The sequence below is a fragment of the Heteronotia binoei genome, chromosome 21 (assembly GCF_032191835.1).
Source record: "Heteronotia binoei isolate CCM8104 ecotype False Entrance Well chromosome 21, APGP_CSIRO_Hbin_v1, whole genome shotgun sequence".
In the NCBI taxonomy this organism is placed as follows: Eukaryota; Metazoa; Chordata; class Lepidosauria; order Squamata; family Gekkonidae; genus Heteronotia; species Heteronotia binoei.
The window spans coordinates 89,514,827-89,586,915 of record NC_083243.1 but is presented as its reverse complement, the minus strand read 5'-3'; positions in this window follow the sequence as shown (position 1 = coordinate 89,586,915).

Sequence of the window (72,089 nt, the reverse complement as noted above, 5' to 3'; positions counted from 1 at the left end):
TTGGTGATCCAAGTGCCCCACTGCCTCCCTGGCTGGTTTCCAGCTTAATATATTTGAAGAAATTTTTATTGTTGGTCTTTATGTTTTTTGCAATATGCTCCTCATAATCCCTTTTTGCTTGCCTGATCACAGTCTTGCATTTGATTTGCAACTGCCTGTGTTCCCTTTTATTAATCTCACTTGGACTAACTTTCCACTGCTTAAAGGAGTTCTTCTTACCTTTTACAGGTTCCATTACTTTGTTTGTTAACCATGCAGGCCTTTTCTTATACCTTTTTGGGCCTTTCCTAACTTGTGGTATATATTTTATCTGAGCTTCTAGGATTGTAGTTTTAAATAGCCTCCAAGCTTCCCCAAGAGTATTTACCTTTCCTTTCAGTTTCCTCTTCACATGCCTCCTCATCTCAGAGAATTTACCCCTTTTAAAGTTAAACGTGTTTGTGCTGGTCTTTTGGGGGAACTCTCTATTTATACAAATGGTGAAATCAATAACGTTATGGTCACTGATCCCAAGCGGTGTGATCACTTTTACATCTCTCACCAAGTCTTGGGCATTACTTAGGACCAAATCCAGGATCGCCCCACCCCTGGTAGTTTCCGTGACCATCTGCTCCATAGCACAGTCATTGAGAGCATCTAGAAACTCAATCTCTTTCTCTCGACCAGAACACATATTGACCCAATCAATCTGCGGGTAGTTAAAATCACCTATTACAACATAGTTTTTACATTTAGCCACTATCTTTAATCCTTCCATCATATTATAATTGTCCTCTATCTTTTGATTTGGTGGGCGATAACAAACTCCCATAGTTAAATTTCCTTTTGGGCCCTCTATTTCGACCCAAAGCATTTCTAGAAGGGAATCTAATTCTCTGACCTCAGTCTTACTGGACTGTATACCCTCTCTGACATACAAAGCCACCCCACCTCCAACCCTTCCCTCCCTATCCTTTCGATATAACTTATATCCAGGAATCACCGTGTCCCACTGATTCTCCTCATTCCATCAAGTTTCTGAAATCCCCACAATGTCTATATTTTCTCCCAACACTAAACATTCCAGCTCACCAATCGAACACTTCTAGCATTTGTATACAAACATCTATAATTTTCCAGGCAAGCCAAACGTGCAACCTTTCTCCTGCTGCCTCGAGACTTTGGCAGACACTCCATACTGTTTGCCAGCATCTCAGTGGACAACTCTGATCCATTACCCGGTAGAAAAGTAACAGCTAACCCTTCATCTCTTTGAGATGAGTCCTCCCGAACCAGAGACATTTCATCTCCTGTCGGCTTTCCCCCAAGATTTAGTTTAAAAACTGCTCTGCCACCTTTTTGATTTTAAGCGCCAGCAGCCTGGTTCCATCTGGCAACAAGTGGAGACCGTCTCTTTTGTACAAGGCCGAAGACCTTGAGGTGTTGGTAGTACCATAAGCCGGCAAAAGGGAGCTGGTGGGAACTACCTGGGGCCACTGGACACTGAACACCGCACAGCCAGGCAGAGTAAGGGTCTCAGACTGACCAACCCTGTGTGACTGGGAGTCACGAGAGGGTTCACCCCCCCTCGGGACTGCCAGGTTGCACCGGATGCATTGTTAGAGACCTCTGGACCCTGATATGTATCATCTTATGCTTGGATGTGGGACTGCTGCTCCACATACTACAACCGCCGCGTTTTTGAAGCAACCGGGCTCTGCACTGTACGCACTTTATATCTTTACCCAACCAACACTTTACTTACCCAGCGCTTATCCCGTACTATGCTCAAACCAGAAGACCTTGCATGGACCAGCACATTAGCACTTCCTTGTAACCTCCTATATCCATTTTTAGGCTCTACTAAATTTAGTGTAAATTTTAATCAATTAACTCGTTGGATTAGCTGTTTGTATTAATGGGATCTGATTTGTTTTGTGGTAAATTAATTGGGAGTATTATTGGGGGGGGGATTATATTCAATTTTACCATTAGATTAGATTATATATATATATTACCAATTGATATAAGGAAATTATGGAGTGGGCTTAATTGGGTTGATTGAGAACGGGGATCGATGGGGCAGAGTGAATTAGGGGGCTAATTAAAGACAGTGTTTTAGATACTAGTGGTGGCAGCTACGTTAACATCTATCACCATCAGCGGGAAATGACTGGTCTAGGGATTCCAGTGCTCCTGGGGAGGGGGAGGTATGGCGGTGGGAACAGACAACAATATAAGGGAAGGGGGTGGAGACCTGTTAGTGCTCGGCCTCCTTCCAGTCTGTGTCCCATCCCGAGGGTGACAGGTAGTAGGGTCAGGTCAGACCCGCCTCCGTCATTGGTGTTATGCAACGCCAGGTCCATTAATAATAAGACCTCTGACCTTCGAGAGTTTTTACTCGAACAGGACATGGACCTGGCTTGCGTGACTGACACTAGGACTCTCTCAATTTGTAACATCCCCCATGCACCAGGCCAGGCACATGTTAGACTTGATCTTTGCGGCCGGGATTGTGGTGGACGATATAACTATAGAAGCTGTGCCATGGTCGGACCACTGCACTCTTAAGGCTCGTATGAACCCCAAACCTGCTTAGGCGGCGAGCCTATTTTGGCTCGCCCGCGGAGCCAAATGGACCCGGAATGGTTCCAAATGGGTCTTCGGGATCCTTGGCCCTCTGGTGATTCCTTTGAGGCCCTGGCCGAGGTCTGGCATAGCCGACTCTCCAGGGCTATTGAAGAGATCGCACCTCGACGCCCTCTGCGACCCCGGACTAGGCTGGCGCGTGGTATACCCCAGAACTACATCAGCTGAAACAAGGCCTCAGACGGCTAGAGAGGCAATGGCGGCATACTCAAGACGAAGCGATTAGAGCATCTTATAGGGAATTTATGAGATCCTATGAGATGGCAGTCAAGGCCACAAAGAAAACGTACTTTGTGGCTAAGATTGCGTCTGCAAATTCGCACCCGGCACAATTATTTAGGATAATTCGAATGCTCACTACATTGCCACAGGGCAAACCAAATGTTAAGGAATTAGAGATAGGCTGTGAGGCTTTTGCGAAATATTTTGCAGACAAAGTCCAATCGCTTCGCCGCGACTGCCCTGCCATATTGGATTCAATATGTAAACTCAAGGCTCCGTGCCTGCCTTCCAGTTTGATCCTGGATCATTTTGACCCGCTCAGCTTGGAGGAAGTTGACAGAGTCCTCTCTGCTGCACATGCAACAACTTGTGATCTTGACCCGTGTTCCTCCTGGCTAATTAAAGCTTGCCTGGAGGAGCTAAGATGTCCTATACGGGACATCATAAATAGATCTCTTTCAGAGGGCCATTTTCCTGCCCCTCTGAAGGAGGCAGTGGTCCGCCCTCTCTTAAAAAAGGCTACATCAGACCCAACCGAATTGGCACACTACCGGCCGGTCTCAAATTTGCCCTTTTTGGGCAAAGTTATTGAGAGGGCTGTTGCGTTGCAGCTGCAGAGGTTTCTGGAGGACGCTTCCACCTTAGATCCATTCCAGTCCGGCTTCCGCCCGGGACACGAGATGGAGACAGTCTTGGTCGCTCTCATGGATGATCTCCAGAGACATCTGGACCGAGGCGGCGTGGCGGTTTTGCTGCTGTTAGACCTATCGGCTGCGTTTGATATGGTCGATCACCGGCTGCTGGCCCACCGCCTCGCCGACGCAGGGATTCAGGGGTCAGCCTTACAGTGGCTTTTCTCTTTCCTTGAGGGTCAGGGACAAAGGGTGGCAATTGGGGGAGAGCTGTCCCAGAGACACTCACTTAATTGTGGGGTTCCACAGGGAGCAGTTCTCTCTCCGATGCTATTTAACATCTTTATGCGCCCCCTTGCCCAGATTGCCCAGAGATATGGGCTGGGTTGTCATCAGTACGCTGATGACACCCAGCTCTATCTATTGATGGGTGACCAGACTGGCAATGCCTCGGAAAATCTGAACCGGGCGTTGCAAGCCATGGCAGACTGGATTAAGCTGAGTGGGTTGAAACTGAATCCAGAGAAGACAGAGGTCTTTTGCCTGGGTCGCGACGGTGTAGGGAATGAGGTCTCTCTCCCAGTTTTTGACGGGGCGCAACTGGTAGCAGTGCGCAGAGTTAAGAGCTTGGGAGTTCTACTGGAGCCTTCCTTGACAATGGAGGCCCAGATAGCAGCTACTGCCAAGTCCGCCTTTTTTCACCTTAGACGGACGAGGCAGTTGGCCCCCTTCCTGGAGTGCGGCGATCAAGCTCAAAAAATCTTCTCGAAATCCCTGGGTCAAAAGAAACCAAATTAAAAACTACCAGAGAACAGGCGTTCTCTACAAAGGCCCCCCAATGGTGGAATCAACTGCTGGAAGAGGTGCGGGCCCTACGGGATCTTAACCAGTTCCGTAGGGCCTGCAAAACTGCCCGCTTCCAGCTAGCTTTTTAAGACGGAACTCCTGATAATATCAATAACACCGAGCCATCTTATACATAATTTGATTGTACCATAATGTCATACTGTTTTATTGGTTTTATTGTTAAATTATTAATTACATTATATACTGTTTTATTGGATCATGGTTTTACCATGTTTTGTTAGCCACCCTGAGCCTGCCTAGGCAGGGAGGGCGGGGTATAAATAAAAGTTTATTATTATTTATTATTATTATTACAGTTCCTGCTTGTTCCAAAAAGCACCCCAGTGCCTAACAAACCCTTCCTCCTTACACCATTGTCTCATCCATACATTGAGACTTCTAATTTGTGCCTGTCTCTCCAGCCCTGCACGTGGAACAGGTAACACTTCTGAGATGGCTACCTTGGAGGTCCTGGCCTTACGTCTCCTGCCTAGCAGCCTAAATTTTTCCTCCAGGACCTCACGACTGCATTTCCCTACATTGTTGGTGCCAACATGCACCACCACCACTGGCTCCTCCCCAGCACTGTCTATCAGCCTATCTACTACACGCCTATCTACTACACGCGTAATGTCTGCTACCTTCGCACCAGGCAGGCAAGTCACCATACGGTCAGTACACGGTTTTGCCACCCAGCTGTCTACTTGTCTAAGGATCAAATCACCAACTACCAAGACCCCCCCACACACACACTCTCTCCCTGCCCAGGGATAGTTCCTTGGCGCGAAAGGATACCCGCTCACCAACTGAAGAAGAGGTCCCTTCCCCTTATCTTCATCACGGTGCCCTGTTCCCTCTCGACCCTCGTGCTCCCTGGCAGCAACGGGGCTGCCACGTTCAGAGCGGGGTTCATCTAATACATCCCCGAGAGTCTTCTCCGAGTGCCTAACTGACTGTCTCTGCTTCTCCAGGTCAGTCACCTCAGCCTCAAGGGTACGAACTTGTTCCCTGAGGACCAGGAGCTCCTTGCATCGAGAACACACCCAAGACTTCTGTCCTGTGGGCACATTCTTGAAGATTATCTTTGAACATTAAAAAAAAAATTGACCTGCCAATGTCTCTCCTACTAACCCTTGCATTCATGTGTTGGTCTAACAATCTTTCTTCTTAAAGAGCTGCAAGCATACAGGAAGGATGCATGTGGAGGTAGCCTGTGAAATCCTACAGTTGCTTCCATCAGGCATAGAAAGAGGCAACAGGGAACACAGCCACCTTCCTAAATTAAACAGCAGGCATTCCACTTCAGCCATTACCAAGCACTCATGATTTCTTCTACCTTACAGCATCACAGTCTGACCACATGAAGATGTACAAACTTAAAATCCAGGAAGAGTTCCATGACAACTCCTGCAGGGAATGGGTGAATATAATCTCAGTGTCATCTCCAGCAGGTCAATCTCAAAATGGGGGCATCGTCTGCATGATATGAAAGAAGAGAGGGATAATAAGAATAGCTAATACTGAGTAGTGGTTAGACTAAGATCTGGGAGCCCAGGTTCAAATCTCCATTCTGCCATGGAAGCTTGACTTTGGCCAGTCACACATTCTTATTTGTTTGTTTGTTTGTTTCAATTTATATCCCGCCCTACCCCACCGAAACGGGCTCAGGGTGGCTCACAATGTAAAAATTCTAACAATAAAATTAAGAATTAAAATACATTAATAATTTACACAATAAAATAAATGCAATTCATCAGTGTGCTGTCCCACAGTCTTCCTTAAAATATTTAGATGCCCGTCAGTTGTATGCCAACTGGAAGAGGACTGTCTTACAGGCCCTGTGGAATTGCCCAAGGTTCCACAGGGCCCTCACCTCTTCCAGCAGCTGGTTTCACCAGCAAGGGGCTGTGATCGAAAAAGCCCTGTCCCTAGTTGACTTCAAACGGGCCTCCTTTGGCCCGGGGATTGTAAGGAGATTTTGAGAACCCAATCTCAGTACTCTCTGGGGAACATATGGGGAGAGACGGTCCCTAAGGTAGGCAGGTCCTAGGCCATATAGGGCTTTAAAGGTAATAACCAGCACCTTGTACCGAACTCGGTATATTATTGGCAGCCAGTGCAGTCCCCGAAGCCCCGGCTGAATGTGCTCCCATCTAGGGAGCCCTAATAACAGCCGAGCGGCGGCGTTCTGCACTAGCTGCAACTTCCGGGTTCGGCACAGGGGCAGCCCCATGTAGAGGGCATTACAGTAATCCAACCCTGAGGTGACCGTTGCATGGATCACTGTTGCCAGATCGTCATGTTCCAGGAAAGGGGCCAACTGCCTTGCCCGCCTGAGATGAAAAAATACGGACTTGGCAGTGGCTACTATTTGGGCCTCCATGGTTAGGGCAGGCTCCAATAGTACCCCCAAGCTCCTGACACTGTGTGCCGCTGTCAGGGGCATACCGTCAAAGGCTGGTAAGGGAATTTCTCTCCCGGACCACGCCAACCCAAGCAAAGGACCTCTGTCTTCGCTGGATTTAGTTTCAATCTACTCAGCCTGAGCCATCTAGCCATGGCTTGTAATGCCAGGTCCAGATTTTCTGGGACACAGCCAGGCCGGCCGTCCATGAGTAGATAGAGCTGGGTGTCATCAGCGTGCTGGTGGCAACCCAGCCCATACCTCTGGGCTATCTGGGGAAGGGGGCGCATGTAAATGTTGAACAACATCGGGGAGAGCACTGCCCCTTGAGGCACCCCGCAATCAAGCGTGCGCCTCCGGGACAATTCACCCCCAATCGCCACCCTTTGTCCCCGACCATCAAGGAAAGAGGAAAGCCAGTTTAATGCACTGCACAGGGTTGTTGTGAAGATAAAATGGAGAAGAGCACAACATAAAGAGCTGGGGGGATAGGTGGAGTACAACTGAAGTAAATTAATAAAAGTAATAAGCCACAAACAGAGGCAATCAATCTAATAAACATGGGAGAGGCATGGCTGAGTAGGAGGGGCTGGAAAATGATGGGCAACCTGAGGCAGGCTATTAGCTGCTTGATTTGAGCAGTCCATCCTCATTGACTGATTGGCGCACTGGTGTCCTCTCAACTCTCTGTGATGGAAAGCTGTCTGAAGTTTGAATCTGGGATCTCAGTCATATTATACCTATACTCCTTTCTCTATAGACTTTTCAGTCCTGGTGCATATGGTGGTGTCATCCTCAGGACCAGTGGGGATTTCCAAATGCCCTGTGGTATGTCCTTTTTTGTGTTTGCTCAGAAGGCTGTTTGGTTACAATTACTCCTACTCATGGCTACACATAAATAACAGTTCCCCAGGACCATTTCAAGCAGGAAAAAGTGCAGGGGAGAGGCTTGAACCCCCTTTCCCCACACATCATAGTCCTAATTCAAATTGGGTTGAAACAAGCCTAGGAATTAAGTTACCAGCAGAAGACTCCCAGAGCACATCTGCCAACAGGCCATATGTCTTGCCACGTGAACTTTGTAATGTGTGAAAACAGCCGTTAAGACAGCCTTGCTGTCCTTCTCTATGTGTTTTCCTATTGGAAGGGCAGATGCCTGTAGTCTGTGTGGCAATGCAGGAAAGGCAATTTGCACTCTCACTTGCTGGGACACATAGAGGATCATGGGAGGACATTTCTTCACACGGCTGAATGTGCTAAGTCATGTCTTCCAGGTCCTATTTGCCATCATGTGTGATATCATGGAGGAGGGGTATGTCATCACCATGTGTGGACTGGCTTCATCCATGCTTGCCTAATACTGGCCTTCTGTTCCATGGCTGATGAATATCAGCAGTGTTGCCATGCACTCCAGCAGTGTTACTCTGCTTTTGGTTCTTTAAGAAGATATTATGTGGGTTTTAAATTTCTCTGCTGGGAGAGAGCATAGAATGTCAACTAAGCTATGCCAGTGTTAGTGAGGGCTTTCAGAGTATCTCTTGGTGACTGGATTATAAAAGACATGCAGAAAATTAAGCAAAACATCCAAATGCAAGCAGTGCTGTTTACAGATTCTGAATGAAGTTAGTTTTGGAACTTGCCACTGCCTTTATTTGTGCCATATAGTCTGGATGAAGGCACCACTTTTTAGAAAGAGGAGAATAGTCATCATTTTCCTGTTATATATGTCCAACCTCTCCCCCATCCTAGACATTCTCCTCCTCTGAAAATCAGAATGACTTTCTAACTTTAGGAAACACTTGCTAGGCAAAACAAGCTATTTTTATGTCTCTTTTTTAATAATTGGAGTCTTTCTACTGATGCAGACAGCCTTTAGTTATGTAGAAACTCTGAGGACGGCTGCTGTCACTCACAAGCCCTCTGGAGTACCCTGTTGGTTCACACACACACCCCCTCAATGTCCTATAAATCACTGCTCATTTTAGATTAGTCATAACACTGAAATGTGAAATAATCTTCATTTCAAAGTCCACTGTGCTCCCCTCTTGCCTTCCACTGTGGGGGGCTCATGCCAAGTTGGTAATGAGCACTTCATTCCTTTTCATCACTGAGGTCTGAAAATATGTAGCCTTCTTCATTAGGCAGGTGCCACATAAACCTGTGCAGTGGAAGAGAGCAGTGTGATTGGCCTGCAAGTTTCTAAGATCAAATGCATCAAGAAATGAATTCAGGCATGGAACAACTCTGGTTCAAAGTCTGGATATGCTTTGGATGGTATCCATGAGTGTCTGTCTGCATTTGGCAACATGATCCAACAGAATGTGACCCAACATATAGTACAGGAAAGTGGAAACTCACAAGGAACTTGCAGGATCCAAGGGGCAGAGGTGGCCACAGTGGTGGTGGGAGGGAGCCATGCCAGGCTGAAGTTGGAGGGCAGTGATGGGGGCAGGGAGCCCAGCAGCAATGATGGGGAACAGAGAGCCTGGGAGCAATTTTGGAGGAGAGACTGTCGGGAAAAGCAGCACTGGAGACAGGAGTGAAGAGAAGTCTTTGCATGCACTTGCCCATCTTCAGTGCAGCTTCTCCCTTAGAAGCTGATGGGGAAGTATACTGAGGGTTCCTGAGGCAATAGCTATGGAAGTGTGCAGGTGGGCAAAGAAGCTCCTTTTCACCCCCACCCTTAGCTTCCCTCTTTAAACTTTCTCATCAGCTTGTAACTGTTGGGACTGCAGGGGAAAGAAGTGCTGGAGAGAGACAAGTGGGTATGAAGAATCCCCACCCCCGTTCCAGTGCTGCTCCCCACTCCCTGCAGTCTACCAGTTAAAAGCTGATGGAATAATTGAAAGATGGAGGGTGAAGCAAGGAGCCATGGCAGGCCTAGCAGTGATGGCAACAATTGGCCTTCCCACAACACTGCCGTGACATATCTTTGCGGGCAGCAACTCTCCCAACTGCCCAACCCACCTCAGCAGCAGCTGCAACAGCAGTTCACCCAGCTCACCCTGTCTTCCTCATTTGTAAGTGCCCTCCAATATCTCTCCTCTTCCTGCCATCCTCATCCACCTGCAGAGAACAGTTATCTGAGCTTGTGCCGTCAACTGTTCTCTGTTTGGGGTATTTTTGTAACTCCTTCCTTTTTTAAAAAGGTTTTATTATTATTATTTTTCTACAAACCTAGGAAGGTTTGTGGAACCCTCTGTTTTATGTCAGTGTGGCCCTGTCTTCAGATTTAAGTCTCCACATATTGGGCTACACTTGACTATTACAACATGTGGAGCCAAACATAGAATGCTGAACTGTGCATAGGTTTACCGTGCATTCTGAAAGAGAAGATCTGTTCAAAATGGAGAGGGTAGACTCTCTGGAGCATGTTCCTGTGTGACTGCTGTCTTATGGGCATGATGCCTATATGTGAAAATAATGTACATGTGTCAGTGTTGTCCCCACAATTCGGAATGTTCAAAAAGTAGTGTTCCCTCTTGTATGAAGGGGACCCATTGATACCTCTCTTCCTCTTCTCTCAAACACCTCCAGGGTTGCGGTCACACGTCACATTAAAAGCGGGTGTGTAGCGCTCAAATTTGAACCGCTAAATATTGATTCGATGCAGGGCCATTCAGACGAGCATCCAAGAATGCGACTCATTCTATTGTTGAGCGGTCAGACATCCAATACTATCATGCTCTTTTCTTGGAGCGTGCGTGATCAGATGGTGATTTCTGGGAGGGGGGGTCCATTGAACATGCGCCCAACTGTTTGGAGGTGGGAAATCAAACGTTGATTCAGAGGTGGGGGGAAAGGGGGAAAAGTTTCCAGAATTAACGTTTCCGATTCAAATCAGGGAACTGCCAGGAATTACTTTCCTAGAAATTGGCAGTGACAATGATATCTGGAAATCCTCCACTTTGAAAAAAAAAGATTTTTTTTCCTGTTCTGAATAGTGGGATAATGTTTCCCCCCCCCCCCCTCCGATCCTGTGTTGTTTGGAGAAGCAGAAGCGTCACCTCAGATTCCCCGATGATCTGGCAATGCGCATGTCTGCTGGGGCTTTTTTTTAAAAAAAGGTGGGAGGGGTGGTAAACATTCCAAGGGGCAGTATCGCACGTGAGCTGTCCAAACAGGAAAAAGCCGATCTTGTGCCGCTTTTTTGAAAAAAGGCCGGACTTTCTGCACTGTCAAATTAATGTGGCATTGAGGCGCAGCAAGCTGGGATGACCCTGAATGACGCTCGATTGCCAGATGTGGATGTCTGAACGAACACATTTAATCCGTCAGCGAGACGGAGCTGTGTCACCACTAATGGTACGTCTGACTGCACCCCAGGTCAACCAGTATCTTGGACAATGGCCTGACTGGAGGTTAGGGCAATGGAGCACTCATCCCTTCTTGAGTCCTAGGAGTAGGGAGAGTATACATATTTCAATAAATTATTTTCCTTTTTAAAAAATGAATAAATAAATCCCAGCCAGTAGCAATATGGAATACTTTCTGGTTCAGCTCAGACTTTGATACCTAGTGTTGCAAGGTGTATTTTATCCAATAATATGACTAATGGGGTGGGGGGGGAGTTTTCAATTCAGTAAGAAGGAAGAATGTTCAGTCAGCCCTCAGGTCTTAAAAAGGGTGTGGAAAAAATAGGAGATTTCAGTTCGCTCCCCCCATGGGAGAATACAGATTCATGCTGTAGTCATGCCTTCATCAGCACTTTCCACAAATTTGCATAAGCAGGAAGCTTTCACAGTCTGTGTCTTGCAGAAAACATACACACACAAACTATCTTCCTCTGCAGACTGGCTAGTGCTGGAGTGAGATTGCTCTGAGTTGGTTATTCTTGCAGTTCAGGCTTGCTTCGCAGTAATTATCCTTAAACTAGCTAGAGTGTGCTTGCTTTCAGTGAGACATGCTGAGTTTGATGGTAAGTCCTGGCTCCCAGTTCCTCCTATATATGTGTGAATTGATGGCCCTGGTCACTTCACAGTGTGAGAGAGGCACAATGTAGATGCTCGGGCCCACTATCATCTTGTTTATGACTTGGTATTTCTGGGCCATAAGAGGAGACCTGGTGTTCAAAATAGCTGAGCCTTTGCTTAAAAGAAAGACAGAAAAATTGTTCCTTATAAACAAAATGCAAAAATCCCATAATTTTCATATGGAATTCATATGATAATGGGGAAGGGCTGTTGTGTACAACTCCACACAAGAGCAGGGAAAAGAGAACCACATCTCAAGTCAATTCAGTTCAGACAAAAGCATATGTTTGTACAGTTGGCAACAGACAGATTTTTGTTCTCTATCAGCCTTTGACCTCAGGGTTTATATAACAGAGAAGACTTTTGTGTGCATGGGTGACACCGAGAGCATTGTATGCTGCATCTGTGCATGAAAAAAAAAGCTTCTGTGTTGCTCCTGGGAACACATGTCTTACATTTGATATCTGAAATCTAGGCCTACCTGAAGTTCACTCAGACCAGGAAGGGATATGAAGGGGGAGGGAGAAGCTGTTATGCAACAAGACTGTTTTTGCTTCTCCAACTATGCCTACCCACTAGTCCTGGAACATGCTGACAGCAGCTCCATGGGTTTAACCAGGGGTTATTGAGATGTACATATCTGCAGTTAAATGACAGTGGCAGGAACTGGTTTAAGACTGGCACAGAACTTTCTGTAGGGTTGGTTCCATTTGTCCTGTCTTCAGGTTGACATCTACTGTAAAGCAAGTACCATTACTTTAAATTTCAACTTGATGGCTTACTTTATCTTAATTGTACATAGTTCCTTATTGTTTGCTGTTACATTCAAATTGTCACACAATGCAGGAGCTGGGGGAGGTTTTCAAAAGACTGTTGAAGTAAAAGGCTGTGCCCCATAGCCAGCTCTCAGGGCCAGACTATCTACAACCCAGATTTTTTTTTCTGGGGGAATGCAGCAGAATGGAGTTCTAGAACTTCTTAATGGAAACAAAATTCTCAAAAAAATTTTTTAACGTTCATGAGGGACACTCACGTTTCTCCTTAATTTCCCTTTTGAGAGTCCCAGCACCTCTTTTTCTAGAACCCCCTTACTGCCCCCCCCCCCCCACTACCAGTTAATTATTGCTTGCTTTGGGGGGAAAGTGTAAGGTGATTTTCCTCCAGAGAGATTTAAAGAGTGAATTCAATATTCCTTTGTGGTATGGTATTTTGAATGTTGATGCAGTTGTTGACGTAATTGCATTTCTGTTTTATGACTGCTTTACTTTATTAAAGAAAATGTAAATGCTCTAAACTTAAAGAAGAAAAGCTAAAAAGAGTGCATAGTCTGAGGGGGCTGAATAATTTATGATGATGAATGTGCTTTTGAGCAACAAAGAGGACACCTATTTGTGTCTTATTCTGGATTTGAGCCAAGTATATTCGCTGTATTTTGCATAATAATGATATTAGGCATATGATTAATAAAGAAAGAAGACTGTGAATTAGGCAACATGTGTGTTTAAGTTTATATTTAAACGGTTAGTTCGTATATGGATTAGGTGAGGCCCCCTGTGTGGGAAGGATCAATTAATACTATATTTCCTTGCACTTCCCTCTGTCCATTTGTATATCTCTCTGCCTGAGCCTCCTCTGTCAGTTGGAGAGGATATGAAGGGAGGCCTGTGGCGGCTGCACCCTCACCTCCAGCACATGGAAAAACAAGCATGGCCATTCTTCTGTTTGTTGTTTTAGAGCAGGGTGCTCCTTCCATAACAAACCCATTTCCCTACAGGCAGCAGGCTAAGACATGTTTGCTTATTCTGTCAAGGAAAAGGAGGCTTCACAAGGGGCAGAATCTTCCAGCCTTTATATCCTGTTGATAAACAGAAAAAGAAGAAAAGGAGGATCCTTTCCAAGAGTGGCCTACCTTTTGTTAGTTTGTGATGGCTTTTTGAACTCCTACACATTCAATATTTCTGGGGGGTTTTTCTGGCATATAAAGTTCTTTTCAGAGGACTGTGTGGACATGGCAACAAGAGTTTACAAATAATGAGTTTACTCATCTCAAATAATGCATTTTTAACAGTGCAGCTAACTCATGGATGAAGACAGGTATTCTTGGTCACCCATTTAAAGCTGTAGGGGTGTTGAACTCATTTGTTATGAGGGGTGGATCTGACGTAAATGAGACTTTGTTAGGCCAGGCTATGTTGGGCTGGGCCATATGTGTACCTATTTAAGATTAGGTAGCAGAGATATAAGCTTTATAAAGGACACAGACAAACACAAAGATTTTTTTTACTTAAAACATTAGCACTCATTGGTCTTAAAGGTGCATTCTTTGTATTTCTCCCATGGGATCCAGGAAACTAGACAAAGGAAGCTCTGGCTCTTTCCTTCCTTTCCCAGGGGACCAGGAGGGAGGGAGCCTCAACTAATAGAAGGAAGAGAGGCTTGGCTCAGTAGCTATGCTGTGTGATTAAGAGAGCCTAGCAAAGCAAGCTCTGCCTTCCCCCCCGCTTTCTCCCGAAGGGAGGAGCCTTGGCCAATGGACAAAATAGAGGCTTTGATCTATAGTTCCTGTGCAACTAAGCAAGCCTGGCAAAGCAAGCTGTGATGCAGATGGAAGCAAGAGAGAGGGAGAAGGAAGCAGATGACAGCCAGTTGCTTGGGGGCCTGATAGGAGCCCTCCGGGGGCCTCATTTGGCCCCTGGGCCAGGTGTTTAACACCCCTGGTCTAACACATACTTAAAATACAACACACATGTTTTTGTACTTAGGTGAGAGTTTTATTTGAGACAAATATCACTAGTGCTGAGCCAAAAATTTACTTTAAGACAAGAGGCCGGAATACCAAAAGTGGAACTGAAAATCTGGATGGTTTCGATTTACGATTTCCACTTGAAGGCCACAGGATTGATCTCCTTGTTTTTAGCATCTACCACTTATCCTGATTGGTCTATTAGAAAAATGGACAAACTGAGATCGATTGGATTATGCCTAGTTAATCTTTTGGAAATAGGCTGGTGAAAAGCTAAATCTCTGGTACACCAACTCTTGACTAACACTGAGGTTCAAACTGAAGAAGCACTCTTTCCCAGCATATATAGCAATTTGAAATCTTGGTCTGGACTTGCAGCAGCCCCATATTTATCCAACATCACATATGAAAAGTATAAATGGGCCTTTTCTAGGGTGTGTTCTGACGCCCTCCCATCTAATGTATTGCAAGAAAGTTTTCTTCGCTGGCCTATCCACCAAAGATGCTGTCAATGCCCTGATAAGGAAGTTGAAACAGTCACTCATATTCTTTTACATTGTAAGCTTTATTCTGGAGAGAGACATCAGTTAATATTTTCATTACTTTCTAAATTTAAACCTTTGGATAATTATCTGAATTTTTTTTTCTGTTTAAAGATTTTTATTTTTTCAAATGAAAAAGGGAAAGGGGAAGTGGATATAGAAAAGTAATAAAGCATCTGTTCAAAAAGTATAGAAAACATTCTGCATATCACTGTATCACCAAATATACAAAAAGTTCCATCATATCATTATTATTACACATTTAGCCTCTTATCACATTAGTATAGAGTTCTATTGTAAGTTCCCATTTAGATTATCAATTTAGTTCATATTTTGGTTTATATTCCAATCAAATAATTTGAAGAGTATCTACCACCATTCATCATTAAAGCAGTTTAAATATCTAACCATACATATAACTTCTCCCAATATTTTCTTGCTTCCTCTTTGGATTTCCCAACAAGCATTAAAGATAAATAGTCCATCTCTGCTACTTCCAGTACTTTCCCTATCAACTCTTGCTTTGTAGGTAACTCTTGGAGTTTCCATTTCTGAGCAAATAATATCCTAGCTGCAGTATTAATGTGCGCCATCAAATGCCTTGTTTCTTTTGTAGTCTTTAGGGAACATATTCAACAAAAACAGTTCTGGTGTAAGTTGGATCTGCATCTTCAAAATCTTTTGTAATAGTTCATGAACCATCTTCCAATAATCTTTCGCCTTCTCACAAGTCCACCATATGTGGTAAAATGATCCCACCTGCTTTGTACGTTTCCAACGTTCGTTAGACATATTATAATACATTTTAGAAAGTTTTTGAGGAGTTACATACCATCTATAGAACCTTTTATACAAATTTTCTTTAAAAGAAATTGATTTAGTATCTTAATATTTGAATTCCATAAAGTCTCCCATTCAGCTAACATAATATTACACCCTATATTTTTCGCCCATTGTACCATACAGTCTTTCACAATCTCATCTTGCATCCTCATCTGTAGTAAATAAGAATAAATTTTCAAAATTAATTTTTCTTGAGGACCTAAAAATATCTTATCAAATGGATATTGATCCATGTTAAACCCTTTTACTTTGTCCTTTACATATCTGGACTCTATTTGCATTCTGAGCCACCAGCTCATATCAATATTCTTGGTTTCCAGTTCTTCCTTAGTTTTTAGTTGCTTATATTGTTGCAATAAATCCTCATACTTATAGCATTGGTTTAATTTCATAAAATGTGGTGGTGTAAAAGCTTCAACAGGGGTACTCATCTTGGAATACTTTTGTAGATTTTTGGTTTTAACCAGGCCCATATATGGTAGAGCAATTTCCGTAGCCAGTGATTTTTGAAGTAGGAGTGCCCTTCTAATCTTTGATACCACAAATACGCATGCCAGCCTTGGGTAAGTTCATGCCTCTGCGAAAGGAGCTGTCTTCTATCTTGAAACAAAGCCCAATCTCTCAACCAAGTCAACACTGAGGCCCTGTAATACAATTGCCAATCTGGCAGGTCTAGACCTGCTCTTTTTTTACAACCTTGCAATACTTTAAATTTAATCCTTGGCTTTTTCTTCTGCCAAATATATGTTGAAATATCTTGTTCAGTTCTTGAAAGAAAGCATTAGTTAAGAGCACCGGGATAGTTTGAAATAGTAATAACAATTTTGGCAATATGTTCATTTTAATCGAAGCTATTCTTCTCATTAATGATATATTCAAATTCTGCCATTTTTCCAAATCTCTTTGGATTTCTTTAAGCAATTTATCCATCATTAAATTATTGCATTTGTTTGATATATAAATACCTAAGTATTTCACTTTCTTCTCATAGGAAAATTTAGACTTTTCTTGAAAGGATTAGATTTGTTCTATTGTCATGTTCTTAGTCAAAAATTTTGTTTTTCCATAATTTATCTTCAATCTGTCAGTGCAGGTGTTTGCAGAGTGAGCCGTGTGATATGTACAACGGTGAGCCCCAGTAAAGAAGTGAGCCAGACACCTGCAGCTAGTGCTAAAACAGTGTATTTACATAATATATACAACGTGTCCACTAGTGCAGTTGTATACATCAACCTTAGGATCAAAGTGCTCCGCCAGCATGTGACTCCTCAAAGAGAGACCTGTGCACTGGTAGTGCAGTCCATATATAGTTCCATCAGCCAATCCTGGCAGTCCACAGTCATGCTGACTCAGCAGGTTCTTTCCACCTGTCCTCTACCGGCTAGAACCGGCTTGTAGATAAGGTCACTGTGACCTAGCCTGCCAGCTAGATCACCTGCTGTCATATTATAGCTGTCAAACTGTGTAAAGGCAGACTCAATACTAACACAATCCTGCCCAATAACCAAATTGGGTAATCCTATTTGTCAAGCAGTCAATTGAGTTAAGTGGTTGCTCTAATATGAAAACTTATCTGCAAATGGCCTCAATTTGTAATGCTCACCCTTGACCAACGCACCTTTAATATTAGAATCTTGAATTTGGGTATCTCGTCCTCTATGCGTCTACTAGCTCCAGTTCTTCTGCTAATTTAAAAAAAACTTGTTGGCAACTGTGAACCTTTAAATCTAATTTGCCTGTGTGTCTTCCTGTCCAGTTGTCTATCAAAGACTGCATTAAAGTCTCCAAGTATACAACATTCAGTATAATCTAGGCTCACTAATTTGAGATGCAGGTCCTTAAAAATTTTTTCCTGATGATCATTTGGGGCATAAATATTTACTAATAAGATTTTTCTGTCCTCCACTGTAATTTCCACCAATAGAGTTCTTCCATCTTCTGATGCAAAGCAGAGCTGCAGATTGAATTTGTCTTTTACATACATTGCCACACCTCTCTTCTTTTAGTTCATATCCGTTGCAGCAAATGTTACCAAATTTTTTATTCTTCAACAATTTTTGGGTTTTTTGTCAATATATGGGTTTCTTGCAAACAAATAATATCAGCTTCCAATTTCGCTAAGTATTTAAAAACTTTCCTTCTCTTCAACGGGGAATTAAGTTTATTCACATTAGTAGAGACTATTGACGCCATTATGAATCTTTCTTATCACTATCCTTTTTATCTTTTTTGATCTGTAATCAAATTTGGTACTTCTTTGACTCACTTGAATCTTCTTCCTCTGAGCTTACTCCCTGCCCATCCTTCTTCCTCCTTCTCTCTTCTTCCTTCCCAAATTTCTCCAGAAAGTTCTCAACTTTAAAGATTGAGTTAATTCTATGTCTTTTACCTTCAAACGTGAACACTAAGCCTTCTGGCATCAACCATGTATAAGGTACTTCTCTTTCCCTCAAAAAATTTGTCAAGGTATAATATTCTCTCCTCTTCTGTCTAACAGGCCATGGTATCTCTTTCAAGATTCTCACTGAGTTCTCTGCTATTACCACTGGTTTGTCTCTTGTCTGTTTCAGAATGTTGTCTCTGGTGTCAATGTGGCAGATGAGGTTCAATGTGGCCAAGTGCAAAGTAATGCACATAGGGGCCAAAAATCCCAGCTACAAATACAAGTTGATGGGGGTGTGAACTGGCAGAGACTGACCAAGAGAGAGATCTTGGGGTTGTGGTAGATAACTCACTGATGATGTCAAGATAGTGTGCAATTGCAATAAAAAAGGCCAACGCCATGCTGGGAATTATTAGGGAGGGAATTGAAAACAAATCAGCCAGTATCATAATGCCTTTGTATAAATCGATGGTGCGGTCTCATTTGGAATACTGTGTACAATTCTGGTCACCGCACCTCAAAAAGGATATTATAGCATTGGAAAAAGTGCAGAAAAGGGCTACTAGAATGATTAAAGGATTGGAACACTTTCCCTATGAAGAAAGGTTGAAACGCTTGGGGCTCTTTAGCTTGGAGAAACGTCGACTGCGGTGTGACAAGATAGAGGTTTACAAGATTATGCATGGGATGGAGAAAGTAGAGAAAGAAGTACTTTTATCCCTTTCTCACAATACAAGAACTCTTGGGCATTCGATGAAATTGCTGAGCAGTCGGGTTAAAATGGATAAAAGGAGGTACTTCTTCACCCAAAGGGGGATTAACATGTGGAATTCACTGCCACAGGAGGTGGCGGCGGCTACAAGCATAGCCAGCTTCAAGAGAGGGTTAGATAAAAATATGGAGCAGAGGCCCATCAGTGGCTATTAGCCACTGTGTGTGTGTGTGTGTGTGTGTGTGTATATATATAATTTTTTGGCCACTGTGTGACACAGAGTGTTGGACTGGATGGGCCATTGACCTGATCCAACATGGCTTCTCTTATGTTCTTATGTTGCTCTTCTAGTAAGTTTCACGTGAATTTTGCTCCATAATTGGTTCCATTTGGTAAAACTCGATGGTACACACTTAACTGGATCAATCTCTTCAAGTTAACTTGATAATTATCTGAAATTTGCAGATGTCATGCTACTGAAATATTTACTGGGAAATACTGAGAAATCTGTAACTCAGGAAGTAGCAAAATATTATTTTTATAGCTATAAATAAGCAGAAGTTTTTAACAAAGTAGAGATGGTTGATAGTTCTATTTTTAAGGTTTAGCACTGGCAGAATTTGAATATGATAATATTGTTAATATAGTCAGGAATTGTGGTCTGTCACTATGAGATTTTGTACATTGTTATTGCTGATCAGTTAACCATAAGAAACTTTTGAATTTGAATCTTACTTTTAATATAAAACTAATGAGTGCCTGGCAATGGCAAACCACCCCGTAAAAAAGGTTCGTCGTAAAAACATTGTGATGCAATGTCACAGGGGACTACCTTTACCTTTTTAATGAGTGCCTTCCAGACTGGGATGAGCATGCGTCTTCATAACCAGAGAGAGAGAGCCACATATATTTGAGATTGGGATATGTTATTTCTGTGTTAGAGGGTATGACTCTCAGGAATGCCCAAGCCTCATTATCTTTCCTGTCTGACATTAATAATTGATATAAATCCTATAAAAGATGGGACCAGTACTATAAATTTGAGTTTAGGGCAGACTGTTATGAAGAGTTTTATCTATAATAAAAAGTATGTTTGCTACCAAAAGTTGCTGATGGGTGTTATGCTTCCCAGTCTCCCACTGGGAGTGAGGGTTCCCCCAGTTTTGGGTGCCACAACCCAGCAGCATGAAGCTCACTGGGAGGGGGGGTCCCCACCCCAAAGAGCTCTATTGTGTCCAACATGCTCAGTACAATGATGTCACTTCCAGGTGATATCATCATGCTGGGCACATCACGCAGGGGGTGCTCTAGCAATTTGGGTAAAAACTATGGGGAGAGCAAGGTTCAAATCTCCTCAGTGCAGAGAGGCCCTCTGGCAGTAGAGGAATGTCTGGCAATAGAAGAATATCAATCATACAAAAAGAGGCATTGGCCTTTTAAATGCACTTCAAACTTCCATTTCAACCTTCCTTGTGCATCAGTGGGCTTTGGCATGATTAACATTACCCACCAAGACCTACCACTATTAGGGATGGTAGCCTCCAGGTGGGACCTGGGAATCCCCCAGAATTACAACTCATCTCTGGACTACAGAGAGCAGTTCTGTGGGACGCAGCTTTAGTTAGGAATGTCACAAGCCTGCAGAAGCAACATCTTTAAGAGTTAACACACAGGCTTGGCTGGAAAAGATGGAAGAATTAGATGCACAGTGCAGGCATTGAGACCAAGACAACTAACATTCCAGCCTTATCTATAACAGAGATATAACTTTCACTTACTGCATTTCTAAGAAACAATAGAAGTAGAGGGTTCTTAGACCCAAAACCAGATTTAACTGGCCCCTCACTTCTCTGCTGGCTTGCTGTCATGGTAGGGTTGCCAGGTTGTACATGGCTGCCGGTGGGGGGTCTTCCTCAGTCTATCATTTATTGATGTGAAGTGCCAATTTTTGTTTTTGCCATATAGTGCATAATAATAATAATAATAAAGTTCAAATTTTCAATCACATTCCTTCTTCTGGTTACTGCTGTTGGCGTTAACCAGGATAATGGAGTTCTCTCTTCCACTGAAATCCCTGGGCTGGCCTATTCCTGCTTGCTGAAGTCACCCTCAGATTGGTCTTTGGAGTTACTTTAAATAGAATAGCAATGTTAATATACTTGCACGGCAGGAGATTACATAGCCCCTGAAAAATTTAAACAATTGTTAAATTACAAATTGTTATTAAGACTATAATCCCTTTCTTGGGGCTTCAATCCCAAATTTTTTACTGCCACTATTATATAGCTCAGGCTCTGTCAATTAAACAGTTTAAAATGTCTCTTCTTGCAATAGAAAATGAAGGGCTGATTCCAGGCTGCAGCACAAGGCAAGGCAGGGGACTGCTGATGAATATTTGCTGCGTATTCCCCCAAACTCTGTGCATGAAAAAAGGTAATTGTGCATTTTGTTGGCTTGGTTTTAGTAAAAGGACTTTTGCCCCTAGACAAAGGCCTGTTCCTTCCCTGTGCAAGTGCTGTAGGGGAGTCACTACCATTCTGCTCTGAAAAGGCTAAACCCAATTTTCTCATCTTCCTAAGGAGAAAGATTAATACTAAAGGTATACTTTAAATCTGTAAACTCATGTGCTACAGAAGCAATTTACCTACTGGTCAGCATGGTGTAATGGTTAGAGCAGGGGTGTCAATCTCATTTGTTATAAGGGCCGGATCTGACATGAATAAGACCTTGTTGGGCCGGGCCATGTCGGGTTGGGCCAAGCCATGTCAGCTGGGCCATGTGTGTACCTATTTAAGATTAGATAGCAGAGATATAAACTTTATAAAGGACACAAACAAACACAATTAAATATATATATTTTTAAAAACTTAAAACATGCTTAAAACGTTAGCACTCGTTGGTCTTAAGGGTGCTTTCTTGGTATTTCTCCCATGGGATCCAGGGAACTGGGCACAGTGTGGGGAGAAAACAGGGGGTGGGATTGTGCTTTGTAAACATGGGGCAGGCAGCACCTTGCATGCCCCCTACACCATTTTTTGCGTGGAGATGCCATTTTTTAGTTTTACCCCCACTCAAAAATAGGTAGATCCAGCCCTGGAGTCCATCCTCTAAAGCAGTTATTTTCTGCATGGGGAGAGATATATGTTACCTGGAATTCAGTTGTGAAACCAGAAAATCTTCAGGTTCCATTGGAGGCTAGCTATCCTAGGCCTGGCAGCACCCTCTGTGTGACTTGATGCCACCTGACTGGCATGACTTAACTAGGCCTTGCTGCTTGCTATTGTTCAGCAGCAACCCCCCCTATGACAGCCAGTTTGGCGTAGCCAGGGCTGGCCCTAGAGCGTTTTGCACCCTAGTCAAAACTAACTTTGTGCGCCCCTCTGCAGTGCCACACCAGAGAAGGGGTTTAAAGTTTAAATCCCCTTCTCTAGAGTCTCCCTGCCTTTGCACACCTCTGCTGCTGTGTGACTCTAGAGAAGGGGATTTAAACTTTAAACCCTGTAATGTACTGAGTGACGAGACGTGTTGAAGGCAACATACTTTATTGGCGAGTACATCACAAGGCAAGGACATGCGGGCCGGGTCCCAATTATATACATACCCCGAAACAACTCTCCGTCTGGCCAGGTCCAATCCCGGCCAGTTAAACTTCCCGCCACAGAACTTGATTGCCGGAACGTATTAGCGAGCTACATCCGGGGTCCAGTGGACTGATCGCCTCTGTAGCGTTCGCTGTGTTGTAACATCACGACTGAAATGCAAGACATAACACTCCTCACCCCTAGTTAGGAACACAAAGTCTTTCAAGTAGGCTGGTGCCCTGCGTTCCCTGGTCGACCTCCTCGGGGTTATTTGGGGAGTTGGAGCAGCCGCCTTGGCTGGAGGGGCGGCTGGTTCCTCGTGTTGGGGTGAAGCGCAAGAGGACTGTCCGCCCCTTGTTGCTCTTCCAGAATCCCCTCTCTGGGGGGGGTCGCTCCCACCACTGTGGTGCTCTTCCGTATAGCCGGTGTGGCCAGCATGGGCTGGGTAGCTTCCAGGGGTGTTGCTGTCAGTTCTCCCCCGCTCCCCGGATTGCTGTTGGTTCCTCCGGCAAAGTGCGGCAGCGCAGCTGGTCGATGTGCCTCCTTAAGATCTGGCCCCCCTCCGACAAGACCTCTCCGGGCCGCTTGCAAAGTTCTTAGCGTACACCAGATCCCCTGGGAAGAACCCCCTAGCTGCTTCCCTGGTTTGGGGGGAACTGCGGAGGTCCGTGGCCCGGTCAGGATGCAACCTGTCTAGCCTCATGATCAACTTCCTCCCCATTAATAACTCGGCAGGGCTTAACCTGGTGACGGGGTTGGGGGTGATTCTGTTATCAGATAGAAAGGCTGCCAGGCGGTGGTCCCAATCTCCCTGTACAATGCGCCCCAGGGCCTCTTTAGTGGTGCGCACCATGCGCTCTGCTTGGTCGTTGGTGGCCGGATGGAAGGGAGCGGACCGAATGTGCTGTAGGAGGTATCTATTCAAGAACTCCCAGAATTCCCGGGAGGTGAAAGCGGTCCCATTGTCCGTGACGAGGGTATCGGGAATCCCATGCATGCAAAAGACCCTACGCAAGGCTCTGACCGCCACCACGGTGGAGGTTGAAGCTACGGGAATCACTTCCAACCACTTGGTGCATGCATCTACAAGGATAAAGAATATTTGGCCCTTGTTTGGCCCCGCAAAGTCTAGGTGTAACCGGGACCACGGCCTCCAATTGGACTCCCAGCGGTGGACAGGGGCACTGGGTGGATCAGGCTGGGACTCTTGGCAGGGTTGGCACCTCCGAACCCACCCTTCAATCTCTTCGTCCATTCCCGGCCACCATACATAGTTGCGTGCCAGGGCCTTCATCCGCACTATTCCCAGATGTGTTTCGTGTAGGGCTTCCAGCACTTGTTTCCACAATGGGGGGGGGGAACCACCACCCTGCTTCCCCAGAGAAGGCACCCCTTGTGCATGGACAGTTCTTCTCTGCGTGATGCGAATGCCCTGAATTTTGCGTCCTGTTTGCCCGCGGGCCATCCCCTTCCCACCCAGTCTACAACACAGGCGAGGATGTGGTCTCTACCCGTGGCCCTAGCTACCTCGGCGGTGTGGAGGGGCCTCTCCGGTAGAGTCTCTATAAGCATCACATGGTGGGCCGGGGCCCGGTCCATAGAGGGCAGCGGCAGGCGGCTGAGGGCGTCAGTGTGTCCCATAGCTTTGCCCGGGCGGTGGACCAGGGCATATGTGTATGACTTGAGGAATTGATTACACCGCAGGGAACACTGTGACAGAATTTGCGGCGTCTGGCGGTCTGCGGCGAGGAGGCCCAGTAGCGGCTTATGGTCCGTGGCGATCATGAAACCCTCGACACCCCGAGGGAACACTTCTCCCGCTTTGCTTTAAGTCCCGCCGCCTGGAAACGGCAGAGTACCTCACGCAGATGGTTGCTGAACTCCTCAGCGTCCGGGGCGGCAATCAAAACGTCATCGAAAAACAGTTGCACCCCGGGGATCCCTTTGAGAAGAGAATCCATTATGCTCTGAAAAATCCCTGGAGCAACACTAACCCCAAATTGCAACCGCCGCACCCGAAAAGCTCCCCTGTGGGTCACAATGGTCTGGGCTTCTGCTGTCTTGGCGTCCACCGGGAGTTGCTGGTATGCCTAGGCCAAGTCCAGTTTCCCAAAAACCTTAGAGCTCGCTAGTGCTGCCAGCACGTGGCTGACCTACGGGACAGGGTATGGATTGTCCTGAAGTGCCTTATTTATTGTGCACTTATAGTCTGCGCAGATATGCACATCTCCATTAGGCTTCACTGGAGTGACTATGGGTGTTTCCCATGCAGAGTAGGAAACCAGTTCTAGCACTCCCTGGGCCGTGAGGCGGTCTAGCTCTGCTTCTATTTTTAGCTTGAGAGCGAACGGAATTCGCCTGGCCTTCAGCCTTATCGGTCTCATGTGGGGATCGAGGGATAAGGTGATGAGAGGCCCTTTGTAGCACCCCAGGGACCCATCAAACACTTCTGGAAATTCCCGGCACACGTGCTCGAAATTTTGTGTTCGCAGCTGCTGCACCCCCACTATCTGAATACCAAGCGGTCGAAACCAGCCCAGCCCTAGTAATGTGGTGAGCTGGCGTTTGACCACAAGTATGTCCAGTTTGCCCCTAAAGTTCTTAAACTCTACCCTAACAGTGGCCCAACTCAAAATCTGTACGGGGCTTTTTTGGAAGTCCCGCAGTATGAAATCAGCCGGTCACAGCCTGGGCCGGCCACGGGGGCAAAGTTTTCTTAGAGACTCCTCCAAAATTATGGAGATGGAGGAGCCCGAGTCCAGCTCCATTAGGCATGGAGCACCCTCAATTCGGACCGACACCCTGACCTTATCGGGAGTGTTGAGTGGCAAGTTCATTACCTTCAGGCTAGTCGATGCGGTCGAGTAGTCATCGGTCGAGTCGTGGTTGGTGGACTGGCATCTGCGGGTGGCCTTGGCCCAGCAAGCCTGAGCTATGTGGCCCACTCTTCCACAGTTCCTGCAGTCTATGTTGCGATAGGGGCAGTCCCGTCGCTCGTGTGGATCCCCACAGCTGGCGCACTTGGTGTTGGCTGGTTTCTTGGTTGCTCGCAGCTGATTGGTCGCTCTCGGCCCCATTCCTGGTTGGTGACGGAGCTGGTGTGCCTCCTCCTTCTCCTCTGGGTTGTCCAGTGCCATCTCCTCTTGGTGGACGGCTTCTGCTCACGGGTTGTGGAAAGCTTTGGTGGCTCTCTCGAACGTGGTGGCTTCGTTGAAGGCAAGTTGGAGGGTGAGCTCCTCCTTTGCGAAGAGCTTTTGCTGCAGTCTTTTGTCTCAGAGGCCCCAGACGAATCGATCCCTCGTTCGTTACAAGGTGCTGGTTATTACCTTTAAAGCCCTATATGGCCGAGGACCTGCCTACCTTAGGGACCGCCTCTCTCCATATGTTCCTCAGAGAGCACTGCGCTCCAGCTCACAAAATCTTTTGGAAATCCCTGGGCCTAAGGAGGCCAAATTTAAAACAACCAGGGAGCAGGCCTTCTCCATAAAAGCACCCCAATGGTGGAATCAACTGCCAGAAGAGGTGCGGGCCCTACGGGATCTCAATCAGTTCCGTAGGGCCTGCAAAACCACCCTCTTCCAATTAGCCTTTTAAGATGGAACCAGAACTAATATTATGCTATCTTGGATAAACAGAGATTGTAGCACCATTGTATTGTTTTTAGCTTAATTTTAATAGCTTAATTTTAATATTAATTTATATATTGTATCTATGCCGTTGTTTATTGATTTTATTATCTGTTTATTGTTATACCATGATATTATATCATGCTTTGTAAGCCGCCCTGAGTCTGCCTTGGCGGGGAGGGCGGGGTATAAATAAAAACTTATTATTATTAGTATCCAGCTTGTCAAAGCTGCAGTTCCCCGCAAGTTGGCGGAGGGCAGCCAGGTAGACTGCAGCCGTCTCTCCCGTCCCTTGATCCCTCTTGTGGAAGAGAAATCGGCGGGCAATAATGGATGGCTGGGGCAAGAAGTGCCCGGTCAGGAGTCTGACTATCTCCTTGTATGTTTTCTCCATGATCTTCGTGGGGGCCGAGAGACCCTTTGCGATCTCGAATGTAGCCTCCCCGCAGACACTCAGAAACACATCTCTCTTACGGCTGTTGTCCGTGATCATGTTCGCTCGTAGGTAGCAGTCGACCCGCTCCATGTAGGTCTCCCACCTTTCGGGGTTGGCGGGGTTGAACTCTGCAAGGTGGCCCATTGTCACACTCGGGTTAGCCATGGCAGAGGTGGCAGCAGGTGCTTCAGTCTCCCTAGACCCCATGCCTTCCTCGTCTCCAGCCAGGTCAGCGAAGTCCCGCTTGGGGAGTTACCTGTCTAGGATCCCACCTTCATCACCACTGTAATGTACTGAGTGACGAGATGTGTTGAAGGCAACATACTTTATTGGCTAGTACATCACAAGGCAAGGACACATGGGCCGGGTCCTGATTATATACATACCCTGGAACAACCCTCCGTCTGGCCAGGTCCAATCCTGGCCAGTTAAACTTCCCGCCACAGATCTTGATTGGCGGAGCGTATTAGCGAGCTACATCCAGGGACCAGTGGACTTCCACTGGTCGCCTCTGTAGCGTTCGCTGTGTTGTAACATCACAACTGAAATGCAAGACATAACAAACCCCTTCTCTGGTGTGGCACTGCAGAGGGGCACACAAAATTAGTTTTGACTAGGGTCCAAAACGCTCTAGGGCCAGCCCTGGCTTCGCCAAACTGGCTGTCATGGGGGGGCTGCTGCTGAACAATAGCAAGCAGCTAGGCCTAGTTAAGTCATGCAAGCCCTGGGCGTAGCAGTTAACGCTTCCGAGCAGGGTCTGCCAGACTCAGTGGAAGCTGACTGGACCTGGGTGATTTTTGGACCAATCTAACTTGCAATCTAACCTACCTCACAGGGTTGTTGTGCAGTTCAAAAGGGGAGAGGAGAATGATATAAGCTGCTTTGGTCCCCACTGAGGAGAGAGACTTTTCCTAGTTGGAAGCTGCAGGGAGAGGGAAGGAGATACAAAGCAGATAAAGGTAGGCGGATGGTTGACCGGGAAGGAGATAGTATTGCCAACTCCAGAGTTTGAAGAGGGAAGAGCTCTCAGCTGAATATAATGCCAAAGAGTCCACCCTCCAAAGCAGTTAGTGGCTGTTGCTAGGCAACCATAGCAATGAACACATACATGTCAATTTCTTTGATAAATATTTATTACATTACATTACTAGGAGTAAGGCCTGTTGTGGAAATAAATACAATGGGCTCTTGAAAGATGCTCTAGATGAATGCCCTGGCGTTGGGCACTGAGGGTCATTTTGCTGTGGCATCACATTATGATGATGATCATGCAGATCATCATGCAGCATTCCTTTTGTCTGCAGTGTGTTGTTACTGCCTTTTCCTGTCGTATTCAGCCTTGCAACATTTAGTATCAGCATATGCTTGTGGCGTGATCTTGCCTGGCATGGCATAGAATATATATATATTTACATGAGCATGTAAGCTGCCCTGAGCCTGCTTTCATGGGGAGGGCAGGATATAAATTAAAATAAATAAATAAATAAATAAATAAATAAATAAATAAATAAATAAATAAATAAATATTTAAATGCCTCAAGGTGGCCATTTTCTGTAGGGGAATTGATCTGACTTCAGCTTTCCATCTCCTTCTCCCACACAGTGTCTACCTAGGAAAAGTACAGTCTTTCTTCACAGTGTGTACCAAAGCAGGAAGGAAGCAACCTCAGGGTATAATGACACAGAGTCTACCCTGCAAAGCAGCCAGATAAGTGATCTCTGACATCTCGAGAGCAGTTAGGCTTCCCAATCCCCAGGTCCCAGAGGGGGATCCCCCAGTTTTACAGGCTTCCTCCCTCCCCAAGCCAGCTGGCCGGCGGGGGAAGCCCTGCCCCCAGAGCCATCATGCACCTCCATGAACGATTCCCATAGGGAATGATGGGGAATTGATCCGTGGGTATCGGGGGCTCTGGGGGGGCTGTTTTTTGAGATAGAGGCACCAAATTTTCAGTATAGCATCTAGTGCCTCTCTCCAAAATACCTCCCAAGTTTCAAAAAGATTGGACCAGGGGGTCCAATTCTATGAGCCCCAAAAGAAGGTGCCCCTATCCTTCATTATTTCCTATGAAAGGAAGGCATTTAAAAAGATGTGCAGTCCCTTTAAATGTGATGGCCAGAACTCCCTTGAAGTTCAATTATGCTTGTCACACCCTTGCTCTTGGCTCCGCCCCAATGTCTCCTGGCTCCACCCCCAAAGTCTCCTGGCTCCACCCCCAAAGTCCCCAGATATTTCTTAAATTGGACTTGGCAACCCTAAGAGCAGTTGTAATTCTGAGTGATCTCCAGCCTTCACCTGGAGACTGGCAAAAAAGGTTCCCCTGGAGGAAATGGCTGGTTTGAGGGGTGGCATCTATGGCCTTGACAAGGAATTTTATTGCAGAGCAAGTTGATTTTTTGTGTGTATTATTCTCCCCTGTTTTCTAGGAGCTGGTGGTGGCATATGTGGGTTTCCTCTCTTTCATTTTATCCTCACAACAGCTTTGTGAGAAAAGTTAGGCCGGGGGTGTTGAACTAATTTGTTATGAGGGATAGATCTGACATAAAAGAGACCTTGTTGGGCCAGCCATGTCAGGATGGGCTGAGCCATGTCAGGCCAGGCCATGTGTGTACCTATTTAAGATTATGTAGCAGAGATATAAATTTTATAAAGAGCACAAACACAAATATATATTTTTTTAAACTTAAAACATGCTTAAAACGTTAGCGCTCATTGGTCTTAAAGGTGCTTTGTTTGTTTTTCTCTCATGGGACCCAGGGAACTGGGCAAAAGAAGCTCTGGCTCTTTCCTTCCTTCCCCAGGGACCTGGGGGGGGGGGAGTCAATAGAAGGAAGAGAGGCTTGGTTCAGTAGCTCTGCTGTGCAATTGAGAGAGCCTGGCAAAGCAAGCTGTTATGCAGAAGGAAGCAGATGATAGCCAATTGTTTGAGGGCCTGATAGGAGCCCTCAGGGGGCCTGATTCGACTCCCAAACTGCATGTTTGACACCCCTGGGTTAGGCTGAGAAAGATGTGACTGGCTCAGGCTCACAACCCAGTGAGTTTTATGGCCGGGTAGGGATTTAAACCCAGTTTTGGTGCTGGCATTAGGAAAACTGCTGTCTGGAATCTCTCAAAAAGTGCTTAGGTAGCACTGAAGTAATACACTTCTCAGATAATCTCTACAAAGGTGCCAAACACCAATAGTCTTTGTTCATGAGAATGCCCTCTAAATTTCCAGGGCACCAGCAATTATAAAACAGAGATGTTATCTCTCTTCTTTGATGAGTGGGATGCTTTGCAAAGAGCTCTCCAATATTCTGCCTGTGGCCAGGATTTGTCTGTCATAAAAACACAGCTACCTCAGCAGGACATGGCCAACTATTCTGTCATGAATGACATTCTTTATCTTTGTAAAGGAATTAGTAAAAAAAAGGGGGGGTGAGAATTCTGAATCCCTCTGCAATAAAATTCCTTGTCGAGACCACCACTGATTCTGCTTCCTCAGAAGCTTGGCTCCCAAGTCTGCAGCCTCTGGATAACTTCCATTCCAAATGTATGTCACATTTCCTTCCAAAGAAAGCCAAATATTTACATTAATCCAGGGTCACTCAGAGGCCGTTCTCTTATCACGAGTTGGAAGGGACTGTGATATAGTAAACCAAATTGAAGGGGGAGGGCTAGGTGGATGGATTATCACAGGCCTCCAAAATAAATTACAGAGTGAGTTCTCTGTTTCAGCTGTGCACTGTTAGTAAACAGCAAAGCCATGGCCCAGCAGGATAAGCGAGAGCAGACTGTGCAGTAACTAGGACTGTTCCATAGGACAAGGATTCTCTGTAGAACAAAGCAGTAGATAAGTGCACCTTTAAGAACAACTAAGTTTTAATTAGAATATAAGCTTTCGTATGCTCTTAAGCGGACTTCACAGCTACCTACAAGGATTCTCTGTGTTGTTCTCATCACTGCTCAGACTGCAGTGGCATGTTGGTTGGCAATGGAGTTTCCACCCTGGGAGCGGGGTGATGGAATCTTAAACACTTTGCTCTGTGTCTTAAAAAAACAACAATCCTTCCACACATACCCCCAGTGACCTTGCATCAGCAGCTGAGGAGCATCATTGTCACAGTTGCCATGATGACTCACCATTCCCTCATTTTAATTCCACATGTGTCTGTTATAATGGCATGGCTCTGTAGTGACATACATAGAGATATACATTATCATATACAAATTGTCCCTCTATTTTTTATTTCATTTGCCTGGAGAAATCTCAGTGGGGAGGCATTTTAATGGGTTTGTTTTAGCACTTTGAAAATGATTGATCGGTGAATTCCCACCTCCACCCCCAGTGAAGAAGAAGAAGAGGAAGAGGTTTTTATACCCCACTCTTCACTACCTGAAGGAGTCTCAAAGTGTCTTGCAGTCACCTTCCTTTCCTCTCCCCACAACAGACACCCTGTGAGGTAGGTGGGAGCGAGAGAGCTCTGAGAGAACCTTGATAGTCCCAAGGTCACCCAGCAGGCTTCATGTGGAGGAGTGGGGAATCAAACCCAGTTCCCTAGATTAGAGTCCACCAGTCTTAACCACTACACCACAGCTGGCTCTCCTCTGAGCATTCCTATGCTGGAAGTGGGGTAAATGTCTGGCAAAGCAGCACCCACATTGGCTTAATTCTTGGCCACTATCACTCTGGCTCCTGTGGGTTACCAACTGCAGGTAATTCAGCCATAAGTTTTTTGTCTTGGTATGGCACTCCACAGCTGAGCAATTGTGGCTTTATTGGAGTCAACAATGACTATAATACAATAGAGATGAGGTGGAATTCCTAGAGCACAGTGGATGCTGTGATATCACTTCTGGGCATTCAACTGGAAGTAACAATGTTCATGATGGTCCCCATCCCCAGGGTCCCCCCTAAAATGCTCTGGGGAATTGCTAGTGGAGGGCAACCCTAAGCAAATTCCACGCCTACCCCTGTGCTTCCAGGCTACCTTATGGCTACCAATTGGCTTGCTTATGATCATGACAGAAACTAAATGTTTTATAAAAAACTGAAAACAGGCGGGGGCAGTGAAGGAGAAAAGAAATTTATCCAGAAAATGCAGTTTGAGGGGGGGGGGCAAAAAACAAGGAGTAATCCCTGAAACTGTGAGTAAAGGAAAGTAGCTTCAATTGGCAGAAAAGATTTTCAAAAATTTGTGTTCGTAAGGAGCGCACTTTGAGAAAAGGTGCTTGCAAGAGGCCAGGGAGACCCTAATAAGACTCCTTCACAGAGCAGTCGTTGCTTCTTTGTTTGAATCTGAATGCCACTGTTCTCTTTTTAGTTGGTCTCCCCTTTGCTATTTAGCACTCTTTCAAGCAAATGCAATTTTTAAATAAAAATGAAATTGAAATTCATTGGTGTTGGAATTTCATTATCACATTATTGAACAAAAGTAATGTGATTTTTTTAAAAAAAGACTGTAAAAAAAGATTGGAGTAATACAGCACTGAGAAACAGAGTTTTAAGGATGGGGAAAACCTGGAAAGGGGACAATTAGAGCATGATGCAAAAAGAAAAAGTCCACAATTTGGATGACAAGGCAGAGTAATATATCTGTGTAGAAGCAATCTAGGTTACTTGCTAGCTGTCTTGGTTTTATGGTGAAGGATAGCACATAAATGTTTTAAATGAACAAAAGAAAATCCAAAAAATATTTACTGTATGGCAGAACTTCTGTTGGCTCCATTTGGGTGTAATGCCAAACTATAGTTCTTGAAGTTCCTTTGCAGTAAAACAGCTACCTTGAGGTCACCCATTGAATGCTTTGGAAGGTTAACGTGTTCTCCCACAGATTTCTCAACTCTGTAATTCCTAATGTCAGATTTGTGTCCATTTATCCTTTGGTGAAGGGTTTGTCCTGTTTGCCCTATGTAGAGAACTGAAGAGCATTGTTCTTGCACACAGTCACCTAATCTCAAACAACTCCTCACCTACAACAATACAGCATCTCATCTGAGCATGGACACAGGTACCAAAGCTTGAAATAAACCCAAGTGCCAATTTTGCTGCCACATACACCCAGACAACACAATCACTGGGCCTAACAGCATTAACTACACGATCTCAGGCTCACTCACTTGTTCATCTTCCAGCATTATATATGCCATTAAATGCCAAGAATGCCCTTCAGTTTTCTACATAGGGCAAACAGGACAAACCCTACACCAAAGGATAAATGGACACAAATCTGACATTAGGAATTACAGAAATGGGAAATCTGTGGGGGAGCACTTTAACCTTCCAAAGCATTCAATGGGTGACCTCAAGGTAGCTATTTTACTGCAAAGGAACTTCAAGAACATGAATGGAGAGAGAAATTGCTGAATTACAAATTGTTATGAAACTTGGAACAAACACCTCTCCAGGACTGAACAGGGACATTGGTTTTTTTATCTCATTACATATGCTAAACCCACTCTCAGTGAGTATAGCTATACATCCACAGTATTCCAATGTATTTCTCTTTTATAATAGCGTATCAGAGTAACATTTTATATTGACATACTCAAATAAGGGATATTGGCTATTTATCTCATTACATATACTCAACCCATTTTCATGTTATGTATTCTTATTTTCTAATGGCAGACTAGAATGATGTTTAATATGTATAGATTGATGTTGATAAGTTGATTGAGCGGACTACAAGTTGGATATACATGTCCTTTTGTGATTCACCTAGATTTGCAGAAACACCATTTGGCAGGGAATTTTATTACCTTTTATGGCTATCCAGACCAAATGGCCTAGCCACACTGTTTTACGTGACCATGTGGCCAGTTAGTTTGCCAGACTGCTTGTATTTCAGCTCACAATACCTGATCCCCTCATGTGATGAAGTGTGCTTAAGAGAGTGCACGAAAGCTTATGTTCTGAATAAAAATTGGTTGGTCTTAAAGGTGCACTTGATTCCTGCTTTGTTCCACTGCTTCAGACCAACATGGCTGCCCACTTGGATCTATCTAACAGGAGGAGTTGTTAACTCCTGTCAGGAATGTATACATGTCATGACCAATCAAGGCAGTAGTTATGAGCTGTTATAATCATTGTGATGAATGGAGTGCAGTTAAAGCAGACACCACTAAGGTACCACCTATTGACTCCTGTAAAGAAAAATGTCGATAGCCAGTCCTGATTATCCTCAATTATGTCCCACTGTAATGTTAAGCAGGGATGAAAATGGAACAAATGTTTTGCTAGAATTATTCAACCTCTCTCTTTTTACTGTCCTTCCCCACTCCTCCTGGTCTGGTAAGTTGTCCTCACTGAAGACTGGAGGGGGCTCCTTTTCTGGTTGCTGTTTTATTCCTTGTGCTCAAGTAAGCCAGGCTTGGAGAAGTCCATCTATTGTGCCCCATATCTTGCTGCTCCACAAAGCTCCATTACTCTGGAAGGGAAGTTGACCAAACGTTGGCATCCAGGGCAATTCACAGCAGTAGCGTCACTACTTCTATGCTGGGCACAAAAGCGCCTGCATATTTAATACCTTACAACTTTTTGTAAGTTGCAGAGAAAGAAATTCACTTAAAAGCAAAAAGGATTTAAGTTAGGGGTGGAAATCAGGGGCAGGACATGTCCCAGCTTAATTTCCACACTGCACTAGGAGATTGTTGGTTGAAGTTAAGTAAGCTGCTAGCCACTTGCTTCTCTTCATTCTAATGGCTGCTGCACTTGCAGCTCTGCTCTCAGGCTACCAGAATTCCACAGCAGCATATAGGCAGAGTCCTATTTCTGCCATTTTGGGGGGACGTACCTACTTTTAAGGGTAAATTTGAAATTTCATATTCATCTGCCTATCTAGATTTTCTGCCAGGGATAGAGATGCCTTTCTCTTGCTCCTTGGCTTACTACTGACATGTGGATGCTTTCATGTTTGGTACAGGACACTTTTAAAGAGGAAAAAGCTGAGAGCCGCAATCACAGGGAAGAGGAAAAATAATTATGAAATTTCCGTATACACACATGCAAATCCAAATCCCCTTTTCCACAAGTCTATAATCATTCATGGGCTTCAGCAGGCCAGTTTCCCCATCTTGATCTTGATTTGCTTTTCCTCCCTTTAATCAATGCTCATCTGCTTTTGACATTCCATGCCTCCTGGAGTATTGTCAGTCCTTAAGAAGCCATTTCCTCCCTTCTATTTAATTATAAAGTCATATTTTTTTTTGCATCCCTGTTGCATATCCCAAATATACAGAAACCCCTACCTTGTCTATGGGTGACCAGGTTTTACTGTTTTTTCAGTATGTGTGTATGTATGTGCCACCTACTTTGCTATAATAACATTCATTATTATATAATAACATTAATAATATCATAATGGCCCCAACTTTGATTTCATCTGAAGCTTATGGCCATATTACAGGTCGTGTTTGCTCATATATAAGTCCTTGCTCTTGATGCCAAGATAATATGAAAATGTTACTTAGGGAATGGCATTCCAAAGCCCCAAACTTCACAATAGTAACAACTCCAGTGTGTGCAGGCAGTCTTTTTCCACCCACCCCCTTTCAGCATTTTCTCACTGCCTCTTGGGCCACTGTGTGCTTGTGCTGCAAATAGAGAACTATGATTGTCAGCCCAACTGACTCTTTTTTCCTATGCCTGGTCATCCTGTGGTGAAAACAATTCCAAAAGGAAACTGATTGTCTTTCTAGGGGATATTTCTTCCTTCACTGGAGGCATGCCTCGTTGTTTAATTTATCCCTGCTTTGTCTGTGAAAAATCAAACTTTGAGGCATTCTCCATAGTTAGCATTCTGGGTAAGTAGTCATTATATAAACCCAAAGAGAAGCTGGTTGTGAGGTTAAAAAAACAACAGGATATTTGGAGGCTGACTAAACTATGCTGAGAAGCAAGGCTGAGCGTACATTTAGCTAATCTGTCTGGAGAGGATCTATCCAAGCCCAGGCCAAAAAAAGAAATATAAAAACTGACCAACCTAAAAAAACACACACAAAACCAGCCTTGAAACACTGTTGGAGGAGAGAACTGGAGGGTAGGGTTCATAAACAAAGAGAAAAAAAGAGGCTGTGGGGAATTGTTAATGGCCTGGTTCTTCCTGTCTTACTGATACGCCCTCCCAGGCCCATCACTGTATTGAATTCCCTCTGCGGTTGGATAGAATGCCAAAGGCTTGTTTTGCCCTGACTGTTATTCAAAAGAATGCTTTGGCCAGAGCATGTCACTGTAGCCATGAAATAACTTGGCTACCCACCTTCAAGTATCTGTTTGGAGAGATACCATTGGACATCTGTGAGGACCAGAGCACTCAGCAAGCATTAGAAGAAACCTTGGAACTTTAGTGTGGCTGGAAGAATTTTACATTGTGTACAAGTTCTCCCATCTATCAGACATTCTCCAAGATTACAAGGCTGTGTTGCCTTCTGCTGCTCTTCTCCACAGCTGTGAAATTCCCCCAACATACTGTGTTTCCACTTCCAGCATCTTTCTGTTTTCACATTCTGCAGCTCTCCGCTGGGTGTGCACAATTGTCATGAAGATGCACATTTCTCTGTAGGCTATAAAGAGGAGCTTCTCAATGCAATCCTAAACAGAGTTTTACCCTTCTAAGTCCATTTATTTCCATGGCTTTAGAAGGGTGCAACACTGCTTAAGATAACATAGTCTGAACATTTGCTAACCATTAATTAGATCCTCTTGTCTTTTCCCTGGCACCACGCCCTTCTTTGTCCTATTCCCAAATATTGTACTTTTTTCAATAAGGCACTTATAAAATATCTAAAACAATGGTTCCATAACAACAACAAAAGTGTGCTGTCAAGATCAACAACAGGAAAAAATTGATCTGTTTAGTGGATAAAAATTTAAACTAATTGTTTAATATTGTGAATGAGCCATGAAAGAAATTGCAGCTATTTGGCAGGATAACAAGGACTAACTGGAATACACTTTCTTGGTTAGCCTCAAGGAAGGCCTTGCTTGCCAATCATTAACTATGCACATGGCAACAAACAAAGGCAAAAAGGATGTGAACTCTTGAGTGTTGTAGCATTTGATGTCTAAGGAAGGAAGAAAGTCTGAGGTCAGCCAGATATTGTGGTTATGCATGAGAAGGATATTTCTATAGTGCCTTTGCTCTGCTTTTTCTGCCAAAGCATGAGAACAGCAGTGCAAATGCCAGGCTCGGAACGCCTGCCACCACTGTGTGATTGTTAGCAGAGAGGATTAGTATTTGCTGCATAGAATGTGCTAGTCATTCCCCTCTGCTCCTTATCTGGGAACATGCCTTGCTCTGGTCAGTGCAGTCAAGCTGAGCGTGATGGAGGGGAATTCTGACTAAGAGGGAACTCAGCATGACTCAGATTACCTCATTAGCCTTTGGAGGCAAATATCTTTCACTGAAGAATATATGGTCTTGAAGCTCAGCCAGTCATTTCATCTCCTTTCCTGTTTATAGATAGCATGTGCCAAGTTACACATACATCCTGTGTTAACCCAGTGAGATCAGTTGCTCGGATTCTGCTCAGCATTCGTTCCATACCTCTTTCACAAAAAGGACCTAGATGTGGGTCATCCAGACATGTACTTTTGTTCTAGATTAACCTGGAACATACATACCAAATCTGGTGCTCTACCAAATAGGGAACAGTATCAATTGGATCCCATGTTTCACCTACTAAAGTGAGAAGGAAAAAATCCACCCTCTCTTTCATTCTATTTCCAGTTGTGGCCGTGTTACCGCAGCATGAATTCTCCCATGACAAGAGAGCCCTGATTGAGCAACAAGTCATAGGACATCCAAGAACAACTTTTTTGACTCAGTGCAGCATCCAGAATATGTTTGTGCCAGCAACAATACCCATCTGATTGTGTGTTTTGGTTGCACACCTAACATGCAAGTGATTCATTGTTCAACATCATGAGTCAGTTGCACAACAGCACTCCTCTAAAGGGCAACTTCCCGTGGATCTTCCTAACTGAATAAAAAAAAACCTTTTACCACTCTGCTTTTGTTGAAAGAGGCATCTGGAATTATTTTAAGCTGGCACTCAATGTATGTTCCTTAAATATGTACTCTAAAAATAACTGACCTGGGCTTTCACATGGCAGTAGAGTTGCCAGGTCTGTGTTGGGAAATACCTGGAGACTTTGCGGGTGGATCCAGGAGAGGATGGAGTTTGGAGAGGGGAGGAGCCTCAGCATGATACAATGCCACAGAGTCCACCCTTCAAAGCAGCTGTTTTCTCCAAGGGAGCTGATCTCTGACAGTTGGAGATCAGTTGTAAAAGCAAGAGATCTCCAGGCCCCACTTGGAGATTGGCAACCCTACATGGCAGGTACTAAAAACTTTAATAGTTGCAGTTCTTTTGGTCAGGTTGCTCACAACCTGCCAGCTATGTAAAATGGGCTGCCAGATGGAATCTTCCAGAGTTTGCAATTTTATGTAGCATTGCCAAAAGCCTTATCAAGTCATTGGTGGGGGCCATGGAGGCAAGATGGAATAAAAAATATGATAAATAATTCTCTGCTACAGAGAATGGTTTCAGGGAAGCTGCAAGTGGCACAAAAACTATTCTAGTGATCCACTCAGTAGTAGTCCAAGATCAAATAATCTGCTTTAAAACAACGCCTTAGTTTAGCAGGCTAGGTAGGCCCTCTGCTCTCTGCTTCTGCTATCCCACAGCTTTAGTCTCCCTCAACAGCATGTCACCAACCCCAGGAAATGTACATTTTGCAAACTCAAGCAATTCTTAAGCATATTTTGCCACACTGTGAACATTCGGGCGTATGTGTACATACAAACTCATATGGCACAATAACAAACTGAGTCTTTGCTTGACAACACATTTTATTTAAGCTAAGGAAAACACACAACCCAAGTTACCATTTAAAGAGGGTTTTTTAAAAGGAGAAGCCAATAATTAATATGTAGGAGGAGCATGCCAATAAACTGTTCTTTCATCCTAGTGCTGAAGGGGATGTAATTTCATAGGGCCCACGCTAGTGAATCCAGACTAATGTTTCCTTGAGAGACTTAGCAGCAAAACATCTTAAAACAGTCCAAAGGTTGCTCTCATTTACTGCAAGAGATCTGCTAAGAGCACAGCTGGCACAGGATTAGAGAGCAGAAACTCATTCCTGCACAACCTCTTGCCTGGTTTTGCTTCTGAACTATTTTCTCCTGAATTCCAAAGTTCATTCTGTACCTGTGACCAAAGACAAGGCCACAGAGGATGCAATAGCATGTCTCAATGAGAGAAGAATCTGCCACTTACATATAGCGATTTCATATTACCTGTGTGAATGGACTAAGGAAATCTGTTGCCACCAATCAAAAATATTAGTTTGTGATTGTTTGGTGCCAATCCTCACAGAGGAACTCCATCCAAAATATTACTAGAATAGCCAACACTAACATTTAGAGTCTGTAGCAAAACAGTCAGTAAAGTTGGTGATCTGCAGGCTGGAAATGCTTCTTGGACTAATGCAAGAGGTTCTGAGAAAGAATCCATGATCTGTCCCCTTACTGTGGAAATTGACACTACCCTGACCACACACTCAGGCCATTCTCCTGTTTTGTTTTGTTTTTAACTAGTATGTGTGAGATTATGTTAAAGTTAGGTTATGTATGAACTGGATCTTAGATCCTAAAACCAAAATGTTTAAATATACATGGGGTAAATATTAATACTTTCAGAATGCTGTTCTTTTCTGGAGATACTTGTAAAAAACAATCTCTGGTGGTCTGTGCTCACGCACTCACTGAATTAATAAGAGGAAGATGTTCTTCTTGTTCATGCCCTGACTTGGATGACCCAGGCTTGCCTGATTTCATCAGATCTTGGAAACTAAGTAGGTCAACTCCAGGGCTTTTTTTGTAGCAGGAACTGCTTTGCATAGTAGGCCACACATCCCTGATGTAGCCAGTCCTCCTTGAGCTTACAGTAGGCCCTGTACTAAGAGCCCTGTAAAGTCTTGGAGGATTGGCTATATCAGAGGTGTGTGGCCTAATATGCAAATGAGTTCCTGCTACAAAAAAAAGCCCTGGTCAACTCTGATTAGTATTTGAATGGGAGACCACCAAAGAAATCTGGGATTGCTATATGGAGACAACCAATGTCAAACCACTTCTGTTTGTCTTTTGTTTTCTTTTTAATTTATGTGTGTGTGTGTGTGTGTGTATGTATGTGTGCATGTGTGCACCTGGAAGCCATGGTGACCTCTGGTGACTGACCCCTACTGGGGGCCTGGAGGATATTCAGAGAGGTAGCTGAATAAACCCTGCCCCTGCCTCCCAACTCCTGGTATTTCAAGGAAGTCTCCCATCCAAGTACTAACCACAGTTGACCCTGCTTAATTTCCAAGATCTGGTGAGATTGGGCTTACTTGGGCTATCCAGTTCAGGGCACATGTCTGTTTGTCTCTTGCTTTGAAAATCCTATAAGGTCACCATAAGGTGATTGCAGCACTTGATGGCACTTTCCACCTCTTGTTTGCGGAAATGGCATTTGGGGACTGTTTATGATGCATGGATTTTTAAGCCTTTGAGATCCTGATTTTCCAAGGTTACTGATACTGATTTTCCAAGGTTACTGGCACAGTTTGGGTACATAAATAAGTTTAAATGTATGGATTTCTTGCAACTTTGCCTTACAACTCAGGATTTTGGTCCTTTTAAACATTGAGATAAAAAACAGGTTTGCATTTATTACTGTACCCTAAAGAAAAATACAAGGGAAGAAGGGTAGAATTCAAGAAGGTTATATTCCAAAGGCTATTTTGGAACTATTTAAGATATCAACTAAATCCCTACACCAATGCCTGTGTGGCTTTATGGGCAAAGGACCCAAAAATGGCAGCAGCGAGGGTATGCCGGGGAGGAGTACTGGTGGCCGGAGGGGTGGAGGGGTGGAATCTGGCAACCCTATTTAGAGTGCAATCCCACTCAGAAGTAAATATTAAATTCAATAGAACACCTTGCCAGAAAATTGTGCATAGGAGTGTAGCTTTAGTATCCTACCCCATCAGTGAGAACTATCTACCTTCTCCCCGCTTAGTCCTTTTGCAAGAGAAAGAAACAGTCTCTTCTGCACATTTATTTACCCAGGAACCTAAATAGGCACATGTGTCCCCTTATGCTTCTTGTCCCTGCTTCTCTCTCTGCTGATTTTGTATGTGTTCTGCAAGTGCCAAAAAGAGGGCCAGAAACGAAATGCACAGAATTGGAAAAGAAGGGTTATAGTGCCAAGTGTTCCCTTGGAGGTGCTATGGTGTTCTCATTCTGAATACCAGATGGGAGGTTCTAGGAAAGGAATTAGAGAGCTAAGTCCCCTCTTCTGACATATGCTCTGCATGACCCCACTGTGCCATAAATAAAAGTAGTCACTTTCTTCTTTGCCAGCACTAGATCACTTGCGTTTTGCTTACCTGCAACTCCTGTTATAGTTTTTTTAAAACCATGAAACAGTTAATACTATTTTCTCTATAGGGATTTTCCTAATTTTTAAACATTTATTTTATATTTTCAAAATTCCAAAGGAAATCATTGTAGATATGATAGAGACCAGGGATCCAAAGAGTGTCGCATTCATTTTAAAATTCCTTTTTTCATCACAACATGTAAGACTTTTACTGACTGTTCCTGGTTGCCTCCTGCTGCCATGTAATCTTTATATCCTTCAAGTTAGCCTGCAAGCTCCATTGATCATCCCCACTCTTTCAGCCATGCTTGTTTTACTCAGCATACCCTTTGTAGTATATCCAATTGTAGGGTTGCCAAGTCCAACTTAAGAAATATCTGGGGACTTTGGGGGTGGAGCCAGGAGACTTTGGGGGTGGAGCCAGGAGACATTAGGGTGGGGCCAAGATCAAGGCTGTGACAAGCATAAATGAACGCCAAAGGGAGTTCTGGCCATCACAATTAAAGGGACAGCACACCTTTTCAATGACTTCCTTCCATAGGAAATAATGAAGGATACGGGCACCTTCTTTTGGGGCTCATAGAATTTGACCCCCTGGTCCAATTTTTTTTGAAACTTGGGGGGTATTTTGGGGAGAGGCACTAGATGCTATGCTGAAAATTTGGTGCCTCTACCTCAAAAAACAGGGCCCCCCAGAGCCCCAGATACCCGCAGATCAATTCTCGATTATTTTCTATGGGAATAAATCTCCCTAGGGAACAAAAGAGTTCCCAGCAGACATTTCCCTCCCCTCCCCCCGCTTTCTGATGACCCTGAAGTGGGGTGAGGGCCTCCAAACCGGGGGATCCCCTGCCCCCACTTGGGGATTGGCAGCCTTATCCTCATTGCAGCTGCTGCCAGCGAGGAATGGCTGGCTCAGGGATTCCGGTGCTCATGGGGAGGGGGAGGTATGGCGGTGGGAGCAGATATTATAAGGGAGGCGGACAGAGACAAGTCGGTGCTCGGCCCCCCTCCAGTCTGCGGCCCATCCCAAGGGTGACAGGTAGCAGGACCAGGAGCAACCCGCCTCCGTCATTGGTGTTATGCAACGCCAGGTCCATCAATAATAAGACCTCAACTCTCCGAGAGTTCATGCTTGAACAGAATATGGACCTGGCTTGCGTGACCGAGACCTGGATCCGGGAGGGTGATACAGTGGCCCTCTCGCAAACAGCTCCCCCAGGTTACTCGGTCTTCCACCAATCGCGGACGAGCGGGCGGGGGGGAGGAGTGGCATTATTTGCACGGGAGGCTTACTCCTTTAGGGCGCTCCCGGCCCCAAAGATTGAGGGCATTGAATGTGCCGGGCTGGCGTGGGGGGATGAAGAGGGGTTGGCGATTTGGCTGGTGTACCGTACGCCTAACGCACCGGCCAACGCCTTACCGTCCCTGCTTGAGGCGGCGACAGGCTGGGCGCTGGAGCACCCAAGGCTGATAATCCTGGGTGACTTCAACGTCCATGCCGATGACCCGTCCTCCAGTCAGGCGACGGACCTAGTGTCTTCCATGGCGACACTGGGACTCTCTCAATTCGTTGTGACCCCCACCCACCAGGCCGGACACATGTTAGACCTGATCTTTGCGGCCGGGATTGTAGTGAGCGATATAACCACAGAGGTTGTGCCATGGTCGGATCACTTCGCCCTCAAGGCCCGTGTGAATATGCCCCCCCCGAACCTGTTTAGGCGAGGAGCCGATTATGGCTCGCCCGCGGAGTCAAATGGACCCGGAACGGTTCCAGATGGCTCTGCGGGACTCCTGGCCCTCTGGCGGCTCCCTTGATGGCCTGATTGAGACCTGGAATAGCCGGCTCTCTAGGGCCATCGAGGAGATCGCACCCCGGCGCCCTCTGCGACCTCGGATTAAGCTGGCTCCGTGGTATACCCCGGAATTACGCCAGCTGAAACAAGGCCTTAGACGGCTAGAGAGGCAATGGCGACGCACTCGTGACGAGGCGACTAGAACATCTTATAGGAAGTTTATGAAGTCCTATGAGATGGCAATCAAGGCCGCAAAGAAAACATACTTTGCGGCTAGGATTGCATCCGCAAATTCGCGCCCAGCCCAATTATTTAGAATAATTCGGAATCTGACTACATTGCCTCAGGGCAATTCTAAAGCTAAGGAATTGGAAATCGGCTGCGAGGCCTTCGCGAAATTCTTTGCGGATAAGGTCCAATCGCTCCGCCAGGACTGCCCCGCCAACTTGGAGGCAGTAAGTGGACTCGAAGCCCAATGCGTGTCTTCTGATTCAACTCTGGATTGCTTCGACCCGCTCAGCTTGGAGGAAGTCGACAGAATTCTTGCCACTGCACGTTCCACGACTTGCGATCTGGACCCCTGCCCCTCCTGGCTAATTAAGGCCTGCCAGGAGGAATTAAGATATCCTATACGGGATATTATAAATCGATCCCTTTCAGAAGGTGTTTTTCCAACACCTCTGAAAGAGGCACTGGTCCGCCCTCTCCTGAAAAAACCGTCATCAGATCCGGCCGAATTGGCACATTACCGACCGGTCTCAAACTTGCCCTTTTTAGGCAAAATAATCGAGAGGGCCGTGGCGGTGCAGTTACAGGAATTCCTGGAGGACGCTTCCGTCCTAGACCCATGCCAGTCCGGCTTTCGCCCGGGCCATGGGACAGAAACAGTCCTGGTCGCCCTCATGGATGACCTCCGACGGCAACTGGATCGAGGCGGCTCGGCAGTATTGCTGTTGTTAGACCTATCGGCGGCGTTCGATATGGTTGATCATCGGCTGCTGACCCGCCGCCTCGCCGACGCAGGAATTCGGGGGCTAGCCTTACAGTGGCTCTCCTCCTTTCTTGAGGGTCGGGGACAAAGGGTGGCGATCGGGGGGGAACTGTCTCAGAGGTATCCACTCCATTGCGGAGTGCCTCAGGGGGCAGTCCTCTCCCCGATGCTGTTTAACATCTTTATGCGCCCCCTTGCCCAGATTGCACGGAGGTATGGGCTGGGTTGCCATCAATATGCAGATGACACCCAGCTCTATCTATTGATGGACGGCCGGGCTGGTGATGTCCCAGCAAATTTGGACCGGGCACTACAAGCCGTGGCTGACTGGCTCAGGCTGAGCGGGCTGAAGTTGAATCCGGCGAAGACTGAGGTCCTTTGCGTGGGCCGCGGCGGACCGGGAGGGGAGACTACTTTACCGGCCTTTGACGGTGTGCCACTGGTACCGGTGCGCAAAGTCAAGAGCCTGGGGGTGCTACTGGAGTCCTCCCTATCAATGGAGGCCCAAGTAGCTGCCACTGCTAGATCCGCCTTCTTCTATCTCAAGAGGGCGAGGCAGTTGGCCCCCTTCCTGGAACGCACCGACCTGGCAACTGTGATCCACGCAACGGTCACTTCGAGGTTAGACTACTGCAATGCCCTCTACATGGGGCTGCCCTTGTACCGAACACGGAGACTCCAGGTAGTCCAGAACGCGGCGGCCAGGCTGCTGGAGGGACTACCACGGTGGGAGCCTGCACGGCCTGGGCTGCGCAATCTGCACTGGCTGCCGGTTGTCTACCGTGTTCGCTATAAGGTGCTGGTCATTACCTTTAAAGCCCTATATGGCCGAGGACCTGCCTACCTAAAGGACCGCCTCTCCCCATATGTACCCCGGAGAGCACTGAGGTCTGGTTCTCAGAACTTATTAACAATCCCTGGGCCAAGAGAAGTTAGGTTGAAGGCCACTAGGGAGCAGGCCTTCTCGGTGATAGCCCCTCGCTGGTGGAACGATCTCCCAGAGATGGTGCGAGCCCTGCGGGACCTGAACCAATTCCGCAGGGCTTGCAAAACATTTCTTTTTCAGTTAGCATTTGAGTCACCATGTGGCAACTAAGACGGAACCTGATTAATGAATGAATAGACACTCAGCCATCTTAAATACATCATTTTAGCACCTATTTTTATATCTTATATGTTTATATGTTTTTATGTATTTTAAATAATTTATTGTAATTAATGTTTAAGTTGTTATGTTTTATGAATCACGGGACTCCCATGTCTATTATGGTTTAATGTGAATCATGAGACTCCCGTGTCTGTTAGCCGCCCTGAGCCCGCCTAGCGGGGAGGGCGGGATATAAAAATAAAATATTATTATTATTATTATTATTATCCAATTGGCCTCTACTACAACTAAGCAGATTTACGTGCTCAGTCACAAAAGAATGAGCACCTTTCCCCCCGCCCAAAGAGAACTATTTTCTCTCATGCCAAAGCATGTGAAAATGTTACTCTCAGGGAAGAATATTTTGTGTGTGATCATTCAGGTATACCCAGTTTCTGGGGTTTTGTTGTTGTTGGTTTGTTTTAATTGTGACTTCTCACAATATATTCTTACCATTCCCCATCATTGCATAAAAGTCTTGGCTTTCTAAAAGGTACTTTTCAGCCCTTAAGGTAGTAAACATAACATATTTTTGATGTATGTAATGTGTGGAATACTCAATATTTTTTTTAAAAAAAACATAGTATAAATAACCAGGTAAGTCTGGGGAGTGGGACATCCCACTGACTGCCAAATGATACCTAAATGGCCTTTCTCGTAATATGATTGATACAAACGGGAGTTTATGGAAAGAAAATGCCAATTGCTGGTTGGCTGATTTAAATTAGGCTATCACTGTGAAATTTCTCCTTTTTCTTTAGTTGTGTGTGTGTGTATAGTAATAATTCTCTTATCGCCATGGCCAAACCATTTGCTAATATTTCCAGAACAAACAATTGACCCATCACACATTGGTTAGTGTCTCTGGCGTCCCATTGGCTGACTTCCCTGCCCTGCCTCCTGCAGGCCCAGGAATGTTGAACAGACTGCCAGAAGCAGTCTTGCCTCAGAGACAGCCACATCTCTTAGCTCTTCTCTGTCAGCTGGCCTCAGAACTCCTATGGCCTCACGAAAGACCCTATCAACAGCCCACACAGACGGCCCCCCAGCACACGCAGCCTCCAAAGGCTGCTGCAATAGCCAGGGAGCCTGGCACCGCCTCAGAGGGCATGGCTGTCCATTACTGTCTTTCACTCCCTCTCTCCCTCCTCCCCTCAGTCTTGCCCCAGGATGGTTGCCTGAGAAGGAGATAGGAAAGCCTCACAGGGTTGTTGTTCAGATCAAAGTGGGGAAAGAAATCAGAAGAATGATGTCAAGATGCTTTGGTTCCTCCCCCCCCCCCCACTGCGAAGAAAGACTGTTTTTTTTTTTAATCCAGAGGCTGCAGGGTTGCCAACTCCAGCTTAAGAAATTTCAGGTGACAGAGATCAGCTCCCTTTAAGGTGGGGGAGGAATTAATGCCTTCACTTGGGTGGGTGGGAAGACAGTAAGACTGGGAGGCACTTGCCCAGAGGCCTTTAGTGATACCTTTCCAGGTTGGTGAGAAATTCCTAAGGTTTCACTACAGGCCTCTGAGGGAGAGGCCTTCCCTCCTGGCGAACCACTGTTGTCAATCTCCAGGTGAGGGCTGGAGATCACTCAGTTGCAACTGTTAGCCAGATGGCAGAGATCAGCTCCCCTTGAGGTGGGGGGGGGGGAGTGAATGCCTTCACTTGGGTGAGTGGGAATACAGCAGGGGGGCACTCACCCAGAGGTCTTTAGTAGTACCTTTCCAAATTGGTCGGAAATTCCTAGAGATTCTGTGGTGGAGTTAGAGGAGGGCATAGGAGCTAGGGCTTCAGAGTGGGAACTGCCAGACCCAGGTTCTTACTGTGGAAGCTGACTGGGTGATTTTGGACCAGTCATACACTTCCAGCCTAACCTGCCTCACGTGGGGTTGTTGTTCAGATTTATTTTTTGATTTTATTATATTTATATCCCCCCTCCCCTGACGGGCTCATATGAGAGGGAGAGGAGAATGATGTAAACTGCTTTGGTCCCCCCCACACTGTGAAGAAAGACTGTCATTTTCCCATGTAGAAGCTGCGGGGAGGGGGAAGGTGATGGAAAGCTGAAGTCAGAGGGGTTGATAAAGGAAAGGAAATAGGGTTGCCAATCTCAGTTTAGGAAATTTCTGGAGATTTAAGCAAGGGTCATTTCATAGAAAAAGAGATGCCGGGGCTTATTAGCACAACTCATTGCATATGCCACACACCCCTGGTATCACCAGAAGGTGTATATCAACTAAGCATCTACCTTAAAATGCTTCTTGAATTATAATTATCATAATAAAACCTTACTCCCATTATCCTTTTTAAATTACTTTCTCCTTTGTGGCCACAGTGGCATGATGAAGATTTCCATCTGTCTGCTTTATATGTTTTAGTTATTTTCCCATTTCTTGCGCGGAAAAAATATTAGAAAGTTTGTCAAATCTTAGAGTTCAGCAAAATTCTCACAGGGGGTTTGAACAATGGAGCCCAGAAGCAAATACTGGGGAGGGGTGCGTGTGTAAAAAATAGTACAATACAATTTAGAGGTTCCAGAGCTCTGCTCCTGTGAGCTGCTGCCCAAAATGAGGCCTGGATTTAAGAGGTGGGGCCTGGAGAGAGTGGGGTTTGAGGACATGGGACCTCAGACAGGTAAAATGCCATTTTCTCCTTGGGGAACCACTGGACATCACTCAGATTTACAGTTGCTCTCTAGATAGCAGAGATCAGCTCCACTTGAGGTGGGGGGGGGGGAGTCAATGTCTTCACTTGGGTGGCATTCACCCAGAGCCTCCTTCCAGAGCCCGTTTTATTTTATTTTTTTCACAACAGGCCTTACTCCTAGTGTGTGTGTGTGTATGCTTAGCCTCAATGCTAAGTAAATGGGCACTTATAACTCTATATGCATTTTGATTGACGCTCACACATGTTACCAATGACTAGAAGAGAGGTTTTGTGATTGGAGAGAAGGCAGAGAATCAGGAGAAGAAAGGGAGAACCATGGTGGAAATGGACAAGAATATGTAAGTATGATGTACCAGCAAAACCATGTGCTCTAATTCATCAAGAAGAAGAAAAAAATGGATTTATATCCCACCCTCAGCTCTGAAGAGTCTCAGAGCAGCTCACAATCTCCTTTACCTTCCTCCCCCACAACAGACACCCTGTGAGGTGGGTGGGGCTGGAGAGGGCTCTCACAGCAGCTGCCCTTTCAAGGACAACCTCTGCCAGAGCTATGGCTGACCCAAGGCTATGCCAGCAGGTGCAAGTGGAGGAGTGGGGAATCAAACCCGGTTCTCCCAGATAAGAGTCCACACACTTAACCACTACACCAAACTGGCTCTCCTAAGCAAGAATATAAGAAAAGATTAAGGAACTGTAGGCAATGCCTTGTTACTCGCAGCAGTCAATTAACTGCCTGTGAAAATACACAAGCAGTGGAAGAATGCCACATCCTTGCCTTTCTGGTAGTTTCTAGGAACTGGCATTCAGTGGCATGGAAGTTCCATTTTAGCCATCATGGTTAATCACAGATAGATCTATCCCCTATGAACATATCAAATCTCATTTTAAAACTTTCCCATTTGCACACTTAAAATTATTTTTGTGTGGCAAGGTATTGGATGCATGTCTGCATCCTCTTGGTACATGCATAGCATGGATGCGCATAATCTACAAGGATACTCTATTGATGCAGTCCTTCATACACACATGCACACATCCTTTTTTTTTAAGTGGAAGGATTTTGTGGAGATGAATTTACCACCACCTTGTTACACTGCATGCTGTATGCATAGCTGGAAGAATGCGTACATGCTTAATGTTTCCTGGAGGGAAAGGATTTCTGGAATGGGATGTGTATGGGGGCCTTAAAGTGTATGTATTGCTATTGTAATGAACTTTCATCTCTGGGAAGGAAGAATTAGTGTATCCTGTGGTATTCTGCAGCATTATTTTTAAAGTACTGTTTTTAACAAAATGTCCAGCCAATACATTTATGCATATAATGTGCAGTATTCTATTATCTTCCACAAGGGGCATCAATCATTAGATTTGTCATCCTCATACATTTCAGGCAGCGCAGTGTGAAAACCAGCCATGAACGCAGAAGTTGAATTTGCTAGAGAAGTGGAACCTTCCTCCTCCCTGCCCACTCCCCCTTTCCAAGTCAGACTTTTCTTCTGCAAGTCATGCAGTAAGTTCCTCTTTCGGTGACAGTAAGATGGCAAGATGGTATGCATATCTGAAAAGTGTAGGCTCATTAGTTCTCTCTTCCTCTTTCAGTGGAAATTCGCATGATGGGACAACAGCAACAGTATGTCTATTTTATGCACACTTGATATATGTGTTCAAGTGTTTATTTGCAGAAGTGCATCAGTGTGGAAATGGCAGGGTGTCTATATGAACAGGATCATAATAAACCAGATTTAACACTCACTTTTTGGAATGAACCTTTCTTTATATACAATAAAAATATATGGCGCCTGCTCCTTGACAATGAAGTTGTCATGCTGTAGTGTAATGGTTCTTGAGCATATGGAAAATGAAAGACATAGGAAGGGCAAGATCTGGCAATTTATTCTGAGCCAAAACTTTTGTTTCTTTTAGCCATTACTGTCAGCTCTGAATGGCAGTGGCTTTCCAAAACTGCAAGTGTAGGGTTTTCCCCCCCTCTCAGCTCTGCTACCTACAATCCTTTTAATGGAGATACCAGAGATTTGGAACCTGAATCCTTCTTTATGAAAAATGTGAGCTCTGCCTTAAACCTGATTATAGGAAGTAGTGAGCCTTAGTGATAGCCACCTGTTCTGTGTACAGAAGTTCCCAGATTTATTCCCATCTACAATTAAAAGGATCAGATCACAGAGAATATTAAAAACCTCTACCTGAGAACTTGGAGAACCATTGCTAGTCAGAGCAAATAGTACTGACCTGAAAAAGCCAATGTTCTGACTTGGTATAAGACTGCTTCATGGGTTCTCAAACTTGTATCTGTTGTGGGGGGGGGGGAGAGAACATTGTTTGTTTATATATTAATTCCACAATCTCCATTTTAAAAACTCTTATTTATTTAAGGCATTTATATGCTGCTTTTATCCACAAAAGGACCCAAAGAGGTTCAAAGAAAATACCAACATGGGCCCTGACCTGGATAGTGCAGGCAGGCCCGATCTCATCAGATCTTGGAAGCTAAGTAAGGTTGACTGTGGTTCGTCTTCCAGGCCCCCAGTAAGGATAAGTCACCAGAGGTTGACATGACTACCAGGTGCAAAAACACACACACATACACAAGAAATATACAAAAATACCAAAAAAGAAAGAAAATATCAACATGTAATTTAACTATGGCCCTGTGGCACAGAGTGGTAAAGCAGCAGTACTGCAGTACTGTGGGACTTAACTCTTTGCTCACGACCTGAGTTCGATCCCAGTGGAAGCTGGTTTAGGTAGCTGGCTCCAGGTTGACTCAGCCTTCCATCCTTCCAAGGTCGGTAAAGTGAGTACCCAGCTTGCTGGGGGGGGGGGGGGGGGAGTGTAGATTTTTTGTTTATTTTTTTAAAAAAAATTATTGTTATATATTCCAACACCAATCCACCTCTGTGAGAGTCCCAGGCCATAGATACATTATAATATTCCATAAATTTATAATTATTAACATTTCATCCAAATACAACTCCATCACTCTATTTAAACATCTTATCCATTCATTTTCTTATTAACCAACCAATCGTCTTAAATTGTTTAAACTTTTCCAAATATCTCACCATCTTCCTAAACCACCCCTCCTCCTGTTCCCTAACCTTTAATCCGTTCATTCTTCGTATCTTCATCGTTAAATACTCCAAAATAATTATATTATTCATTTTATCCCTCCAGTGATTGTCAATTCCTCAGCTTCTTTCCAATTCCTTGCTATCATTTGTCTTGCTGCTACTAACATCAAATTAATCCATTTACTATCCTCTTTTGATCTTAATCCCACACCATCCAAATTAATAATTGCCATTGCTTTGGATATACTTATTTTCCATCCCATAATCTTTGTCATCTCTATGCCAACCTGCAACCAGAATTTTTTCACTAAGGGACAATCCCACCACATGTGACTGAAAGTTCCAATTTCTCCACATTTCCTCCAACAATTTTTACTCCCTGATTTAGAAATATAATACATCTTAATGGGTGTATAATACCATTTCTGTATCATCTTCAATCCCTGCTCCTGCACTAACCTAGATGTTGTAACAAAGGCAGGTAATCTAAACATCCTCTCCCAATCTTCATCTAAAATTTTATCTCCAATATCTGTTTCCCAATGTTCCTTCAAAAATTCTCTCGGGGATTTCCCTGTACCTAATAAAATCTTATACAATTTTGAAACAATTTTTGACTTATCTTCTCTATACTCTTTCACCAAGTTTTCAAAGGGAGTATTAATTCTTTTACCAATATTTTTAAGTTCTTCCTCCTTCAGCAATGAGGAGATTTGACTTTTTAACAACCAATTAATATTATTCAAAATATTATACTCCTCTTTCTTCACCCCATCAGTACCCCAAACCTCTTTCAATTCTCGAATCGTAATCATCTTCAGTTTATCTCCTACTTCCTTTGACAGCGATCCCCTTAATGGAGCAAATTTATCATAGTACCACATTTTAGTAATAGATGATATCTCCGGAGCGAGTTCTTTTTTCCACTTCTCCCATACCCTACTGGGCCCCATAAAGGTTGATAATTTATCACCTATCTTCTTCCTCCTTTTCGTTCTATCAAATAAACTTTCCTTTCCTCCTACTACCTCTAAATTTTCCTTTTCTATCCCGTTCAGCTCTTCTCCTAACTCTCCCTCCAACCAAATCATTAAGTGCCTTAATTGATATGCATCATAATAGTAAATTATATTGGGAATCCCCCATCCCCCATCTTTAATACCATAATATCTATACCTATTAGCTGTCCTTGGTTTCTTTGATGCAAAAACAAATCTATCTATATCTCCTTGCCATCTCTTCAGTACGTATTCTGGTATATGCCAAGGCAATACATAAAATAAATAAGTCAACCTAGGAACTAGAAACATTTTAACCATAGCATTCCTTGTACTAATTGACTCCTTCCTCTTCCTCCAGTCTCTCATTTTAACTTGAATTCCACTCCAGATTCTTTTATAATTATACTCAAATATTTTTTTTTAATATTCCTAGGAATATTAACCCCTAAATATTTCACCATTTTATTTGCTATGGGAATACCCAAAATTTTTGAAGCTGCTAATTGTAACTTCCTCAAATTCCTGTAGTATCTTTTTTAAAGGTGCCACTGCGGGCTCCACATCCTTAATTGTCACCATCATGTCATCTGCATACATTGTTAAGAGATTCCCATCTATTTTCCCTTTACCTGGAACTTCAAAGCCTATAATTCATTTGTCCTGTTTTAATTTATTCACTAACGGTTCCAATGCTAAAATAAATAACATAGGGGATAAAGGGCATCCCTGCTTCGTACCACTCATTACCTGAACATATCCCTCTACTGATCCACCAACTCCTATCAACGCCTTTGATTTAGAATATATTGCCTCAATCATATTTTGAAATTTCTCCCCAATCCTATACTTTTGAAATATAATCTTCATGTATGTCCAATCCACAGAATCAAAGGCCTTATAAATATCCAACGCCAAAAGCGTAAGCGGCAAATCCTTATTTTTAGCTAAATAAACCATACCCATCACCTTCCTAACTGCCTCTACTAAATACTTTTGAGGCATAAACCCAAATTGCTCTTTCCCTATCAATTGTGCTATACATTTTTTAAGTCTCATTGCCATAACCTTTGCAAATATTCGATAATCCATATTGGTGATTGAAATTGGCCTATAAGAATCCCTTAAAGTCTGATCTTTCCCACGTTTTGGAATTAACACCAATCTCGACTCCAACCATGTAGGCGGTGTAGGAGATCCATCCAAAATTCCTTGAAACAATTCAGTCACATGAGGCACCAATATATCCTTAAAATGCTTATAAAATACCGCATTAAAACCATCCAGTCCAGGTGCAGATTGCATATTCATAGAAGATATAGCCATCTTAACTTCTTCTTCCGTTATATCCTTATCTAATTCTTTCCTACTATCTTCACTTAATTCTAAAAATTCCAACCCCTCACAGAATTTTTCTATATCTTCCTTTTTAATCCCTTTGTTTGCGTACAATTTATTATAAAATTCTATAAAATTCTCCAGTATCATTTTAGGTTCAGTTTCCAAAAACCCTATATTGTTCCTGATTGCTTTAATATTTTTCCTAACCTGAAAGTTCTTAATTTTATTTGCTAAAATTCTTCCTCCTTTCCCTTCAAACTCATAATACTTCTGTCTGTTATACCATAATTTTAACGTAGTCCTATTAACATCCAATACATTCAACTCTTCCCTTTTCCTAACTACTTGTTCTTTATCCTCCTTCTTCTTAGATTTCCTAAATTTCTCCTCCAATACTCTAACTTCTTCTTCTACTTCTTTAATTTTCCTATCTTTACCTTTCTTCAATCTCACCAAATTCTGTATACACACACCTCTAATAGTGGCTTTCATTGTTTCTCATATTATTGTTAATGAAGTATCTGATTTCCTATTCTCCTCAAAATACCTTTCCATTGCATTTTTAATATTACACTTACTTTCTTCATCTGCCACTAACCATGGATTAAACTTCCAATTATAAGATCTATTACAATGACCTATTTGCAAAAAGGCTGAAACAGGGGCATGATCAGTAATCTTAATCATCCCAATCTCCATATCTTTTACCCAATTCCTCATTTCTTGAGAGACTAAGATTCCATCCAATCTTGAATAAGTTCCATGCACGGCAGAGTAAAAAGAATACACATCATCATTAGGAAACATTTCCATCCATAATTCTAGCAGACCAAATTTCCTGCACACTCTTTTAAATTTCTCTGCCTTTCTTTTTTTAACATTGCCTTTCCCCTGCAAGTCAATATTAAAATCCCCCCCCCCTATTATTTTAGTATAGGGTGAAAATTTTTCAAACTTCTGCAAAAATCTATACAATACATTCAACTGATGCACATTAGGGAGGTACAAAGAAGCTAAAGCCACCGGCTCTCCCTCCAAATGACCCTGTACAAAAATAAACCTTCCATCCTTATCTCTCATTACCTTATCTGCAACAAAATCTATTTTAGAATTAAATACTATTCCCACCCCTCTGCTCTTCGAGGAGCCTGGAGCAATAAATTTCTTACCTTTCCCAAATCCAGGGAAATTCATCTCTCTTTCTGGGGGGGGAGTGTAGATGACTGGGGAAGACAATGGCAAACCACCCTGTAAAAAGTCTGCCGTGAAAACGTTGCGAAAGCAACGTCACCCCAGAGTCGAAAACGACTGGTGCTTGCACAGGGGACCACCTTTACCTTTTTTAAAATTTAACCATTACAATTTAACAAGCAGTGTGAAAAACACAATTCAAACCACAACAGGTAGCAAAACAAACTACATCCAAGTGGGCCCAAATTCACTGAGACTGATTCCTCACTACCCTTTGTCCTGATTTCGTGCTCCTTTTTCATGCTGCTCTTCTGTCTGATTTTGCACACACTGCTGAGGAGCTGCAACTTGCCCCACCACTTCCCAAGTTCTCTCAGTGGCTTCAGGGTTCTCTGAAAACCAGGATCCTAAAACGGTTGGGGGAACTTGGAAAAGAGGTGGGGCAAGTTGCAGCCCCATGGCAGCGTGTGCAAAATCAGACGAAAGAGCCACAGGAAAAAGGAGCAGGAGACCGAGACAAAGGCTAGTGAGGAATCAGTCTGAGTTGGCTAATGCAGCTCCAGGAAGTGAGCCATGGGCTGCAAGTATTTAGGTTCACACCCAAGGCCATGCTGAGGTTTAACTACCTGAGAGCAGAGAAGAAAACTCAGCCCCTTAACTGCTACCAGCCCACTAGCAGGGTCTTCCATACTTGCTCCCCTGCTAGGCAGCTACAGTAAATACAAGCCTTGCCCGCAGAAAAGAGCATTAAAATGCATTTATACAGAGAGAGGCTAAATAGCTATTCAATGGCATAGCAAAGAAGGATCTGGGGTTATGGTCAATTACACAAACACAAGAACCAATATGTCAGCAATATGATGTTCTTGCCAAATGCCAAATAATATTTGAAGCCCCATTAGTGGACACATAAGATTTGGGATGTGAGAAAACATGGATCTTTTTAAAAGCCTCAAGTGGTCATGGAATATCATTTTCCAAACACAGTTTGAAAAGATACGTGTAAGCAAAGTATGATAAAGATCTGATTGATCCAGGATTTATATGGTGGAATTGGGAGTGATTAGTGTATGGAAATAAGGTGATGTGGAAAAAGCTGCTTAGGAAAGTTCTCAAGGTGACATTTACGGGACGATAAACATCAGTATGAAAGAGTCTGGTGTAGCAATTCTTGCCTCATATGGAAGCTGAACTAAATTACTGCTGATGTGTTTCCAAGTCCTGTGATATGCTATGATTCTAACATTCCGGTATATATGACAGACCTGTTTGAAATGCAAAGACATAGTATGGCATGTTCAAATGCTTCCCCATACCTAAGAAATAAATTTGGGTATTCAGGAAACTAGCATGAATCCACAATACAACACCTTCTGCAACTGTACTGGATACTCATGGTGAAGAGAAGGATAGGGCTGACAAATTCAGGTTGGGAAATTCCTGGAGATTTGGGGGATAGAACCAGTGTAAGCCAAAATTCCCTCAAAAGAGGTTGGGGAATTGACAGGTGGGCACCTTTGGCTTAAAAAGGATCTAGAATTTATGTATACAGGATTCTACTTCCAGAAATTATTGCTAAATTTACCTAGGACACTAATTAAGTAAAACAATCATGAATTTATTACAGAAAAATATAGAACACACATACAAGGTAATGAATACATACAACATACATACAGTCCTAATAAAAATAGAGAGAAATGCATAGAGGTAACATAAGGATGGACAAACAGGGTGATAATTACCAATCGTAGTCTTCAAGGAAGGCTCCAATGGCGACAAACGAGGACTAGGGGGAAGGGACCCTCAACTGATCAGGAATCGGGGATGTATCTAAACAGCAGGAATGGGGTACTGCTAGATGCACACCTGTGGAGAGTTGGGACTGTGCTTATAAGGACTACCTTGAGCCCTTAGGGGATGGGAGGTACAAGGGCAGATGACAGGTGGTCAGCTGGTACATGACCTCAGAAAAAGGGGAGGCTCCACAATGACCATAAGGGTTGGACTTATGTGATAGCCAATAGCCAGTTTATTGAGGACACCTGATTGGATGCCCATACCTGGCCAATGAGCAGACCTGGCCCTGGTTACCTGATTGGACTTCCAGGTAACAATGGGCCAAAGGGGGAGGCTGCAGGATGACCATTAAGGGAAAGAATGGGTGAAATTATTGGGGTAGAGGTGATTAAAGCTATCAAAACTTATCTAAAAGGTGACAATAGATGGCCAAATTGCTACTTAAGGTAACACCCGATCTATACAAAAAAACTTGGCTCTGGGTGAAGATGTTCTTCCTCTTCTACTGGCACCATCCTTTGTCTTGGGTTCCGTTGGACAAAGGCTTAGGCAGTCTGGCAGGATCTATGCCTAAGAAAAGCTTGATTGCCTTATGCACAGGTGACATCTGTTGAGTACGTGAGCTTCCCGCTTCGCTGTAATGGACTCTGGCACTGCAGGAAGATAGCTGCTGGTGATGTTAGCCTTCCCATATGGGTTCTATGGTCAAGGCTGGAATCCGCTTGCCTGGACAGTTCCTGGCGGCGCAACTTCTTCCGCTGCAATGGCTGAGATGGTGATCGCACGGAGCGACTGGAAATCCATCTGTTCTCCAGGTTAGCACTCTTCCAGAGACACGGAGTGCTGCTGCAACGTTGTGGCTGTTAGTACTCACATAAGTCCCTTTCAGTCTGGTAGACAAAACCCATGTTCTGCTGGCAGATGTGTGTGAGTTGAATCTCCAGGCACCCTGGCAACCAAACAGGTGACTATGATGTTCTGAAATTAGGGGTCTTTTTCTCACATCAGGGAAAGGCAAGTTTGGGGAGGGGAAAGCCTCAGCAGGATATAATGACATGCACCCAGGTGGGCTGCCTTGTTGATCTGAAACAGTAGGACAAAGTTTGAGTCCAGTGGCACCTTTAAGACCAACAAAGTTTAATTCAAGGTATAAGCTTTTGGGTGCATGTTCTGTATTTGACACTTGCAGAAGGGATATTTGCTGTCTTTGCCTTCCCACTTCAGCACCCTGCAAAACTTCGCACAAGGCTTGATGGTTGGACAATTATTGCTGATGCCCTCTTCTGATTTCCTTCCTCTATGCCGCATCCCACATTGTACCTGAGGTTCCTCAACTCTTAGGAGTGATTTTTCAGTGTTGTGGGAGGCTGTGATTAAAAGGAGGAGGTGGGACAAATCTCCTCCATCTCTTGCCCTGTTATAATTCTATAGCATCCAATCCATGGTGGAGGAAAAAAGGCTTTCTCTGTATGTGATCTTTAATGTTGGTAGTACTTCCAGGTGGTTAGCTATGTTTGTCTGAAGCAGCAGAACAAAGTGTGAGTTCAGTGGCACCTTTAAGAATGACAACGTTTTATTCTGGGTATAAGCTTTCACATATATTCACACTGCACACAACATCTTATATGTATTTGAATGCCTTTTATGACTACTGTAATTGTAATTCACTTACTATCAATTATACCAAATCTAAAGCAGTTGTCTTTTCAAACTGCTGGCGCCCACAGAGATGGTTTATTGGCAATTCAACAATCGAGCAAACAAAAAATTTTAAATACTTGGGGATCACTTTTAACCACAAGTTAAGCTGGGTTTCACATCGTAACAACACCGTCAACTTGGCTAAATGTTCATCTGCTCAAATTAAACAGTTTTTCTTTGCAAGGGGCAACCAATTAGTTCCAGCAGCTATTAAAGTGTTCAAAGCCAAAACGCTTGCCCAAATCCTCTATGGTATCCCTATTTGGATCTCAGCTTTTACCAGGAAAGTGGAGGGCATTCAAGCCTCATTCTTTAGACAAATTCTTGGTTTGCCAAAATGTGTGCCCTACTTTGCTCTCTGCTCTGAAGTGGGTCAGTCTTTGGTGGAGACAAAAGCCTGGATTGCAGTGTTTAAATTCTGGCTCAAAATTCATTTTAGAACAGATCCCAACAGCCTTCTTGACTGTATGAAAAGAGACCCATATATTTCATCCTGGACAGCAGTGCTTCTGTCTAAACTCAATCAATTGGGGTTAGAGGTAGATGATTTTTCTACCGCTGATGAGTCATATATCTTCAGATGTATTAAACTGAGACTATGGGAATCGGAGGAAACGAAATTACGGCCAACTGACCCTTATATTTGCTCTCCAGCTTCCTTAGGTCTTTATGCTTTTTGTGGCAAAATGCCCAATTATCTATCAGACCTAACCACTCCAAGTCATCGCAGGGCATTTATGTTGGCTAGACTAAACGCGTTTCCCTCCAAAGTTTTACAAGGGAGATATCAGCGAGTCCCTTTAGCCGACAGACTTTGCTCCTGTGGAGCAAATACCCCTGACTCAATCCAGCATATATTGCTTGATTGTTCTTTATACCATAACCTCCGTAAAGATTTATTTGGCAAGCTTTCTTTTTCTCCAGATTTGTCTATTCTGCCACCCTGTTATTATTTATTGAGTGATACTGAGGGGGTGGTTAGTGAGGCTGTGGCAAAATTTCTGGCTGACATCCTTAAATTTAATTCTGACCATGTTTGAATGCATCTGTAAGCTCGGTTTTATTTTGATTTTATCTCCAATGTTTAAATTTTTATATTCTGTGTATTTTTATCTGAATCTATTATGCCATTAAAGGTTTGGTATGGTCTTATATCCAGAATTAAACTTTGTTGGTCTTAAAGGTGCCATTAGACTCACACTTTGTTATAATGACTTACAGTTCACCCTTTGAAGCAGACATATTCTCCAGGGGAATTTACCGGTACCTCTGTAATCTGGAGATCAGTTGAAATTCCAGGAGATTTCCAGACCTCACTTAGAAGTTGGCTAGTTTATCTGAAAGCACTAAGGCTGTGCAAGTTTCAGTTCAACCAGCTGAATTAGCGTTGAAGATGGGGAATTTTTGACAATATATCAGTGATGCAGCAAACTTGCAGCTTCTCCCACTTCTTTCCATCTATCTAGTTTTCTATCTAGTGGAGCTGCCCCTGTGCCGAACCCGGAAATTGCAGCTGGTGCAGAACGCCGCCGCCCGGTTGTTATTGGGGCTCCCAAGGTGGGAGCACATTCAGCTGGGACTTCGGGCTCTGCACTGGCTGCCAATATCCTACCGAGTTCGGTACAAGGTGCTGGTTATTACCTTTAAAGCCCTATATGGCCTAGGACCTGCCTACCTGAGGGACCGTCTCTTCCCACATGTTCCCCAGCGAGCACTGAGATCGGGAACTCAAAACCTCCTGGTTGTCCCCGGGCCAAAAGAAGCCCGTTTGAAAGCTACAAGGGACAGGGCCTTCTCCATAATGGCTCCATCTTGGTGGAACCAGCTGCCGGAAGAGGTAAGGGCCCTGCAGGACCTTACCCAATTCCGCAGGGCCTGTAAGGCAGCCCTCTTCCGGCTGGCCCACAACTGACCGGCACTGAGTACTGAACACTGAACATCGAATTTGAATTGAGCGTAACTTAAGACCGCTGAATGATTTTAATGTTTTATGTATATAACAAATGTTTAGATTTTTTAACTATAAATTATGTAATGTTAATTTTAATGCTTAATTTTATATTTTATGTTAGTTTTACATGTTGTAAGCCGCCCTGAGCCACCTAGTGGGAAGGGCGGGATATAAATCTCAGATAGATAGATAGATAAATAAATAAATAAATAAATAAATAAATAAATAAATAAATAAATAAAATAGTTTTCATGTTTCCATTCCTTTAAGGGGCTCAGGGTGGTGCACATGGTTCTCTACCTTCTTGTCACCACTGTTTGTGAGGATGTTCAGAAAGTATCAGGCTGGGAGAAGCTGAATTTTTCTTTGGAAATCTTTACCACTGGCCTCCATGATGTGGCCATCAGTGTCACGGGTCACAACAAACAAGCAAACTATAATAAAGGTCAGCAATAAGATAACATCTAGAAAGTTAATGGACACAGCCAATAAAGTCTATAGTTAGTGCAGATAATTGCTTTTAGGCATCAGGTGGAATATAAATTGTCCAGAGAACATGAATACACTGGATAATTATCAGAGCTTATTTTTTATTTTATTGGTAACTGAGAAGTTGTTTCTGACCAACTTAATATTCTATGTGGCTTGAAGAGGGATGGGTTTTATTTTTCTCTAAGTTAACCCACATCCCCCATCTATTGAATTTTTACAAGCTGTAGTTTAAGATGAAATAAGCAGTTCAGGTGAAATAAGAACTTCCTGAAATTTCCTCTTCAAGCTTCAGTTTCTTAATTTTCCATTGCCTAGTCCAGTATTTTTGTGGCTGGGTTCTTGCAGGGAAGGAAAAACTTCAAGTCACCCTAATAGCAGTTCTAATTTGATCAGAAAACATGGTGACTGTTCTCCTGGGAGAATGTTTCCTTGTGGTCTTTTCCAGATAATTTTCCAGTCCCAAAACTGACTGAAAATATGTGTAAAATTTTGACTATTTATTCAGTCTTGTCTCTCTTCATCTCTTTTATGGTTGCAGTTGCCATTTATTCCTATCTGCTCTTTCAGTCTTCTGAGTAAAAGGAAATAGCCCCCCTCCCTAAATTGATGTCTTTTCTCTACCTCTGAATTAGTATCTCTGCAAAAGGGAATTCCTTCACTGGAACTAACTGAACATCCTTTTGTTTATATACTGCTATAGGAACCAGAGGGAATACTTAAGAACATAAGAGAAGCCATGTTGGATCAGGCCAATAGCCCATCCAGTCCAACACTCTGTGTCACACAGTAGCCAAATATATATATATATATATATATATATATATATATATATATATATATATATATATATATATATATATATATATATACACACACACACAAATTGCATAAAAACCTATGAGTTCCTTTTGTTATGAAAACAGCTCAAGACAGAATATTGTCAGGATTGGTTAGAGGATAACACAGACACATAGTGTTGCCAAGTCCAATTCAAGAAATATCTGGGGACTTTGAGGGCAGAGCCAGGAGATTTTGGGGGTGGAGCCAGGAGACATTGGGGGTGGAGCCAGGAGACATTGGGGGTGGAGCCAGGAACAAGGGTGTGACAAGCATAATTGAACTCCAAGGGAGTTCTTGCCATCACATTTAAAGGGACAGCACACTTTTTAAAATGCCTTTCTTCCATAGGAAATAATGAAGGATAGGGGCACCATCTTTTGGGGCTCATAGAATTGGACCCCCTGGTCCAATCGTTTTGAAACTTGGGGGGTATTTTGGGGAGAGGCACTAGATGCTATACTAAAACTTTGGTGCCTCTAACTCAAAAAATACCCCCCCCCCAGAGACCCCAATACCCACGGATCAATTCCCCATTATTCCCTATGGGAATCGTTCTCCATAGGGAATAATAGAGTGCCCAGCAGACATTTCCCTCCCCCACCACCCTTTCTAAAGCAGGGGGAGGGCCTCCAAACCAGGGAATCCCCTGCCCCTCCCTCTCTCTCACACACAAATAATTACTGGGTCTTGTTCCTGCACAACTTTACTGGATCTGAAAACGAATGCAAAACAAAGGGAGGGGCCGTTCTCCGACGAAACTGTTACTGACCCTTTCCCATGAAGCCCTTCCTGTTTTCTGCTTCCTGCTCAGCCTTAAAGGAACACATTTTAAAAACGGACCTGTTTGCAGGTTTCTAAACCTGCAGGAGCTCTAAAACTACATGTTGACAGTGGGGACGGGGCTTCCCCTGCCGGCCAGCTGGTTGGGGGTGGGGGGAAGCCTGTAAAAATGGGGGATCTCTCGCTGGGACCTGGGGATTGGGAAGCCTACAGACACATCACCTTTGAGTACTGCATCTCACTATAAATGTTCCACAGATTTGACTGCAGACTGAGTTTTCTGTGTTTATGCAACTGTGCCTCCAGGGCAGGTTGAGTCAGTCATTAGGAGCACTGTATGAAGCTATCCCTTGGGGAATTAGGTGTCATTTCAGTCTCCTCAGCCTGGAGTCTGTTTGTTTTTATTTCCTTTACCACAACATCTGTCCCACATTGTAGAGAGGTTTCACAATTTGGCACCTGCAACAAATTCTGATAAAGGATCAACATGTGCCAGAATTTCAGCTCTTCTTTTTTCTTTTCTCCCGCCACCCCATCTTTTGCAAGGGACATTGGGTCAATAACTTGTTCTCTACAGCACACAGACTATTTTGCTGTGCTAGAATTTGCAAACAACTCTCTCTCTCACACACACACACACACACACACGTTGTCTCCAGGTGTGACATGTTTTCCCCCCCAAATTTCAATGCATCTCAAATTAGAACAATCAAATTCTTGTCCAATTTGAGCTGTCGAGCGTTGTAATAAATCTCTGATTTAGCTCTTCCAGCCATTCATTGCTAGGGCTTTATTATGGTTGTTTTTAAATAATGACAATTTCTAGGAAAGGGGCTGTGGCAGCCTTAACATCCCAGCATTTCCACATCAAGCATCAGGCAATTTGGGGTCCCTTTGTGGATGGAAGGCTTTGCAATTTCATATTTCACAGACATTAAAGGTTAGGCCTCAATAGCTGAATACACAGTGTGGCCAATGTATAAAGTGGGCGTTTTGGCAAACACCAAGGTTTCAAACCTCCCAGTGGGGTCTGAAGAGCTCCCACAATTACATCTGATCTCCAGAATATGAAGGCAGGTCCCCTGGGTAAAACAGCAACTTTGGATGGTATGGCACTGTATCTCATGCATGTCCTTCCCCTCCTATAATATAGTGGGTTCCATACAATGATGAGGCAAGGTGGTAGTGTAACATCAGCTCTTTATTGATTTCAGCATACTCAAGGCTAAGCATAAGACTGCCGAACTGGGCCAACTATATGCACACCCATGTTCCTGCGCAAACATTTGATTGGTCCATTCAAACCAGTAGGGGGCCCATGATTGGAGCAGGGCCGCAAGGTTTAGGATCCTGCTGCCCATTGTTCCCAAGTCCCCAAGCTCTGGCCATCAGGTTCCAATGAGCCCGGCAGGAACACCCAACTCAGTCCTCACTTGTGTCCAAATACATTACATCCCTCCCTTCCTAGTTCACAAGCCCTGACATACATAGTCCTTTAGGTAAGCAGACTTGTATTGCTCCCTTGTTGACTGCCTGGGTGCTGGGGAAGGTGGCGGTGTGGCAGCTGCTTCGGGCACAGTGGACAGAGGGGCCAGGGATGCAGGAGCATCTGTCAGCGGTTCCAGGCTCACGGATGCTTCTGACTCCGGCGGAGGGTTGGGATTGCAGCAGCTGCCAGTTCGAGGGCTGTCAGATCTGGAACTACCGATGGGTCCTGCAGCCCTCTGTCTCCCTTGACCTCATCCCCAGGCGCCTCCTGTGACCTCAGTCAGTCTATATGCCGCTGCATTGTGAACCCACCCTCATTGGTGACCTCATACATGATGGACCCCAGCATCCTGGAGACTCTGGCCAGAAGCCATGCAGGGCCACCTCCAAAGTTCTTGGCGTACACTAAGTTCCCCGTATTGAATCCCCTGGGTGCTCGGACCGTGTCAGGCAACTTTTGCAGGTCTGGGACCTGATCGGGGTGCATGCGATCTAGGAGTGTCGACAGCCGCCGGCCCATGAGGAGCTCAGGCGGGCAGCGGCCAGTGGCAGTGCAAGGGGTGGCATGCTGGGCTAGGAGGAACTCCGCGAGATGGGCCTCCCAGTCCCCCTGGATGATGCAGTGGAGTGACTCTTTTGTGGATCGCACCATTCTTTCCGCTTGGCCATTGGTAGCTGGGTGAAAAGGGGCTGACATAAGGTGCTGGATTAGATTCCGGCTGCAGAAGTCCTGGGATTCCCTTGATGTAGTGGTCCCATTGTCTGAGATGAGAGTGTCTGGGAGCCGTTGGGTGGCGAAAACCTTGCGGAGCGCCATAATGGTGGCCCTGGAGGAAGTGGAGGCCATGGGGACTACCTCCAACCACTTGGAGTCCACTATTAGGAAAAATAGCTGACCCTAGGAGGGCCACTTTCGTCCCCTCCTATAATATAGTGGGTTCCATACAATGATTAGGTGAGGTGGTAGTGAAACATCATCTCTTTATTGATTTCAGCATACTCAAGGCTAAGCATAAGACTGCTGAACTGGGCCAATGGGGCTATATATACTATATACACACCCGTGTTCCCACGCGTTTGATTGGTCCATTCAAACCAGTAGGGGGCCTGTGACTGGCCATTGTTCCCAAGTCCCCAAGCTCTGGCCGTCAGGCTCCAATGAGCCCGGCAGGAACACCCAACTCAGTTCTCACTTGAGTCCACATACATTACACCTCCCTAAACCCTGCCCTCCTCAGGCTCCAGCCCCAAATCTCCAGAACTTTCCCAACCTGAAGTTGGCAACCCTAGGAAACACTGAACCTTAGTGCATATTTATATACATGCAAAGTTAAAGATATTGGGGTGGCATAGTTATTGTTCATTGCTTTGCATCGGACTAGATGCATCAGTTACCCACCCACCCTAAATGAAGCTTGCTCCTTTCCATCTAGGGCCAGTTACGTCTTATGTGTGTATAATTTGTATTAGGGCTATTTAATGCTCTGATATGAAATCAAGGATGTTCAGAGATCTCAAATCCTGAATCAGTGGTTTTCTATAGTACATATTGGCTTGGATTCACCAGAAATTTTCATATGCGCTAGGGTCCTGATGTAAGTAGAAGTATGAAAAAAGCCTTATACTAGCTCCTTGTTGTAAATTAAATATAACATATCCAGAATTGCATTTCTGCTTGCAGTTTCTGGCCACTGTAATCTATAGCAAGGAAAGTGACCCTAGCGCATATGAAAATTTCTGGTGAATCCAAGCCAATATGTACAATATCTTGTGGAAGCAGAACTGCACTAAGCCTATGTTTGTGCTTGAGCTTCACTAGATGCAAGCAAGAAACACACACCATCTGATTCTCCCTTATAATTGCATTCAGGGGAGGGACGGTGGCTCAGTGGTAGAGCATCTGCTTGGGAAGCAGAAGGTCCCAGGTTCAATCCCTGGCATCTCCAAAAAAGAGTCCAGGCAAATAGGTGTGAAAAACCTCAGCTTGAGACTCTGGAGAGCCACTGCCAGTCTGAGAAGACAATACTGACTTTGATGGACCAAGGATCTGATTCACTATAAGGCAGCTTCATATGTTCATATATGTTCATATATGCATCTTACCTGGTTTGGTGCTCTTTTTTGGGGGAGGGGGTGAAATCTCAACCTCTGCTTCAGTTTCAAGGCTGCAAAGCTAGCAAGCTTTGTAATAGGATTGCCAGGCATGACATGACAACTGGCAGGTGCCATCAGCAATGGCATGAGATCCCTTCCAAGTTTTCTCCAGAAATTACATCATACCTCTTTAGGAATTGCTTGAAACACTATGGTAAAACCAGAGAGTTTACAGTGATTCCTAGAAAGGACAGTTGCCACTGTCATCGTCCCCCCCCCCCCCGAAAGTGATGTAAATACTGTCACCTGACAGGGATTTTTAGATCATTTTTCTCCCACCAGTCACAGTGGCAGCGGCAGGAAATGGGAGCTCGGGACGGGACTTTAAACCAAGGAGAATTTCAAAAGAACATTGTGCTATGGCACAAGAGTGAAGGAGTTGTTCAGCATGTCAAAAGGGGCTTAGCGGTCCTACTTTGTAATGGTGGGGGGGGGGGCTTTGCCTCTACAGCTTGCATGTCTATCAGTTAGTGAATTCAGCAAAACATTTTCCTGTAGTATCCTCTGCAGGAGCTGTCTCCATTCCTGCCCACAGTGCTCTGTAAAGAACACAACCTGTCTATTGCAAAGGTGGGGCTTTGTTTTCTACCTTCTCTGGAACACAGCTTCCCAGTGGATACAAAGTGAAACTTTATCCTAAGTCCTTGCTGAATGGCTAGCACACTCCCAAGGAGTGAAATAGCTTGACAAACAGAACCTAGGCTTATGTAGAATAAACAAGCTCTTCAAAAGCCACTAACACAGTGCAGTATTGGCCAGAAAGTGGTAGTGCTGTGCACAGAAATATCAAATCATGTTCCATGGTGGTGATACTGGGAAACTGTTTTAGAAGAAGAAGAATTGCAGATTTATACCTTGCCCTTCTCTCTGAATCAGAGACTCAGAGCGGCTTACAATCTCCCATAACTTCTCCAACCACAACAGACACTCTGTGAGGTGGGTAGGACTGAGAGGGCTCTCACAGCAGCTGCCCTTTCAAGGACAACCTCTACCAGAGCTATGGCTAACCCAAGGCCATTCCAGCAGGTGCAAGTGGAGGAGTGAAGAATCAAACCCAGTTCTCCCAGATAAGAGTCCACACACTTAACCACTGCACCAAACTACACTAAACTGGCCATTTAGGTGGAAGATGTTCCTGTCAAGCATATCTCTCCTGAGCTACTTTCTCCCGGACTTACTGGCTTCATATAAATATTCAGTTTTGATCTTTCTTTCTTTCTTTCTTTCTTTCTTTCTTTCTTTCTTTCTTTCTTTCTTTCTTTCTTTCTTTCTCTCTTTCTTTCTCTCTTTCTTTCTCTCTTCCTTTCTCTCTTCCTTCCTTCCTTCCCCTCTTTTTCTTCTTCCTTTCTTTTAAATATTCAGTTTTGATAATATTCCTTCCTTCCTTCTCCTCCTTTTCTTCCTTTTCTTTTTCTTCTTCCTTTCTTTTTAAAGTGAGCCATTGTGAAAGCTGGCAGGTCTTGGTTGGTTGAACTTGGTTGGTTGGTTGAACTTCTGCTTCAACCCTTGATGGTTTTTAGTAATCATGAGTGGCAGAGTTATTTTTAAGCTTATGCTCACTCAGTATACCATCTATAAGGCATCACCGTAGTTATTGGCCTGAATCCAAGGCACTGCTCAACTGGTTCTATGTACTCAACAGAGCTTTGACCTTGGGTCTTTCATACAGCAGCTGTGTGGCAAACCTCTTTTAAACCAAGGGGAATTTCAAAAGAAGTTTGTGTTATGGCATGGGAGTGGAGGAATTGTTCAGCATGCCAAAAGTAACTCTCTGGATCATCATGGACATATACAGACACATGTGTAGACAGTGACACTAGTGTCATTGAGAAAGAGGATGGCCCACATTTCAGAGCAGCAGCTGTGCTACAATATGGAACCTAGAATCACTACTTTCTGACCAAGTGCCTTTGATATTGTTTGCATCAAGGCTTCACAATCATAGTAAAACAGATCATATGGAGAGCCAATGAGATGTCAGGGAGTCTGTCTTCTTCTTTAACCAAAAGGAAGTTATTTTCAGCAGAGCATGCATTTCTTGCAGAGAGTTATGATTCACTGGCTTAATTGATAGGACTGACATAGAAGCACAAACCACAGGTCTCCCATGATGGAATCTGTGGTGGGATGGGCCTGCTCTGGCCTGCAGGCCCTTTTCTACCCTGCCCTCCAAGGTTTTTCCCAACCCTTAGAGAAGCTTTTCTTTCTCTTTTGGGTAACCTGCTGCTACCTCCCAACCTTTTAGCACAGCACCAAGTTGAACAAGGGATTTAAAAGAATGGGTAAAATGCAGTTCCTCTGTTTCTCTCTATATATATGCCTTATGAGATGTTAAAATATAGGGCAGGCTCCTTAGCTTAGGAAGTTACAGGTCTCCACAGAATTACCTTTACCTTGAAGTTTCCTATAGCTCTTCAGGACAGCACATGGCTACTGGCTGCCTCAGTTAAGAGTTCTGTCTGCTCTGATGGACCCAGCACCAAAGAGAGCTTCCTCCTTGCTCCCCTGTGTTTTATCACCTCTTTTTTCCCAACTCACTGACCAGGTCAGAGATGGTTTTGCAGAAGTCTCCAGGCTTTTCCTTCCTAAAGTCTCTCAAATATTTAACACCTCCAAATCTCTGTTCCCTGTTTGAAGGAGAGGGGGGAGACCTTGACCATCTATTAGCATTTTTATGAAGGTGAGTTGAGGTAAGTCTGGAAAGCAGTTGAACTGACTTCCCCTCTTCCTATTTGTTCTTTGCCCTGGAGTGGGGGGGACTTTAGAAACTCTTAAGTGACACTAGTGAAGGTTTTGCTCATATCAAACCTCCAAAGAAAAAGATAATTTCTTCACAGACTCAGAAGAAAAGTTTCTCTTTGTCTTCTCTAAGCTCTCACCCCTCCTATGCAATCTCTTGTTCTAGTTCTGCATTTTTTGCAGTCTAAGTCATTTAGATTTTAGATAAGATGACACATCTCTGTCTTTGTCCATTTTTACCAATAACTAGAAATCTATCTACTAAAACCCAGAACTTGAAAATATGGTTTTCTAAGTCATTTTGAGACTTTAGTTTTTATCTCACAGTTCCCTCAGTCATAAACCATGGTAAGAAATGTGACAATAAGGCAAAAAGCCAGACAGAAGTCAAGATCTATAAGTTGAGGATATACTTAAAAGGTTGAAACAGTCACATCTCAAGACTTTGGTTTTTGGGCTTCTGCATTTGAGGGCTTGTTTCAGTGGGAGGGAATGAAGGTACATGGAAGATGAACTCTCAATAGGGCTTCAGGACCTATACTTATTAAATGTATTTATTAATTTAGTTTGCATATTTGCCTTTATATGAAGCCCAAGAACAGACTCTCAAGATGGCTGTAAAAAAAGTTTTTAAAAACACAATGTAAAACTGGATAAAACAAATTGAAAAATAATTTAAGGCAACTGTTCACAAACTTTTTGAAGGGGGACCCAGTTGAGAGCCAGTTTGGTGTCGTGGTTAAGTGTGCGGACTCTTATCTGCCTGAACTGGGTTTGATTCCCCACTCCTCCTCTTGCACCTGCTGGAATGGCCTTGGCAGAGGTTGTCCTTGAAAGGCCAGCTGCTGTGAGAGCCCTCTCAGCCCCACCCACCTCACAGGGTGTCTGTTGTTGGGGAGGAAGATAAAGGAGATTGTGAGCCACTCTGAGACTGAGATTTGGAGTGGAGGGTGGGATATAAATTCAATTTCTTCTTCTTAACTTGCTGTACTTTCGGGGATCCACTTGTAACATATTTCCATGCTGTTCTCCTTCTCTCCAACCTAGTCATACATGTCCCCAACATGCAGGGCTTTTTTTTTAGCAGGAACGCAGTTGGCATCAGGTGGTTTGACCTAATATGCAAATGAGTACCTGCTGAGCTTTTTCAACAAAAAAGCACTGTATAAAACAGTGGTGACATCAGGGGTATGTGGCCTAATATGCAAATGAGTTCCTGCTGCGATTTTTGAGCCAAAAAAGCCCTACCAACATACATGTCAGGCCACAAGGTTTCTGTCCCCAATGCCAGACAGTAAAGGAGAAGGAACTGTGCATTTTATACTCACTGGCAAGAAGGGAGTCCAAAGTAGCTGTTGCTTTGGCGAAACAGATGTTACTTAAAAGATTTGCACTATTTAACTAAACATTTACCTCCTTCCTTTACTCAACATATATTTGTACATACTACTCTCTTACTAGGAAAATATTTCTATAAAAGGATAGCCTGGAAACCTCTTAGTGTTTGGGAAAGGGCAAGAACCAGTACTTAATAGGAAATTGCAATGAGAGGTATGCTGTATGAACAGCTGTTAAGAATTTTCATTGTCCTCAAGAACTCTCAAGCCTCCAGGTGAATCTTCACATTGCTCTTTGTGCTACAAGGTGATCTTCTGGAGTCATTTCATGGCAGAAGAAGCATGGCACATAAAACAAATCCAAGCAGGCGGGGAGGGATCACTAACCAGCATATATTCAGCAAAACTGAATTTTACTTGACTTGATGTTGATTTGTCAATCCTGCATAATTGGGTGTTTTCCACAAATCCAGTCAGTAGTAAGCTTCAGTACAGAGAAAAGAACTCTGACTTTTCCATTTGTGATAACATTTCTGATTAAAATGACTAAAAATTTAAGAAAATGATTAAGAATTTATTAGCAGACCCAAAACATCCCTGCACAGTTCAACTTCTGCTCTAGTTTCTGTACTATGCCAACAAGCTTTGGAAAAACAGCTTTGTCTCTACCCCCTTTCTAGGGAATACTTTTAATATATTCTCTTCAGCTGACAGCTGAGACTATTTTTGGAACCTGACTAAGCATCTTGCATTTATATAAACATAAGTGTCTAAGTTTGGAATAAAGTAAATAAAACAATGGCTACTCTTGAGCTTCCCCTGGGAAGCTGACCAAGACTGCCAAAGAAGTCAATTAACAGGGTGGTTTAAGAATGGACCCATGAATTTACCACTCCAGTTTCACCTTGGCCATTCCAAGCCCTCCACTTAAGTGGTCTTCCCCACTTCCATCCAGAGGGGTGCCTGCCACATAGCAGGCCTGGCCACATAACACACCACAAGCAGCCACTTGGGCTGGCAATAGCATTACAGGAGTGCCAGTGAAGCAGTGCTTTTGATCACTCTGTTGAAATGTCACAGAAGAGATTGGGGGTGCAAATCTCAGCTATGACTATGAGGTAACTGATTTGGGGTGGAAGAATGTGTTGGATCAGCCCTGGGTTGATATCACTTCATATCTTGATGGTGCTGTCTAAATTATGATAATACAAAATCTCCTTGAGCTGTTTTAGTACAGTGGACATCTGCTGTCAACCATGACCTGACCTCCTTTTCTGATATTATTTTTTTTCACCTCAATCATGTTTGCAACTTTCTCCTCTTGTAATTCTTTGCCCATTCTTCCTTGCTTTATGCATGTTTCCATTCTGATACTGCTCTTTGATCTTCAAGCCCTTCCTAAGGCTTCCTCAGGCTCTCCCTTTTTCTTGGGACCAAAATAGACATGATGCTTAGGTACAGGGGAAATCCATATGAACTTATTCACATGGGATTGGGGAAGGGTTCTGTTGTTCCATAAAACAGAATGTGTAGTTGAGAGGAGTTAAACCTTCCCCTCCACACCTCGTTGCTCTCCCTGGTTTGTTCCAGCATGACTCACATACTGGAAGTGAGCTATGCTGGAAGAAACATGCTTTAGACATTGGAGGGCAAGAAAAGAAGGGAAGGCAAGGCTTCACCTGCCTCTATTTTCTGTAAAAGAACAAAAACAAAGAACATGCTACCAGCCACTTTATACATGACTGGGAGGACACATTAATAAATGTGCCTGAATGTCATGCATCCTCCAGTTTGGCCCTCGTGCTTCTTTAAGTAAACCTCTAGCAAAGCATGAAGTGCTGGATCAGGATCTAGGAGACACAGGTTCAAATCCCCACTCTGCCAGTAAAATTTTCTGGGTGACTTTTGGCCAGTCACATGCACTCATAGCATGCCTATCCTCACTGGGGTGTTGTGAGGATAAACAGGAGGGGAAGAAAATGATGCAAGTGCTTTAGATCCCCACTGGAGGGAAAGGCAAAGTATGAATGAAGTAAATAAATAGATATTCTCTTCCCATTCCTACCCTGCTCCAGTTTTCAGTTGTATACATTTAAAACTTTTGGAGCTACAACCACTGGTTCTTCTAGCCCAGTCTTCTACAAGTAACAGTTGTTCTTCGAAATCTGAGGCTGATTCCGCATTCACCTTTCTTCCGGGCAGGCTTCTGTTTCTGGGCAGAACAAACTGGCAATTTCGCACCAGTTGCTCCGCGCTGGCATTTTGCACAGGGCAAACCCACGATTTGCTCCACTGCAGTGTAAACCTGTTTTTTCAGGTTTACACTGCGGTGGGGCAAATTGCGGGTTTGCCCCACGCAAAATGCCGGCTTGGAGCAACTGGTGCAAAATCGCCAGTTTGCTCCGCCCAGAAATGGAAGCCTGCCCTGGAGAAAGGTGAGTGCAGAATCAGTCTGAAACAGGTCTTTTCAAGCATTCCCATTTGAGATCCTGTTAACTGGTGATGTTTCAGAGGATTCTTCAAAAATTGAGCTAGATTCTTTTATACTAATTAATTCAGTAAAGTGTCTTGAACTATGGCCAGTTCGCATGATGGCAAAGTTTTCATGGCTGCCGCACATGA